This window comes from Raphanus sativus, chromosome 3, assembly GCF_000801105.2.
Source record: "Raphanus sativus cultivar WK10039 chromosome 3, ASM80110v3, whole genome shotgun sequence".
In the NCBI taxonomy this organism is placed as follows: Eukaryota; Viridiplantae; Streptophyta; class Magnoliopsida; order Brassicales; family Brassicaceae; genus Raphanus; species Raphanus sativus.
Genome location: NC_079513.1, coordinates 5,702,841 through 5,774,929, shown reverse-complemented (window position 1 = coordinate 5,774,929; position 72,089 = coordinate 5,702,841). Strand labels below are relative to the sequence as shown.

At 32.5% G+C, this 72,089-nt stretch overlaps 6 protein-coding genes, 2 long non-coding RNA genes and 2 pseudogenes across 9 annotated transcripts in view; 7 read left to right on the top strand and 3 right to left on the bottom strand.

Annotated features, from left to right (window-relative positions):
* LOC108831142 (F-box/kelch-repeat protein At4g38940) overlaps positions 1 to 89 on the top strand; it is a 3,383-nt gene extending 3,294 nt beyond the window's left edge. For both annotated transcript variants that reach the window (XM_057005617.1, XM_018604706.2), the window contains one exon: positions 1 to 89. This exon is cut by the window's left edge and continues 1,285 nt beyond it. The gene's annotated coding sequence lies outside the window, so the exon portion shown is untranslated.
* Positions 90 to 14,819: 14,730 nt separating this feature from the next.
* Positions 14,820 to 17,191, top strand: LOC108831135 (F-box/kelch-repeat protein At4g38940-like). The gene is made up of 2 exons (XM_018604701.1): positions 14,820 to 15,811; positions 17,074 to 17,191. Exons 1-2 carry the CDS (start codon positions 14,820 to 14,822, stop codon positions 17,189 to 17,191), a joined length of 1,110 nt encoding a protein of 369 aa, XP_018460203.1.
* A 596-nt stretch (positions 17,192 to 17,787) lies between these two features.
* Positions 17,788 to 18,522, top strand: LOC108831139 (asparagine synthetase [glutamine-hydrolyzing]-like). The gene is made up of 3 exons (XM_018604704.2): positions 17,788 to 17,852; positions 17,936 to 18,103; positions 18,184 to 18,522. The coding sequence occupies exons 1-3, from the start codon at positions 17,850 to 17,852 to the stop codon at positions 18,409 to 18,411; spliced, it is 399 nt and encodes a 132-aa protein (XP_018460206.1). The 5' UTR covers positions 17,788 to 17,849; the 3' UTR covers positions 18,412 to 18,522.
* A 7,009-nt stretch (positions 18,523 to 25,531) lies between these two features.
* LOC108831140 (F-box/kelch-repeat protein At4g38940-like) lies at positions 25,532 to 27,187 on the top strand (annotated as a pseudogene).
* A 2,212-nt stretch (positions 27,188 to 29,399) lies between these two features.
* LOC108831138 (uncharacterized) lies at positions 29,400 to 30,146 on the top strand. Its single transcript, XR_001946304.2, has 2 exons — positions 29,400 to 29,508; positions 29,608 to 30,146. It is a non-coding gene; the product is annotated as an uncharacterized LOC108831138 (long non-coding RNA).
* Positions 30,147 to 45,431: 15,285 nt separating this feature from the next.
* LOC108845010 (uncharacterized) lies at positions 45,432 to 47,146 on the top strand. The gene is made up of 3 exons (XM_057006228.1): positions 45,432 to 45,758; positions 45,901 to 46,874; positions 46,951 to 47,146. The coding sequence occupies exons 1-3, from the start codon at positions 45,432 to 45,434 to the stop codon at positions 47,144 to 47,146; spliced, it is 1,497 nt and encodes a 498-aa protein (XP_056862208.1).
* A 323-nt stretch (positions 47,147 to 47,469) lies between these two features.
* Positions 47,470 to 47,996, bottom strand: LOC108845012 (uncharacterized protein At1g43920, Chloroplastic-like). The gene is made up of 2 exons (XM_057005302.1): positions 47,844 to 47,996; positions 47,470 to 47,726 (listed from the first exon to the last, which is right to left on the bottom strand). The coding sequence occupies exons 1-2, from the start codon at positions 47,994 to 47,996 to the stop codon at positions 47,478 to 47,480; spliced, it is 402 nt and encodes a 133-aa protein (XP_056861282.1). The 3' UTR covers positions 47,470 to 47,477.
* A 4,805-nt stretch (positions 47,997 to 52,801) lies between these two features.
* On the top strand, positions 52,802 to 54,798 carry LOC108846559 (F-box/kelch-repeat protein At4g38940-like; annotated as a pseudogene).
* Positions 54,799 to 55,997: 1,199 nt separating this feature from the next.
* On the bottom strand, positions 55,998 to 60,357 carry LOC130509876 (isoamylase 3, chloroplastic). Its single transcript, XM_057006176.1, has 22 exons — positions 60,121 to 60,357; positions 59,791 to 60,033; positions 59,631 to 59,718; positions 59,317 to 59,553; positions 59,112 to 59,216; positions 58,910 to 59,014; positions 58,686 to 58,820; positions 58,488 to 58,574; positions 58,351 to 58,402; positions 58,186 to 58,249; positions 57,963 to 58,062; positions 57,788 to 57,888; positions 57,639 to 57,690; positions 57,477 to 57,539; positions 57,307 to 57,396; positions 57,144 to 57,216; positions 56,985 to 57,064; positions 56,800 to 56,904; positions 56,618 to 56,716; positions 56,468 to 56,529; positions 56,281 to 56,392; positions 55,998 to 56,212 (listed from the first exon to the last, which is right to left on the bottom strand). The coding sequence occupies exons 1-22, from the start codon at positions 60,228 to 60,230 to the stop codon at positions 56,102 to 56,104; spliced, it is 2,274 nt and encodes a 757-aa protein (XP_056862156.1). The 5' UTR covers positions 60,231 to 60,357; the 3' UTR covers positions 55,998 to 56,101.
* A 5,309-nt stretch (positions 60,358 to 65,666) lies between these two features.
* On the bottom strand, positions 65,667 to 67,965 carry LOC130509306 (uncharacterized). The gene is made up of 2 exons (XR_008943400.1): positions 65,948 to 67,965; positions 65,667 to 65,818 (listed from the first exon to the last, which is right to left on the bottom strand). It is a non-coding gene; the product is annotated as an uncharacterized LOC130509306 (long non-coding RNA).
* Positions 67,966 to 72,089: the final 4,124 nt, after the last annotated feature.

The window sequence follows — 72,089 nt, the reverse complement described above, 5'->3', positions numbered from 1 at the left end:
CGTTTCAAACTTGTTTAATGTTGTCGTTTCAAACTTGTGTTATGTTCTGTTAAATTTGCTATGTTTTATTCTTGAATCGTTTCCTTAGAGATGGAGTTTGCATCGTAAGGCCTCATCACTGGTTTAACTTAATATGTATAGTTGGAAATGTAGCCAGTTTTAGAATTTAAATGTAAACACGCTAATTTTGGTTCATTGGCCTGACATATAAGTTTGCTTCATTCTCAACTTACGATGCAAACTAAACGTGAGATTCGCTAATTTTTAACATTGGCTTGGCTTGACACACACACCATTGCTCGAAACATTTATGTTTATATATTGTTTCGGTTGATTGAAAATGTCGTTTATTTTAGAATTTCACATATTAATCAAATATGTTGACACAGTCACACACTTATGGATCTTTTACCAAAGCAAAACCAAAGATGTGCCTTGCTTTACATGAACTTGAGAAGGATCGAAGAGTATGGATCCACTTATTGATTACAAATTATCTAAATGCATTTGAAATACATATCATACTAAAATAAGTTTTTGATTATAATTTTTTATGAACAACTTCTAGATTTAAAATTAGTCAGTCTATTAAGTCAAAAAATAAACTTATTCTATTAAGTCAAAGAATTAACTTATTTTGGTTCTCTATAAAAATCATTATCATAATATCATATTTTACAGTGATTATAGTTTCTAATAGAAATTATTACAAGATTTAAAAGAAAGTTAAAGACAAACTAGAATACAAAAATATAGTATTACATCAGCCCACATAAGAAGTAAACTTAATTCAACGGCAAATATGAAGAAAACAAACTCCAGCCCTCCATTCGTTTGTCTTGACAAACATTTTAATCTCACTACTTAATAATCTTACTAATTTGTACCATTTTATTTTATTTTATCATTTTATACCATGTTCGAAATCGCGCTAGGCGTGAGTCGGGCGGTTGGTCCGGGTCTAGCGAGTTGTAAGAAAATCGGTGATTAATCATGGATTAATCGGGGATTAGTTTTGAGTGTTTTTTTCAGTTTTTTTATAGTTTATCTAAGATAAACCATGATTTACCAAATGATACTGTAAAGCCGTAGTGGTCTAGTGGTTTTGTTGCTTCTTTACGGTCAGGAGATCCTGAGTTCGACTTCCCAGTGCGTTTTTTATAATCTTTTTGTCATAATTCATTAATGGCACAATCGTAAATATCTCTTCATCTTCTTTGTTGTCTCTTTCTTTTCTGTAAACCTAAATTGAAGGCGTTTTCTTATCTTCTCCAACACAAATCAACATTTTTTTTAACGATTTCCTTTGATTCAACTACGTTTCTTTGTTCCTAGAACTGTATTATGATGGATTCCTGAAGAAATTATCGTTTTAAGAACTTGAAAATGCCATAATATGAGGTGTGTTTTTTCAGGCGAGTTTTTGGCCGAACAGAGCTGAATCGCGGCGGAGCTCCGACGCCGAGCGCTGCACCGGTGCGTAATCGGCCAATCCGCCCGCGTTTTAGAACCTGGACTTATATAATGATCTTTTTACTCCCCAAAACACATTTTGATTTTCATATATCAATATAAGGCACATTTCACTTGAAGGACAGTTTTTGGGTAATCAAAGACTTCGATGCCTTTATAGTAAGTGAAACCAAACCGAGTTGATATTTCCCTAAACCAAATTGTACCAAAACAACTTAAACCAACTCCCAACCCTAATCTCAGTTTCGTCGTTTCCATCTCGTCAATCCAGCCCGACACATAACTTGCTTATGTTCTTCTCTGGAGAGATGGAGGAGAAGATTGTTGGAAGAGGAGGAATGGAGCGAGAGATGACCAAAGGAGATATGGTGGGAATAGGAGGAAAGGACCGAGAGCCGACGATGGTTTCTTCTCCTTTGCGTGGTGGTCTATCTTCGTTTTTGCTCGGTGGTCTCTGATTCCTCACTCGATCTGCTCTACTCTCGCGCAATGACAGTTTCTGAGTTCATGTCCTGGATGTACGAACTTGCTCAAGTTCCGTATCTAGATCTTTGGTGCTCTGCGACGAGATCGGAAAAGTCTCCGATGTGTTCTTCTTCGTGTGGGTTGTAGCCTTGTAGGGTCGGATTTACACAGTCTTTGTTCCATCTCACCATATACAATCTTGATTGGGAGGTTCCTAACTTCTCTGGCCACCATGGTTGTCTAAAGTCTCGGTTAAGCATTAAACGAATGGTTGCTATGAAAATCTGATTCTTTTGGGAAGAATGAAACGATAAGAAAACAAATTGTTTCTGGATTTTTTTTGGCTTTGTGTTTGGTAATTAAAGTCCATTACTTTGTGTGTACATTGAACCAGGAACATATGTGTTGTTTTTGAAAAATAAAAAATTGGGTTTATTCTAATAATTTGCTGTTTTGTCTGTTTTTGTTGAAATTAATCATTTTTGTGTTTGATACTAGTTACCAAGCTTCATTTTTAGTGTTCTTGAGCCTCGTTCACACCCATCCACATGAGTATCAGTGCATGTCCATGCCTATTCATTTACTGTTAGTAATCCACAAACATTCATCAGACAAACATAAGCTTATCATACAAACATGTCTTTTTCTTTTTTGTTCACACATTTCTATTCGTGTCCACAACTCCCTGTAGATCCCCTCACAACTCCCCCACACACCGCTCCCCCGTATACCACTCCCCCGTACACATATCTCCTATAAAGAGATATTGAGAAGATGATTATTATTGACATAGGGCATTTGCCATGTACAGTTAATACAGAGATCAATCACACGATTGATATATACCGAATATGGTAAGAACAATATCCTTGACATCCTATATATATGTCCCTCGTACACAACTCCCCTGAACACGCTTCACCCATCCACAACTACCATGTCCACATCTTATCCGTCCACAACACTCCCGTCCACAACAATCCCGTCCACATCCTTTAGTGTTCCTACTCAAATTCCCAGAAACAAGTCTTAGAATCCACAAAAGCCACTGCCACACTTCAACCGCCGAGATCGACGAGTAGCTTCTCCTACTCTTCCTCCCGCTCCGCCGCCCGCAGATCTATTTACGGTGTGATTACAAAATGTTGGTGTGACAAAAAATTTATTATTTGGACTCCTGAAAATCTCACGGTGGGAGACGCTGTGGTGTGAGAAAAGTCTCACCACCATGTAGATGTCTCAAGCAAGCTTTCTCCGAAGCTATGGATGAAGTAATCCAATGGCCAATAGCACCTCCTAACATATTCAATTATTGGGGATACAAAGGCGTTCTCCACCTTTCAATTCAGAGGTTTCAAATCTCACCGATGGATCAAAAAGTGTTTCATCAGATCCAACGGTGCAAAACGAAAGTAACACCTACCATTTTTAATGTTTCTTAACCGGTCAGACAGCTACAAAACCGGTCTCCTAAACTGATGAACAACTTCGGTCTCGCCTCATTAAGGGTAGAACTGTCAAACTTCCTCTCCAATCCAAAATAATGTGCCTGTCAAGTAGAATGTGTTCTTTTTTATAAACAAAAGACATAACTAGAATTTTATTTTTCATTTCATAAATATATAATTTTGATATTGTCGTAAAAGTTTTAAATATATGATTTCCCTTTAGTATTATAGATCGTATAACTCTATAATTTTATTATCTAAGCTTCTTATTCGTGATTATTAATATATAGTGATTTGTTCTTTTGTCATATAGTGATTTGTTTTCATATTTTTATTGATTTTTGTTACTTATTAATATATTTTTGAGTTCGATACATAAACTATAATCTGAAATAATCAAATATATAACCTTATTGAATATAGTTTTTAATTCTTACAATTTGCATACAATACATTTTATAATTTATTTAGTTATAAAGTAGATGGATATTTGCTTATGATATATTATTCCATGTTGTGTTTAAACATTAATATTGTAACATCTATCACATTAGCATCTTGTGAAATTTTGTAAGTAAATAAATTGTTATTATTAGTAAATTGTTTACATAGTAGTATCTATCATATTATATTAATAAATTTTATCAATATATGATATTTTGATGTTATGATATAATTTTTTTGATTTTTATATATTACATTAAGATTTCAAAATATTATATTACTTTTATTTTTACAACATATTTTTCTGTTACATTTCAAAAATTATATTTTATCATCTACAATTTTGTATTTTATAAAATAATAATATATAGTTGTAGATATAAAAGTGTAACATATGTTAATAATTAATTTCTGTATAAAATATTACATAACTTACGAATTTTAACCTGTTTTCGATGAATGTAACTTATTTAAATAAATTATTTGAAAAACATTTTTTACCAATTAAATATATTTTTCATATTTAATTTATAGAGCATCTTTATTTTACTATAATATAGACTATAATGATAAATTTATAAAATAACATAACTTTTATTTTGTTTGATTTATGATCAAAATTTTAATTAACATAGATTATAATACTATTGTATTACTAATTTACGAAATTAATTAATGCATTATTTTATCATAAACTTTTAAAATGTTTGGTAGGATTTGGTTAGATTTTTTAACAGATTTTGTTATAACTAAAGTTAAAATTTAAATTTATTGTTAACTTTTTTTTACAGAATTTATTGTTAAATTTGATTTATTATTTAATATTTTTATTTAGGAATATTTAAATATAAATAATCAATACAACATTAAAAATTAATTAAATAGCTTACTACAAAACTTGAAAGAATCCAAAATTTAAATGACAACTTAAATAGTAGATAAATTTAGAACTCTATTTGTTAAATCTGAATTTTAATACATCTACTATTTAATTTATACATATGCAATATTTTGTATGAAGTAATACTTCAAAGTTTTCTAATATGCATCACGTATTTGAAACCAGATAATGAATGAAATTTAGAATCGAATCTCTTCCATAACCCACCACGAAGACCTCTTAGAGTTACAGTCTATCTGAAATTCAGTCTGTCTTGAGTTAAGCACAACGTGAGACATAGTCAAGCAATGCTCTGTTTTCTCTTATAAATTTGCTCTACTTTTTTGTAGTCTCTCTGTTTACACAACTATTATTTCATGTGTGATTTCGACAGATTCAAAGATGAAATAGAACCATATTATTACATGATTTTGAGTAGAGTTTGTGAATACGTACCGACTCGTATTAATGTTTGCACAGTCAAAATTCAAATTAAAGAATAAACTTTTGTTAAAAGGATATATATTGTATGACCTAAATCATAGCTGTACCTAAATAAAAGGGATGTTATATAAATTTCTATGAGTTGTGAATAGATCCAAAAGTTAAATAACAACTTTTTATGGTAGATAAAGATAGGACCCTAAATTAATAGATTAGATGTGTCTTTTTGGTAATCAACTCTATATAATCAAATCGTATTGAGAGCGTTTCTTCTCGTGACCTATTATTTTCTTTGTAATATAATTTACATCTAACCTATTATCTAAACTAAAGAATTAAACTTCAAATTAAATATCCACCAACAATATAACAAGGATTCCACTATCTTAACATTCTTCCCCTTCGCCATAATTTTCGTCACCCACCATCCTACATTTGGCAATTTTGAATCTCCACTTAAAGGTAATTTTTTGTCATTTTCATAAAATTTTCTAATTAATAGATTATATTTGAATTGGTATGTAAAAAACAAAAAAAAATGTTATGAAAAAATATTTAAATGATATTTAAAGATGATTTGGTTTATTTTACAGGATTTTGAAATATTAAAGAAAACATTTGTTATTTTTGTTGTTTAACACGTTCATTGTCGTGTAAAGGTTAAATCAAGGCTAAATTAAAAAAAAATCTATTCTATTAATTTTGCTGTTTGACCTATTAATATTGTTGTGTCCAACTAATTATTTCTAACTTCTCCGTTCTTTTTTTTTAACCTCATAACTTCCCCATTCCACATTCCTATAATCATATGAATATAACCACGTAACTTCTTTTATTTTCAAAGCAATGTACAAATATGGAGGGACCCACGTTCTCTCATCTAAATTTATTAGTTGATTTGATGGTTTATTATTTTGAATAATATTTCATTTATTTTTATTTTTAAGAATGCTTCTTATAAAACGTATGGGTTTATGTTGAGAATTATATATAGTTTTTTTTTGAAAATAGAATTATATAGTCTATTATTAATATATAAATCTATTCTATTAAATTAAGAACATGATCTATTGATATATATTTAGTCTAACTATTTAATAGAATAGATTAAAATCTGTTATTAATTATTTAAGAAAAATATTTTATAAAGAAAAACACAAATATAATTTAAAAAATACAACTACAAAAATTAAATTTTTAAAAAAATATATAAAACAAAAAATATACACATCCTTTAAAAGACGTGTCAAAATCTAATTTATTCTATTAAAACATTAGTGTGTCCTATTGATATATGTTATGTCCACTTTTAAAATTTTATAACTATTCTTTAATCAATTCTATTAATACACATTAGATTAATTTAGATAACTGCCAAATTCTGGACCCTTTAATACACGTTGGATTAATTTTTGGCTGGGCCAATAAAAGAGAGACGTTTGTTGACAAGAAGAGATTAACAACATAATAAAGTCATTTTAGTTAACTACGTCTCAAATCAATCCTAGCATAGCATCCTCCTATTGTGAACATTGCGTTACTTGGAGTTGGAAGTTTAAACCGCAAATATATGTATTTGTTTCTGCTTCTAATTTTTATTTCTATGGTGGAAAACATAATGAGTATTTTATTCGAGGTGGGTGTGGGTTAGTAGATTTTGTATGATGATATCCGCCGACCCGAAAAGTATTTGGAAAATAAAATAAAAAGAAAAGTAAACAATTTTTAAAATATGATAATTTAAAAAACAATTTTAAATTTTAAAAATATATAAATATATAAATTTTATTATAAATATATTTTTATATTTTATAATAATTAAATTGAATAATTATTTTTAAAAATTTATAACCCGCGGATAACTGCAAAATTAAATAAGACGGATTCCGGTACAAATTATTTATTTGCGGGTTGTGTGGATCATATTTTTGACCAAAACAAAATTGAAACCCGCGGTTTGGCAGTTTCGACCGGAAACCCAGTCCTAACCGAGCGTATACATGATTAATTTTTAAGTTGCTATTATTTAATAAAATATATTTTGATTAAGATTTATACACAAAAAAACACAAATATTAAAATTAAATTAAAACAAAAAAATATACCCGCCCTCTAAAGGGCGGGTCAGAATCTAGTAGATACTATTAAAACAATTAGTACGACTAAAGCAAAACATGTATTATTAAAATTATCGGTACAACTAAGATAAGGTCTACTAGGAAAACTAAAGAATATTACTAAGGCGATTTGTATTACTTAAGTTAAAATACACGAAGAGCAGAACCCAACTGATCTGTATGGCTAAGGAATCCCTTGGAATCGTTAAGTAATGTGAGCGAGAGGAGTAATTCCTTAAACACGTTGAAATGGAAAACTGAAAATCAACAAACGGATATTGTAGATTTAGATATCGAAAGTACTTGTGTTATTAGAACGGCAATGCCAATATATTTATACAACAATAGAGAGCTTTCAGGCCTTATCTCGAATATATGTAAATATACTCTAAGACTTATCAACATATATTTGTCATTATCTATATCTAATATAGTCACGCCAATATTTCCCCTCAAGTTGGAGAGTGTGGATTCACAATGCCCAACTTGGACACTAGATTCTGAAATGTAGCACGACCCAATGCTTTGGTCAGAATGTCAGCAATCTGAGACTCTGTTCGAATATGCTGAGTGACTATCGTACCATCCTTCACCGCGTCTCGTACAGAATGACAATCAGACTCGATATGCTTCGTACGCTCATGGAAAACAGGGTTTGCTGCTATGTGTATTGCTGCCTTACTGTCACAAAAGAACCGCGTAGGTTGTGTCTGCTCCGCACCAAGATCCTTGAGAAGACGACGAACCCACTTGATTTCACGCAATGCTGCAGCCATTGAACGGTATTCTGCCTCTGCAGAAGAATGGGAGACTGTCTTTTGCTTCTTTGTTTTCCATGAAATAGGAGACCCACCAAGCATAACCACAAAGGCACTAAGTGATCGTCGAGATAAGGGACACGCTCCCCAATCTGCATCACAGTAAATCGTCAATGGAATATCAGGATCAGACTTCAGTAATATTCCTTGACCAGTCGTTCCTTTAAGAAACCGAACTACACGAAGAGCTGCCTGCCAATGTTCTTCTCGAGGAGCCTTCATGAATTGAGAGAGTATGTGAATGGAGTAACAAAGGTCAGGACGCGTATTTAGAAGATACATCAGTCGTCCCAAAAGCCGTCGATACTTCTTTGGATCCGCCAGCAATGGTCCTTTAGCTTCAGCCAATTTATGATTCTGTTCAAGAGGTGTCAAAGCCGGTTTAGAACCAAGATTTCCAGTATCAGTAACAATATCAAGACTGTATTTTCTCTGTGAGAGAAAAATCCCTTCTGAACCACGGCTTACTTCAATACCAAGATAATACTTAAGCTTTCCAAGATCTTTCATGGCAAAACACTTGCCCAAATACTCTTTGAAACGCTGAAGCATATGAGTGTTGTTACCACAAATCAACAAGTCATCGACATACACAAGAACTCGTAGTTCAATGCCTTTGCGAGAAAGTGAGAACAAAGAGTAATCCTCATGTGACTGAACAAACCCAAAGCGAAGTAAAGCATCAGAAAGCTTCTTGAACCAGCACCTTGGAGCCTGTTTCAACCCATAAAGCGATTTGCGAAGCTTACAAACTTTGTTAGGATGAGTATGACGGAACCCCGGTGGTAGCTTCATGTATACTTCCTCTTCTAGATCACCGTGGAGGAAAGCGTTGTGAACATCCATCTGATAAACTTCCCACTGATTAGCAGCTACCAAACGCAACAATGATCGGACTGTAGTCATTTTAACAACTGGAGCAAATGTCTCCTTGTAATCTTCTCCTTCCACTTGACGTTTTCCATTCACAACTAGACGGGACTTATGTCGTTCGATTGTTCCGTCGGCGTTAAACTTAATCTTGAACACCCAAAGACACTCGATAGCTTCTTTTCCTGGTGGCAACTCTGTAATATCCCAAGTATGACTATCCTCAAGTGCAACAATCTCCTTCCCCACTGAATCTCTCCAAACTTTCAACTGCATTGCTTCCTTAAAATTCTTTGGCTCTGTTTCGCTAGTAATAGAAACCAAGAAAGCACGATGTCCAGTAGAAAATTGTTCGTCAGTGATGTAATCAGATAAGGGATACAGAGTGTTACCTGAACCGTCAGAGGATGATGAAGTCGGCAGAGGCGTGAAGTGTGTATTACCATCAGGCGCAACGGTGACTTTGTAGAGATGATAGTCTTGCAAAGCTACAGGTTTTGATTTTTCTCGCAAGCCTCTGCCAAGAGGTTCTGATACAACCGGCTCAGGTTGTGAAGTAGACGCCACGTCAGGTACTAAAGGTGAAACTGTGATAGGTATCGGTTCACTAGGTATTGGTGCACTAGCAACTTCCTGCTGAACTGTCTCAGAAGCAGTAACTTGTTCTGTTTCAGCCGGAGACACAGTCTCTGTTTCAGGAGCCAACTCTGTTTCTGTAACAATAGGAGACTCTGTAATCGCTGGAGAAGAAATGGTATTACTCCCCCTGTCGTCAGACGGTACCACCAGCCAGTCATCATCCGTGGGAACTGGATTTGACTGAAGCGATGGAGTTAGTTTAGGCTCAGCAAAAGGAAATATTTCTTCTCTAAAGATCACATCTCGAGAGATCACAAATTCCTCACGATCGATATCATAAACCTTCCAACCCTTCTTTCCAACTGGATACCCTAGAAACACACAGAGCCTACTCCGCTGACCAAATTTGTCCTTGTTGCGAGTCATCCTATGCGTGTAGCAAGCAGAGCCGAAAACACGCAGAGTTTTGTAGTCTGGTTTAACGCCATGAAGAACTTCATATGGAGATCGTCCTTTATGAATAGCTGTGGGTGTGCGGTTGATTAAATGCGCCGCGGTTAAGATTGCTTCTCCCCAAAATTTAACAGGAAGACTTGCTTGGAACAACAGAGATCGAGCAACATTAAGTATGTGTCTATGTTTCCTCTCGACTCTGCCGTTTTGTTGCGGTGTTGCAACACAAGAAGTTTGATGTACTATCCCATTGTTTTTAAAATACGATGAGAGAACCATGAACTCAGTTCCATTGTCACTCCTAACCATACGTACTGGCTTGTTGAACTGCTTGTCCGTGTACTTAATAAATCTTTTAAGAACAGTTTTGACTTCTGATTTCTCTAACAGAAGAAATGTCCATACGGCTCGTGAGAAATCGTCTACAATAGTCAAGAAATAACGAGCACCACACGATGAAGGGAGTCTGTATGGCCCCCATAAATCAACATGAATAAGGGAAAAACAATCCTTTGTTTTATTCATACTATCATAAAAAATCTCACGAGTTTGCTTGGCTCTAAAACAAATGTCGCAAGGACTTGAGCCAACTGGTTTAGAGGAAATAAAAGACAAATCTGAAATCACAGTAAAAGACGGATGTCCCAAACGCCGATGCCACAGAACTTGATCTGAACTCAGAGAAGATCGATGACTCTTTGCTGAGACAGTATCCGTAAAGTAATACACACCATCACGCTCCTCACCGGCTCCAATCAAAGTCCTCGAGAAACGGTCCTGTATCACACAAATCGTGTCAGAAAATAAAGCCAAACAGTTAGCTTGCTTTAGAAGCTTTGCAACGGAGATCAGAGTGCAATTCAAATCCGGTACGTATAAGACATTATATAAGAAAAGTTTTGCAGACAACTGCATAGAACCCATATGAAGTGCAAGCGTTTTGTTGCCATCTGCAAACGCCACTGAGCATGGTGGTATAATCACGATATCAGTCAAGAACGATCTGTCTCCAGTCATATGGTGAGACGCACCTGTATCGAGAATCACATCACCATTATGTTTCTTACCAGAGAGCTTATCAGCAGCCGGAGTACTCGAAGTATTTGCTTTGGCTTGAAGCATCTGACTAAGTGCTCGAATCTGATCAGGTGTGAATTCCGGGAAGGAGGAAGAGTTGGAGCTGGTTGCGTGTGCATTGTGTGCCTGACCACGACCACGACCTCCGGAGCCACGACCTCCTCTGCCTCTAGAGCCACTGTTCTGACCACGACCCGCGTTGCGCTCAGTAAACCATTCAGGGTATCCCACTATCTGCCAACAATCTCGCTTCTCGTGTCCCGTCCTGCCACAGTGATAACACAACATTCGAGACCTCAGAATTGTATTCTCCGCTTTGTTGGACGAGTCGTTTGAAGCTGTATTCTGTCGAGCTGCAAAACCGACTGCTTCTTGTTGCTCATCACGAACTCGTGTAGCCTCAAGACGTTGCTCTTCTCGTATCATCTTATTATAAATCTCACCAAGAGATGGAAGTGGATCAAGTCCAATAACATTGGTGCACAAGCTACCAAAACGAGAATCATCAAGTCCCATTACAAACTGATGAATCTTCTCCTGCTCCTTTTCTTTGGCCATCGCTGCAGCCGCTCCACATGAGCACACATGAACTGGTTGATAGGTCTGCAACTCCTCCCAAAGCGTAGACAATTTTCCAAAGTAGTCTAACACAGACTGTCCTCCTTGCCGACACGCAGCAAGCTTTGCTTTTATCTGATGAATACGTACAGTATTCCCTACGGCGAAGCGTTGCTTGAGATCTTCCCAAAGCTGATGCGCGTCTGTGATGTATGTAACAGTCGAGCGCACCTTCGGTTCTATGGAAGCTCGGATCCACCCGACAATCATAGAATTCACCGTTAACCAATTCTCCAAGTCGACGCTATCTGCGTCTGGTTTCTTCAACGTACCCTTGATGAAACCTAATTTTCTCTTGGCCTGAAGGGCGTTTAACATCTCCGAAGACCATTCATTGTAATTTTCCCCGTTCAACTGAACAGAGGAAATAACGGCACCCGGGTTATCGGAACCGTACAAGGCATAGGGTGAGATAGTCTCATCCTTCTTTACAACTTGTAAATCTGCCATAGCGTGTTTCTTTTAGCACAAGGAACACACGAAAAAGAAAATTTTGAGTCAGAGTTTTAGGGATCTCTGCTCTGATACCATGTAGATTTAGATATCGAAAGTACTTGTGTTATTAGAACGGCAATACCAACATATTTATACAACAATAGAGAGCCTTCAGGCCTTATCTCGAATATATGTAAATATACTCTAAGACTTATCAACATATATTTGTCATTATCTCTATCTAATATAGTCACGCCAATAGATATATTCATAATTTCTTCGATATTATTTTTGTACAACTTACTTAACAAAGAGGTTTGTTAGTTACTTATTTAGAAGAGATTAAGAGACTTGTTATTTTAAAATATGAATAATATTTTATGAAAATAATTCAAAAATACTCAACTAAGAGTCTTAGTATTCTTTAGTTGTCCTACTATAATTTAACGTAGTTGTACCAGTAATCATAATAATATGGATTTTGCTTTACTTGTAGTAATTGTTTTAATAGTACCTAAAACAAATTTAAATTTAGCTTCGATTAAACCATTTTACACGACAATGAACGTGTTAAACAACAATATCTTCTAACACCAATACAATGTTTTTCTTTTATGTTTCAAAGTCGTGTAAACTAAACCAAATTAATCATCCTTAAAAATCATTTTAATATTTGTTTTAAAAACTCCAATTTTATAACATAATTGTAATTTTTTACATTACCCATCAAATATATAAACTATTAATAATAAAATTTCATGAAAATGACAAAAAATTACCTTAAAGTGGAGATTCAAAATTGCCAAATTTAGGATGGTGGGTGACGAGAACTATGGCGAAGGGGGAAGAATGTTAAGATAGTGGAATCCTTGTTGAATTGTTGATGAATATATCAAATTTGAAGTTAAATTCTTTAGTTTAATATAGATAATAGGTGAGGATGTCAAAAAAAAAGATAATAGGTGAGATGTCTGAATTACAAAGAAAAGAATAGGTCATGAGAAGAAATAAATGGTATAAATAGTAAGATTATTAAGGAGTAGTGAGATTAAAATTTTTGCCATTACGGCATTTTAGTTACTTGTCCATTATTTTTGCCTTTTTATGCTATTAAGGATCCCAATTACAAAATAAAATTTAATTTATTATAATCCACAAATAAATCTACACGGTTTCACTTTTTAATCACTATAAAGAGATTCTCCCACTCTCTGATGCAACTAGTCGTGTCTTTGGGTCTTGAGAGTGTTTCACGCAAGGCCGCCCCCCGAAATTTTGGGGTTCTGTTGCGTTATCTATGTAAAAAAAAATTTGGGGGTCTGAAATTTTTTTTGGGATTATGTTTATGGAATTTTCTTAAGAAAATTTCGGAGGCCTGTTGCAAATGTTTCATGACGCATTGTTCAGGACCGGCCCTGGTCTCACGCAAACCCTAAGTTATTTGCTCTCGCCATTTGCAGATTTGTACTCTCCATCCTCCTTTTTCTATTTTGTTCGACTGGTTTCTTTATCTTATTGTTGAAATCTGAGTAGTGTAACTTTTGTCTGTATATATGCTGTAAACCCAAATCTTGACCTATTCATTACTTGTGTTGTAACGCCCCGACCGCCCACGGCTAATGGGCCACCCACGCCCGCTCTCTCGGCCCGTGGGTCTCATCCCATCCGACGGTCGGTCGTTAATTTTCAAAGGCTCGAAATTATTGTCTACTGACCCTGCAATCACCACCCGACCTTTCCTCGTGCTTTGGCCTCACTCGCACGCTATTGCGAATCACTTCCCGATAGGTCACCATCCTTCCACTACTCCAGCTCAAGCACGCTTAACTCTGGAGTTCTTTCAGGATGTGTTCCGGAAAAGGTAAGTCGACTTTGGTGACATAGGTAGCCAAATCAATTCTCTTAAGCCTTTTTCACATATCACAACTCGGGATGTTACAATTCAACCCCTTTCAAAGAACGCAACGTCCTCGTTGCGCCCCACGACAGGTCTCAAGACGCCTCTCAGGTCAGAACTGAGACGGCTAACCAGCTCTGATACCACTTGTAACGCCCCGACCGCCCACGGCTAATGGGCCACCCACGCCCGCTCTCTCGGCCCGTGGGCCCCATCCCATCCGACGGTCGGTCGTTAATTTTCCAAGGCTCGAAATCATTGTCTACTGACCCTGCAATCACCACCCGACCTTTCCTCGTGCTTTGGCCTCACTCGCACGCTATCGCGAATCACTTCCCGATAGGTCACCCATCCTTCCACTACTCCAGCTCAAGCACGCTTAACTCTGGAGTTCTTTCAGGATGTGTTCCGGAAAAGGTAAGTCGACTTTGGTGACATAGGTAGCCAAATCAATTCTCTTAAGCCTTTTTCACATATCACAACTCGGGATGTTACATGTGTGGTCTGTGGTATTGGAATCAGCTTCCTAGTAATTTAGTCTTTCTTCTTATTTTTGTGATTCTTGCTTGATATGATATGTCTGAACTAAGAATGTGTTAAATTGGAATGTCTGAACTTGCTTGAATTGTCTGAGCTTGAAATGTTCTGAACTTGTAAATGTCTGAACATGGAGATGTCTGAACTTGAAATTATGTCCGAACTTGGTATCAGTGAGTAATCTTTTGTCTTTTAGGCTAGCCAATAACATATTTTCTTTTTGTTTAGGTATTTCCTGAATCATTCAACCACAGCTGTTTCACGATGTCTGAATTAATGGAGAAATTCTCGGAGCTGTTAGTGTCGTCTCCTCTGATTCCAGACGAGCTTATGCTTGACATCGTAGCTCGCGTACCCAGAAGCCATTACCCGACTCTCTCCGTCGTTTCCAAGGGTTTCAGGAAACTCATTGCCTCGCCTAAGCTCTACGAGGAACGATCCTGGCTAGGCTGCAAAGAACACCGTGTCTATGCTGTCATCCGCAACCGCACAACTGGTGATTTCAGTTTCTACGTCCTCCACCGGAACGCCAACTGCAGTAACCGCTTGGTGGTGGTCAAGTCACTTCCTCACATGTCTCCCCGTGGAAACTATGTCCCGGTGGGTTCGAAGGTGTATGTGTTTAACGATCTCGATGCACTCAGCATTGACTGCACCTCACACACACGTCAGCCCATCTCTGACATTCCTCAGCGCATGGCTTATAAAGTGGTTAACGTTGTCGACGGTAAGAAGATTTATGTAATCGGTGATTCGATTTGTCATGTCGTTGAGGAGGATGGTGAGTTGTCAGAAAAGTGGAAGAAGGCAGTCACGGTGTTTGATACAGAAACCCAGTTGTGGGAGCCCAAGTTGGTAAATGAAGACATGTCTGTAGGTGTCCTTTGGTCTGATTCTGTGGTGATGGATGGTAAGATTTACCTGAAAAGTTACACCAAGCCCTACTCTTCTGTTTATGTACCAGAGGAAAGGAAATGGGAAGTGATGGACGAGGTGATGGATTCTAAGGAATGGGAGGGTGCGTGTGTGGTTGACAACGTCTTGTACTATCATGATTGTTCCGAGACGGCGTTGAGGGCGTATGATCCAAAGCAGAGCTGTTGGAGTGTTGTCAACGGTTTGGAAGATTTTTTGGTGGCTCAGACTGCTCAATCAAAGTGGTGCGATGCGGTGAACTATGGCGAGAAGAAGCTGTCTCTCTTCTTTCCTAAATTATATGACGGCAAGAATGTTATTTTCTGTGCAGAGATCGCTTTGGAAATATTGATGAGAAACATCCCACATCGGAAATATAAGAATTATTCTACTACTATATAAAAGGTTATGGCCAATCCACTAATTTGGTATTAGAGCCCATGGTGAAAAGCCCAGCAAATGATTTCCCATATAAATAGTTGTCTACCTATGTAGCCTATAAACATGGCCCATCTTGCTGTGGTATGTCCGAGATGTTGGGCTTGGGCTGTTTCCGTTTGGACCGTTTCCCACCCACATCTCGAGAGGGGCTATTAGATGTGTCCTACATCGTGTATTCACATGATCTTTGGGCAATATATATGTGTATGGGCAATCCTCCATTCTGGAGCTAGCTTTTGGCTCTGATACCATGATAAGCTAGATGGGCTTCACACTTAAAACCAATTGGTGATAAGTGGAGTGGCCCAACCATCTTATATATTACTAAGGATCCCTTCTAACTACCGATGTGGGACAACTATGTGTCTAATACGCCCCCTCGAGATGATGGCTCTTTGAGCGTCAATCTCGGAATGTTCAGGCAAGGATCGATGGACCAACTTTGGGCCAGATCGATGTGGATCGGGTTAGACTGCGTGGATCAGAGCGGTTGATGAGAAATCTGCAAAAAGACCTAAATACCCTTCGAGAGATGAATGGATATATCCTATGAGTTAGGAATGATGAGAGGTGTGTGTGCCAGAGATCAAGTCAGAAGATCATGGAACCTGTGATGTTGGAGGACGAGGATCATCCTCAATTCGATGGAGGAAAGGACACGAGATGAATGTGATCCTTAGATTGAGGGGGAGAATGAGAGATGCAATCTAAGTCCCACATTGGAGAATTAGACAAGAAATGTCTAATATATAAAGAGAAGTCCAACTCTAATTAGTACGAGGCCTTTTGGGATGGAAACCAAAAAGTAAATCCATGCGGGCTTGCCATTAAGGCCCAAAATAGACAATATCGTACTAATCGGATAATATAGAGTTGGACATGGGCTCATACAATCCCAACAACATGGTATCAGAGCGATAAGATCCTTTGACCTAATTTACTACAACAACTACTACACCGGTGTTGGACCCTCTGTGGATGTTATTCTCACAATTGTCCACGCTTCACACCTAGATGTCTGAGCGTGAGGGAGGGTATTGATGAGAAACATCCCACATCGGAAATATAAGAATTATTCTACTACTATATAAAGGGTTATGGCCAATCCAGTAATTACCAATTGGTTTTAAGTTGGAAGCCCATAACTAACCCGAATCTAACAGGAAAGGCGCCAAGGAGGAGAGATCTGGGGTAAGGTGGAGTGGTTTGATGTTGTCGTTGAGGATGGGAGGATTGACATAGTGAAATGTGTGTCTGTCACCATTTTTGATGCAGCATAATAGTATCTCTATTTAGATCTTTTCGTATCCTCCTATTATTAAAAGAGAAGTACATTGGACACATGGCGCTCACACAGCTCTTCTCACAAAAATTCTCGCGATTCTATTGGTCGAATTTTTCTATTTTTTTCTTTTTGATTTATTTTTCTACTCGAGCTTTAAATTGGAAAGTCATTTAATTGTTAATCGCACTAATCATTTCTTGCGCAAGAATCGTAATAAATGTTGACCATTAATCATAGCTTGCAGAACAATTTTAATAAATGTCGACTAATCATTAAATGTCTTAATGGAAAATACGTTTTATATCTAATTAGGAAACTAATTATTATCAACATACCTTATTTATACTGATTACTTGCGAAAGTCTCGCATCATATAATATGCATATTCGTTTTTAATTTTACAAATTTATTATGTTTCCTTTAATCAAACGTCATTTAATTTGCATACCTTATTATAACCAATTACTTGCGCAAGTCTCGTAAGTAATATTATTTGCGTCGTTAATACTCTTCACTATCAAAGAACTATATATAGAGTACAAAGTGGTGATGAAGCAACACAACCATTCTTTTTTTTTTTTGGTTTATATGCAGATGTTCTAGAGGCGCGTGTCCCTTTTCTAGACAAAGAGTCTCTCGACCATGAATCCAAGATGGTAACTACGAAAACTCAAATACCTTCCTTCACACGCTAACGTACACTTGCTTTAACAAATTTTTCTATATGGGATTTTATTAGATCAAACCAGAGAAAGGGAGGATCGAGAAGTGGGTTTTAAGGAGAGCCTTTGACGATGAAGAACGCCCTTATTTGCCAAAACACATTCTCTACAGACAGAAAGAGCAGTTTAGTGATGTTGTTGGGTACAGCTGGATCGATGGCCTCAAAGCCCATGCTGCTGAAAATGTATTACACAAAAGATCTAATATCTCTTTCTCTTTAGCTAAATTTCTATCTACATCTAATTATTTATGTTCTGTTTTTAGGTCAATGACAAGATGATGTCCAACGCTGCATATATCTTCCCTCACAACACCCCACTAACCAAAGAAGCTTACTATTACAGAATGATCTTTGAGAGATTCTTCCCACAGGCGATTGGAGTCCACCTCTCGGCCTACTACAGTAGCAAAGTGGCATTGCCCTTGCCGCCACATAAGGCAATTGACGACATGCCAATGATGATGGGACAAGAAGTTGTGATTCAGACATGAGTTTGAAGGATATATGGAGTTCTTTAAAGTTGTCCTAATGGGTGTAAGTGTTTTTGTATGATTTCAAAATAAAATTGGTTTCCTGTTCGTAGGGAAAAATATGGATGTATAAATTAATTTTCTTGTACTTTTAGTAAAGATTCGAATGTATCAATACTATCAAAGTTGAAGTATGACCAACTGATATTAGTTGGGTCTAACATAATTAATAACTGTAACTAAATATTCTGAATTAAATAACATCTAAACAAAACATGTAACCACCTCTGGTAACCACCTCTTATTTGTACGATCTATTTAAAAGAATTATACCTTGATATTAAACAATAATTGAGTCGTACATATTTTGTAATTGACCTTTCCTCTTTTCTAAAATTTTAGAGATTACTCTCAATGGCTAACTGTCAACTATGTACATATTTTGTAACTAACCTTTCCTCTTTTATAATATTTTAGAGATTCACTACTCTCAATGGCTAACTGTCTACTATGTTTAATCATAGAGCATATTCAGCCCAATAATTAAACATGTCGTTTGAAAATGTTAATATTGATATTATACTTTAATAAATATTATTTCGGCTACAAAAGCTAATGGGAACTTAAAAATAAGATATTATAAGAAATAAATATTTTAAATACAATCCGAACATTAAACCGAACTACTTTTCTATCATTGGTTATTGACCGTAGATCTTACATGGGTTAAGAGTTTAATTAATTATAATATATAACTATATATATATCAATATAAAAACAAAAACATGTTTTAAAATATAGTAAAGTTTTAAAATCTATTTCTTTATTTTTTTTTGTTTTACACAAATACAATTTAAACATTTTTTGTAACAAGTTGAAGTTACGACATATAATAAAATAATATAATATTAAAATTAAATTTATTCAAGTATTTAATTCAGACATTGAAAATTAAATTTAACCTTCTTAAAATAAATTTTTAATCAAACTGAATTACATATCGGTTACCTATCAGTTCAATTTGTAATTTCGGGTTTTAGCGGTTTTTGTGAGTTTTATCAAAATTTTAAGTAATTAATATTTCTTGAAAATCCAAACCGGATTAAATTCATATTATATACCGGTTTAAAATTTACTGATTTAAATAAAAAATATTTTAAATAGATAAATCTCTTACATATTGCAAACATATGTAACATTATTAATGAAATTATGCATTAAATTTATGCACTTTCAAAACGCGTATCAGAATCTAGATATATCAAGGCATATAATATAACTATTCTGGATATTAAAATAGGATCATTCTAAAAGTCTATGAATTTTTTTTCTAATTTTAAATATTTTACACAAATATTAAGTTTATAGTTAATAAGTACATGATGTTAAAATAGGGTTTACCTGAGTTTTAGGTAAACTTTTATAGAAATAAATATTTATATACACTTATTTAGTTTAACAGTTTTTAAATAGGTTATTCGATTAAAAATATTTATTGAATGTGATTTTACTTAAATTTCGGGCCTATATACTCGAACCGTTCATTTTTCGGTGTGGATTGGATTTCATATTGGTTTTTTAGATATAACACTATAAGAACGGTTCAAGTATATAGGCCAAATCTAATAGAGTTTAAAACTTTAATTTTCGGATCGAATCCGAGTCGAGTTTTCTGGGTACAAATATTCTTGACGAATTATGTTAGGTAACTATTAAAAAAAATATAATATATTGCAAACTTTAAGAATAATGTTTAAAAATAATTTCTTAAATGCATATAGCGTATAATTATGCAACTTGACATATTTAATATAGTTACCAAAATTATATTAAATGAATATTAAAAATATGAATAAAACACGCAAAGATAAAAATTAAATTTCTCAGAAAAAATAAAACAAAAAATATACCCGCCCTTTTAAAGGGCGGGTTAAAATCTAGTTGTTTCTTTAAAATCGATGTACACCAATCTTACTTAAATGATATGTATTGTAATATGAAATGAAAAAATGTGATTGCGCGTGTTTTCACAAAAATTTATTCATGAAATGTGAAATCTCCTTATCGTTTTAAAGTTTCTAGGAAATATATCTTGTATTGTCATAAATCTCCTTATCGCATAGAATTAGTTCAAAATCATTCCTCTTTGGTAGTATTTATTTATGATCACAGATGATACCTTGCGACATGTTTTTTGGTGAAACTCTTGCTTGTGAAGAGTTTGTCAAAAAAAAAAACTCTTGCTTGTGAATAGTTTTTTTGCATTTTAACGGGTTTAGGTTCCGGAACATTTTTTTTAGTTAGGGAATTTTTTGGATAGTGAGTCAAGAGATGAACAGATTTTTAGAGGAGTTGAGAGATAAGAGTTTGTGAAGCAATATATGTAGAGATTAAAAAAAACATTTTAATCCCAAGTTGACGATGAAGAGGGTTAACGTCTGTATGGAAAAATATTCTATGGGTCTTCTAAGATCCTGTAATAAAATTAGAGATCAAAAATATTTATCTTTCTTTTCTGGGAGTTAGATTTTAAAATCTGCTTTCAATCAAGTGAAACAGAGAATCAACTCCCTTAAATATCTAAACAAATTATCTACGTACTCTATATTATATTTAAGGAAATTATTAAATAAATTAGGAAAAGACAATAAATGATTAAGTTAGGCTTAGTTATTTTTGCAATGGCATTGAAGTGTAAATAAATTGTAATGTTAAGGGTTAATTTATAAGTGTACTTCAATTTTAATATATCAGATTTATAAATACACATGGTAACTACCTTTTGATAATAAAGTTAATTTGTTCCATCTTGTCCATGTAAAATATTTAGTACCACCATTTTCATGTGTCTGCTGCTTTATCCGAAAGACAGTGGTCTTATAATATATTATAAAAAAATTATAATATATACTTCTAAAATATAAGAATCCCAAGAATATTAACTTCACGATTTTAAATATAATTTATCATGTTTGTAATTTGTTAATTTTTTTATTAGTAACTGACTTTATTTTCTTTGCGGATTACTTGCGCAACTTGGTATCATAGTTATTGCTTTGTTTAAATAATTAACCTTTAGTTAATTCGGTCTAATAACTTACCTTATATTGAATACGAATTACTTGGGCAAGTTTGATATCATATTTAATGCAGACCAATTTATGACAACATAGTTTTAATATCTTTTTAAACTGTTTTATTATTTATTATTAAAAATATTTCGAAAATGTCATTTATTATGAATATTTATTGTTTTGTTTGAATAATTTACCTTTAGTTAATTCGGTTTTAATAACTTACCTTATATTGAATACGGATTACTTGGGCAAGTTGATATCATATTTACTGCAGACCAATTTATGAAAATATAATTTTAGTATCTTTCTTTAAATTGTTTCATTATTTATTAACATGTATCTTATAAGCCATATATAATAGATATATTCAATTAGTTAATTTTTTTGAAATAAATTACACTTGTTGCATAATTTGAATGCCAAGAGTATTAACTTCACGATTTTAAATGTAATTTACCATGTTTGTAATTTGTTAATTTTTTTTAGTAATAACTTACCCTTATTTTCTTTGCGGATTATTTGCGCAACTTGGTATCATATTTATTGTTCTGTTTAAATAATTTACCTTATATTGAATACAGATTATTTGGACAAATTGATATCATATTTACTGCAGATCAATTCATGACAATATAATTTAATATCTTTATTTAAAACTGTTTTATTATTTATTAACATGTATATGTAGCCCATATATAATATCTTAATGTTGTAAGATTACTATTATTAGCCAATATATCTCATCTTTAAAATTTTTCAATTAGTTATTTTTTATAATAAATTACACTTGTTGCATAATTTTGAATCTTAAAAAGTAGTTACTTTACGATTTTAAATGTAATTTACCATGTTTGTAATTTGTTTTTTTTTTGTTAATAACTTACCTTATTTTCATTGCGGATTACTTGCACAACTTGATTCATATTTATTGTTTTGTTTAAATAATTTGTTTTTAGTTAATTCGGTTATAATAACTTACCTTATATTTTTATACGGATTACTTGGGCAAGTTGATATCATATTTACTGCAGACCAATTTATGACAATATAATTTTAATATCTTTCTTTTAATTGTTTCATTATTTATTAACATGTTTCTTATAAGCCCATATATAATAGATATCTTAATGTTATAAGATCACTATTATTAGCCCATATAACTCATCTTTTAAATATTTTCAATTAGTTAATTTTTTATAATAAATTACACTGGTTGCATAATTTGAATCCCAAGAGTATTTAGTATTTACTGAGAGGGAGGGAGAGAGAGAGAGAGAGAGAGAGAGAGAGAGAGAGAGAGAGAGAGAGAGAGAGAGAGAGAGAGAGAGAGAGAGAGAGAGAGAGAGAGAGAGAGATTTAGTGTTTTGGGTATACCCAAGAGTTTACAGTTTAGTGTTTAGGATTTATCCAAGGGTTTAGGGTATATCCAAGATTTTAGAGTTTAGTGTTTGGAATTTTACCCAAGGGTTTAAGATTTGTCCAACGGTTTAAGGTATAATGTTTAGTGTTTATGATTTACTCTTTTGTGACGGTTTTAAAATTGTTAAAAAAATTCATGTTTTGGCAGCTAATAATATTTTCATTTATTTTAAAAACTTAACACAAATTATTATTATTTTATTTATTATCTTTAAAAAATGTTGTACATTATTTGGCAAACTATGATTAGTTGGTAATTCACCCAAGAAAAATTCATGATAAAATATTAAACTAGGAAACATTCCTATATAAATCAAAATTGTGGTAGTTAAAAAAATAATAATAATTAAAAAATATTTACATTTTTATATTTTTCAAAAAAAAAGGTTGACGATGAGAGGGAGAGAGAGAGGGAGAGAGAGAGATTAAATACTAAATCTCTCTATCTCTCTCTATCTCTCTCTCTCTTTCTCTCTCTTAGATAGATACAAAATATTCCGTAATATTTAACCCGCGGGTCCCGCGAACTACCTGCAAATTTGGACGGGGCAGATGCAGGTATTTTGAATCTTTCGTTGCGGGTCATGCGGATCGAAATTATGAGTCAAAAAACTAGGTGACCCGCGGGTTGGCGGGACGGACGGGGTGGGTCGATCCACAGACCCAGCTCTACCCGTATAATTTGAATCTGTACAATGTCCGCATAGGGTGCGGGCCGGCCACCTAGTTTTAATTATCCTAAATGCCATCTTGTATGGTTATAAGTTCGCTAATATAGTTTATGTAAGACAAAACCTTGAGAGTGTGTTGCGTTATGTTATCGTACTTGTGCTATGTTCTTTTAAATTTGCTATATTTTATTCTTGAATCGTCTCTATTAAAGGCTTATGATTCGCTGATGTTTGGTTCCCTCCCTTGTTCAACTATATTCATAGGAGTTTGGGATGAAATGAAAACCTTAAACAAACACCACACACACGCACCGTTGCTCGAAACATATACGTTTATATATTGTTTCTGTTGATTGAAAATGTCGTCTATTTTAGAATTTCACATATTAATCAAATTTGACGACACACTTATGGATCTTTTACCAAAGAAAACAAAGGATGTGCTTTGCTTTACATGAACTTGAGAATTTATTGATTACAATTGAAATATAGTATATCATAATAAAACAAGTTTTTGATCATAATTCTTTTATGAACAACTTCTAGATGTAAAACTAGTCAGTCTATAAGCCAAATAATTAACTTATTGTTGGTTCTATTAAAAAATAAACATTATTATAATATCATATTTTACAGAGATTATAATTCTTATATAAATTATAACAAGATTTAAAAGAAAATTAAAAAAGAATTAGAGTACAAAATATAATATTACATAATTTACAAAAAATATAGTATTACATTACCCCACATAAGAAGTAAGCTTAATTCAACGGCAGATCGTTTGTCTTAGACTCTTAGTTGAGAATTTTTTGTATTATTGTCATAAAATATTAATCATCTTTCAAAATAAGACAATCTCTTTTTAAATAACAAATCTCTTTATTAAAATTTAATACTCGTGTAGTTGTGAAGGCCAACTACCTAGTATATCCAAATCTATTGATTGCTAGTTATATTAAAAAAAGAAGTAAGTTGTACAAAAATAATCTCTAAGAAATTATAGCGAACATCTGTTGTTGATTTTCAGTTTTCCAATTTCAACGTGTTCTTTTTTTTTGTTAAAGGGTTTTCCATTTCAACGTGTTTACGGAACATCTATTGGTTCAGCATGAACACATTACTTAACGATTCCAAGGGATTCCTTAGCCATAAAGGTCAGTTGGATTCTGCTCTTCGTGTATTTTAAGCTAGTAGGAACTTAACATAGTTGTATCAGTAAGGGTTTTGCGTTAGTCATACTGATTGTTTTAGTACCTTAAAATTTTAAATTTAGCTGCGATTTAACTTTTTACACGAGAAAGAACGTGTTGAACATTAGACCAAAAAAAGAACGTGTTGAACAACGAAAATATCTTCTAACACCAATGTAATGTTTCTTTATTTTATGCTTCAAAATCATATAAATTAAACCAAATCGTCCTTAAATATTAATTTTATATTTGTTTTCAAAAACTCCAATTTCATAACAAAATTTTAATTTTTTACATTGCCAATTACACCTATCAGATATATAATCTATTAATAAGAAAAAATCATGAAAATGAAAAAAAATTACCTTTAAATGAAGATTCAAATTTGCCAAATGTAGAATGGTGGGTGACGAGAATTATGGCGAAGGGGGGTGAATGTTAATTGAATTGTTGGTTAATATTTATGTTTAATTTTTTAGTTTAATATAGATAATGGGTGAGATGTCAATTCTATTACAAAGAAAATAATAGGTCAGGAGAAGAAATAAATTGTATAAATAGTAAGATTGTTAAGGAGTACTGAGATTAAAATGTTTGCCATTAAGGCATTTTAGTTACTTCCCATTAGCCGCCAAAAAAGTTACTTGTCCATTGTTTTGCCTTTTTGGGCTATGGACCCCATGATAAAATTTATTTCATTCGTAATAGGCAACAAGTAAACGATACCGGTTTAACTTTTCAACCCTATAAAGAGATGCTCCCACTCTCTGCTTCTTCTCACATGTATCTCTTCGTCTCTTTGGGTCTTGAAAGTGTCGTACGGAAACTTTAAGTTACTTGCTCTCGCCACTTGCACGTTTGTACTCAAAATATTTTAATATCTTAATCTGAAAGTGTCGTACCGAAACTTTAAGTCTCCATCCTCCTTTTCTATTTTGTTCGATTGGTTTCTTTATTATCTTGTTGAAATCTGAGTATAACTTTATGGTGGTTATGGTTGTCCTGCATACATTTCTTGACCAATACTTGTGTCATGCGTGGTCTCGGAATCAGCTTCTTAGCTATTTACTGTTCTGTTTACATCTTCAGTCTTGACTTGGAATTAGCTTTTCCTCGAAATTTATTCTTTCTTCTTCTCTTTGTGATTCTTGCTTGATAATGATATGTCTAAACATAGAGATGTCTGAACTTGAAATATCTTAACTTGGAATGACTGAACTTGGTATTAGCGAGCACTCTTTCATCTTTTAGGCTAACTAATAACATATTTCCATTTTTTTTTGTGTTCAGGTTGATTTCCTGATACTCATTCAACCACAGCTGTTTCACGATGTCTGAAAACATGGAGCAATTCTTGGAGCTGTCAGTGTCGTCTCCTCTGATTCCGGGACTTCCAGATGACGTTACGGTTAACATCGTAGCTCGCGTACCCAGAAGCCAGTACCCGACTCTCTCCCTTGTTTCCAAGAGTTTCAGGGAACTCATTGCCTCGCCTAAGCTCTACAAGGAACGATCCTTCCTAGGCTTCAAAGAACACCGTGTCTATGCTGCCCTCCAACACCCCGACAGGGCTCGGGGTCAATTCAGTTTCTATATTCTCCACCGGAAACTAAACTGCAGTAACCGCTTGGTCCCTGTCAAGTCAATTCGTCTCATGTTTTCCCTTGGTGGAAGCTATGTCCCCGTGGGTTCCGAGGTGTATGTGTTTGACGATATCGGTGCTCTCAGCATTGACTGCACATCTCACACGGTTCAGCGCATCCCCCACATGCCTCAGGAGGTGTTACGTAAAGTGGCTAACGTCGTCGACGGGAAGATTTATGTGATTGGTGAATCCCTTTTTCATGAGGTTAAGGAGGGTGAGTTGTGGAAAGGGTGGAAGAACTCAGTATCGGTGTTTGATATAGAAACGCAGCTGTGGGAACCTATATTGGTAATGGAAAAAATGATTTTCGGCCCTTGGTCTGATTCTGTGGTGATGGATGGTAAGATTTACATGAGAGATTGCATGAATGGTATTTCTTTTGTTTACGAACCAGAGGAAAGGATATGTGAATTGATGGACGAGGTGATGGATTCTAAGGCATGGGAGGGTTCGTGTGTGGTTGACGATGTCTTGTACTATTACGATTGGTCTGTGAAGGTTTTGAGGGCGTATGATCCAAAGCTGAGCTGTTGGACTGTTGTCAACGGTTTGGAGGAGTTTTTGCCTGTGGAGACTGCTCGTTCATGGGGGTCCAAAACGGTGAACTACGGTGACAAGAAGCTGGCTCTCTTCTTTCCTGGGGACCATGACGGAAAGGAGGTCATTTTCTGTGCAGAGATCGCTTTGGAAAGGCGCCAAGGTGGAGAGATTTGGGGTAAGGTGGAGTCGTGTGATGTTGTCATTGAAGATGTGATGTTTCGCTCGTTGAAATGGGTGTCTGTTACCGTTTGATATATCATAATAATATCTCTATTTAGATCCTTTCGTATTTTAATTATCCTAAATGCCATCTCGCATGGTTATAAGTTCGCTAATATCGTTTATGTAAGACAAAACCTTGAGAGCCTGTTGTGTTATGTTATCGATTAAAACTTGTGATATGTTCTGATAAATTTGATATGTTTTTTATTCTTGAATCGTTTACTTTGACATGAAATTTTATCCACAGCCTCATCACCGGTTTAATATGTATTGTTTCTTCGGGTTGGAAATGTCGTCAGTTTGAAGAACTTTACATGTAATCAGTTTTGACGATACATATACGTTTGGTTTGTGCTCAACTTACGATGCCAAACTAAACCTAAGATTCGCTAATGTTTGATTCCCATGTTCAATAAGGATGCAAACCTTTTTAACAGAGACGAATCAAATAAAAGGAAAAATAGGAGTTTGGGAAAAAACGAAAACCTTAAAGAAACACGCACACACCATTTCTCGAAATGTATATGTTTTCTTTTTCTTTAATGTCTTTTTGTTCATTTTCTTCCCTGTAAGGGGTACATATATATGTTCAGATTGTATCTTTTCTTTTGGCAAAAAACTTGTATTAATACATCGCCTAACAAGAAGATAAATATAACAAGTCTGGAAACCAAAACACAATGAGACCCTTTGGCTAGAGAATGTGCTGCCTTATTTCGCTTCTCGTACGTATGTTGGAAAGTTATCCGCATAAACTTCAATCAGGCAGGCCGGCTCATGGTTTATATGGGTTTTTGGGCAAAAATTCATTTTTTTAGATCCTTCAATTATTAAAAAATTTATTTTAGCATGAATTTAAAAAAATTATAGTGCATAAAATGTTATAAACATTAAATAAGAAAATATTTTAAATATTTTTTTAAAAAATATATGAATATTTATTTTTGTTTTTAGAAGAATTTATTTTTTCTTTAAAAAAAATAAAAAAAAAATTTTTTTTTTTTAAAAATAGACTCCTAATATCATGGACCCTGGAGGGGTCATACTGCTCGTCTCCTAGCTGAGCCGGCACTAACTTCAATCCCGACCACCGAATGCATCTTTTGATTTGAAATGTCGTCTATTCTACAACTTTTATGTTGGATAAGCTTGGAGAGCGAGCAAAATAATTCTATTTAGTTATAGAATAGAAAATTATCTATTTGTGTTTTCACTACAAAAAAAGAGGTATTGATAGCATATTATGATAGCAGTGTTTTCAGAAGTGCTATGAAAGATCAATTTTTTATTTTGATTCATATTGATAGCAGTTAATAAATGCTATTGCGAAAAATTAGTGAGCGGGAAAAGAAAAACACTAGTACCGCCACTACTTAGGTAAAAATTAGACAAGCGCCAAAACAGAATTTTTTTTTCTTTTTCAATAACACATTATAATAGATTTGTTTTGAGAACTGTTATGAAAAATCAAATTCTTATATTTGAAACCCTAAACCCTAAACATGTTTTGAAACCCTAAACTCTAAACATAAATCTTAAAAACTTTAATCTTTTCATACTATAACCTAAAATCATAAGCTTAAACTCAAAATTATGCATTCTAGTCTTAATCTATAACTTCTAAAACACAAACCTTAAATATTTAGTCACACTCTATACCCTAAACATAAATTTACACAATACACTCTATACACAAACCTTATACTCCAAATTATAAATAAAACACTCATAATGTATTCAACATCCCTATTGTTCATACTTTAGTCCCTAATCTTAAATTTAAACTCAAATTTTTGTTATTTTCAAAATTTGATTTCAAAATCATAAAGCAAACCCTTGAGATTACACTTCAAACCCTAAAACTCTAAATCCAAACTTCAAATCTAAAATTCTCTACTTAAATCTAATTTTCTTTAAATAGCTTTACCCTCAAATTTATAAACTATAAAATATAAATTTTGAATTAAACACAACTTAAAAAATTACAAACAAAAAATCATCAAATAATGAAAGACAAGACAAAAGAAAAAAAGAAAGAAAGAAATATAAAGTTATCATTTTGCCAATTAGATCTATATAAACCACAAAATAAAACATAACTATTAAATATACTAAACATATAAACTACATTAAAATTCTAAATTAAATCTATATGAAAATTAATTTAAAAGAAAAACAAAACTCTGACCAATCAGAAACAAATACAAGGATAGCCTTATGAGCTGTTGGATTAACCTAAATCCAAGGGTGCAGATTTATTCTTTTTATTTTCATTTTTTTCTTCTCTCTCTCTGTGCCGACACCCACAGATGACAGATCTTCTTCTTCATTCTTTTCTCTCTTTTTCGTTTGTATGTATCTCTTCATGTTCTTATTTCTCTTCACTCTCGTTTCTCTCATCTCTTTCCAGATTGAAAGTTAATTTTTTTTTCTCATTTTCTATTTTTCAGATCTGGTTAACAGAGAACATATGAGATGATAATGGAGATGACGAAGACTCGCTGGTGAGGAAGACTCGTCGGTGACGAACGCCAGAGGCTCACCGGAGATGAAGCGCATCAGATAAGTCTCTCGCTCTCTCTCTCTCTCTCTCTCTCTCTGTTTTGATTTTGATTTTGATTTTGAGTATGATTTTGTTTTTGTTTTTTCTGGTAGAAAAATGTAGATGAGGCCGAATAAGATGATGTACGGTGGTGGTGCTTAGGGAATAATGGTGTGCTCGAGAAGGAGTTTAAGGAGCTCGACGGTGAATAAGAAGTGTGACAGTGGAGGACACAGAAGAAGCTTTCCGGAGATGGTGGTGACCATGACGGGATGAGGAAAGAGCGGCGGCTTAGGGTTAGGAGTTAGGATAGGTTTTTGGTTTTGGTTTAGTTATTTTGGTTTTACCTAATCTTATTTAGTCTGGTTTAGTTTTGTAAACCAGATTCTATTTGTAAACCAATTCTCAATTATAAATAAAAATTATTATATTTTATATTATAAACAATTTTAATTTATTATAATAAAATTATTATATATAATGTTAACCAATAATAGCAAACAAGAAATACTGCTATTATATTTCTTATATACAATAGCGCGTGCAAAACTGCTATCATACCTCGTATCTATCTAATCTATTAAAACCGAAGTACATTTAGTACTTAACCCTCAATTTTCCTAAATAATTACCAACCAATGCCACTGATATTTTTGTCATTTAGCACCATTATTACATAACCAACCTAATTCGATTGATTGATCTACCCAAAATAATTCTTGAATATAACCATAAATAATTCTCGGTTTAATGTACCACTATAGTCATATATTCCAATTTCTCCCTAATGTGATAGAATAATCCTCATTTAATGCAAAGTCGTGTGCATAAAATTAGTTATCGATGTTAAAAAATATTAAATCATCTCTATCAAAAAAATTGTTTTCATGTAATATACTAAATCCAAACCAACCCATAGAATATGTGTTTAAATATAGTACATCTAATTATGAAATTGTATCCAGTTTTGTGTATATAATAGCATATACAGTTTTCAGTATCTAAATTTTTTATATATCATGTCTCAACATTCGCATTTTAGAATATTAATACTCCCACTGTTTTTAAAAGATGGATGTTCTGGAAAAAAATATTTGTATCAAAAAGATGTATTTTTTATGTTTTCTATATAAAAATTGCAATTTTCAATAAAATTAATTGAATTTATTGAAAGACTATTGGTTAAAATGCATTGAAATTTGATATTTTCTAAAAACAATGCATGATTAATGTGTTTTCTTAATATGTGTGAAAACTCCAAAACATACATCTTTAAAAAACAGAGGGAGTATGTAATTTATAAATAAAAAGCAAATGAAACCGGATCCCATACATTGGTTTGTATATACTGACAATATTCTATAACCAGCTGTCTATAATTGAGCCTGATTTTTAGGCAATCACCGTATCAAAAACGATATAAATCTTTCGAATACAATAAATATTCTTAAATGAGCAATTAGGATATTTATTTCCTATATACTAGGCTCGAGATAAAAAATAATAAAATATATCAAATTTTTTGAATGAATTCAATTTTCTTGAATAACAGTATTGGAGATACCGATTTAGTTGGAACTAAATCGATTATAGTATTATAAATATTTTGAATATCCTCTTTTTCTAAACTATTTAATTATAAAAAGAATATCTATATTATTAAAACTAAAATACAAATCGAGTTTGTTTGAAAACATGAATATCAACTTTTTTAAAAAAATTATTTGAAAACATGGATATCAGTTTTAAAAAAAAATTTGTTTGGAAACATATATTTATATTATTAAAAAAGAAGTACAAATATAAAATATCTTTAAGTTTTCCAACTTATTTACAGTGACATGCCACTGAAGTAATTAAATAAACATATTTTAAAGAATCATTTTTTTTATTAAACTATTTCATAGATCAAATTTAACTTAATTTTCGTATTTAATATATTTCCTTAAACAAATTAGCTAATTTTATGGATATTCAAATTTAAAATCAATTTTAATTATATTAAACTCGGATAATGTTACCATTAATTATTTTGAACAAAAATCAAGTTTAAATTCAATATTAGACATAATTATGAATATTCCTAAAATATATGTTTAACTTACCATTAATTATTTTAAAAAATAAAATTTATATATGCTAAGATTTGAATATCTTTAAACAACTTATAGAACAATATGAAATATTTGTAAGTGAATATTAATTTTAATATAATATAATCCCACCTAAGATTATATTTCAAAATTTTCAAACATATACGTTTAATCATTTCAGTTACTATTAATTATTTTCGACAAGAAAATTTAAATATCTTCGTGAAACAATGTTTAATGCTTATAACCAGATATTTGTTTCCTAACGTATTTAAATCTCACCGTATTGTCTATATCTGATCAAAATATTTAAATTCTTATTACATTTGAAAAATAATTTCATGTTAAAAGAAATATTATTCAAACATATCAATAGATCAATGTTTCGTCAAAAATTTAGTAACGGATACGAGTCACTACTTTCAACAGCACGTAAACTATTTAATTGTTGTATTTATAAAATATTTAAAATATAATAAATATTTAAAATATAAACCAATAAACATTTAAATAATATTCATTTATATAAAAATGAAAATAACAACCCGTGCGGGCGCACGGGTCAAGCTCTAGTACCTATTATAGCTGGGGCAGACATAGCAGTTCATAATACGCCATCAAAGGCATATAATAGCAGTTTTCTCGTGCTAACAAAAGAGATTTTTTTTGTAGTGTTTACCTAATGAGTTTAAGCAGTTTCTATGATATAAAGATATGCTAAGTTGTAGCATAACTTATGAGTTGAGAGAGAGTTTTAGTTTTGAGTTATTTTCTAAAAACATTGAAAGTGATAATAAGATTTTGAGTTTGATAAGTTTTTGAGTTCTTAATCGTTGAGTTACGATTATAGTTTGATTCAATAATTGGTACCAGAGCTTCCATTGAATCAAACTAAAGTAGTATTTGCAACCAGTAACACGAAGAGCAGTGTCTCTTCATCTATTCAATGTCCATTGCTCACCGACACTAACTACACCGTGTGGACGATGTTCATGAAGGTAGCATTATAGGTTCACGAGGTGTGGGAAACAATTGATCCAGGAGAAGACAGAGGAAAGAAGAATAATATGGCGAAGGCTCTACCCTTACAATCTATACCAGAATCTATGTTGCTTCAACTTGGAAATCAATCTCGACACCAAAAAGGCAGTATGGGATGCGATAAAGACTCGACATATGGGAACTGACCGAATGAAGGAAAGCACGTCTACAAACCCTAACAGAAAAATTTAATCGTTTGAAGATAAATGGAACAGACTTAATCGTCTATTTTAGAACTTTTGTGTTGGATAAGGTTGGATTGTAAGCAACCTAATTCTATTAAGTTATAGAATACGAAATTATCTATTTGTGTTTACGTAATGAGTTTAAAAAGTTTATGTGGTATATAAGGAAATGCTAAGTTGTAGCATAACTTATGAGTTGAGAAAGAGCTTTAGTTTTGAGTTATTTTCTAAAGTACTGAGAGAGTTATAATATAAAAGTTTGAGTTTAAAAAGTTTTGAGTTCTTAATCGTTGAGTTACGATTATAGTTTCAGTACTTTACATATATAAAATCAAATATGACGAGACACTTATGGATCTCTTATCAAGGATGTGCTTTGATGTACATGGACTTGAGAATGATCTAAAAGCGGATTATCTGAATCCATTTGCTATATATCATAATAAAATAATTTTAGTGGAAATCTTACATGAACAACTTCTAGATTAAAATTAGTCTCTGTATTAAGTCAAAGAATTAACTATCTTGGTTCTATTGAAATACAAGCATTATTGCAATATCATATTTATAAGATTATATTTAAATTTATAGAAATTAATTATTAAATTTTTTAAAGAAATTATTGAAAAAATTTGAATACAAAAGAAATAAACATAATAATTTTATTAAGGGTAACAAAAATACATATATATATATATATATAAAAATATATAATTAAAATAAATTTTATGTAAATAATATTAGATTTCTATGTTATATTAGATAATTGATTATAAATTAATATGATAAAATTCCAAAAATATTTTTTTTTTAAATAAGATAATTCTTGTATTTATTGTATTGTTATCTGAAAATAATATTTTCTACTATAAAAGTTAAAACTAAGATATAAAGCAACTTATCTCTATAATATTATTTGAGAAGTCAGTTTCCTATGTGTCACGTCCACGTTAATTCTCAGAATGGTTGATTACAGTGATATCCTTAATGAATTAAAAATATTACATGTATATAATGTTATTAAATTTATTATTTAGTTTCCTTTTTAAAATTTTCCAAATAACATATATAGTAAAAAAATTATAAAGTCAAAAAAACGAAAATATATGTATATATAATATGATTTCATTAAAAAAGGAAAGTTCGCAAAATAAAAATATTCCATTTAAAATATTTTAAATAGCATAATAGTATGATTTGCTTTAAATTTTTTTGTTTGTTGAATTTAATATAACCATAATCAAAATACCAAAGCAAATCGAAATTCTCAGTTTTTTAAATTATTTAAAATAATTTTCTTTTTATAATTTAATAAATCTAAAGCATAAAATTATTCAGAATTTATAAAGTATTTTAATTATTGTAATTAGTGATATGGGTTCATAAGCTTCCAAAAATGTATTAGTGATATATATAATATATATTTTTTTTTTAAGAAATCAACATGTAATTTGATAAACATTATGTAAATACATGCGTATTTAACCGATAAATAAAATTAATTTTATTTTACTTAATTATAATAAAAACAATTATACTTCAGTTTGGATTTGAAAGAACATATCTAACTCAATGTACTCACAATATGAGTGACTCAACTCATCCAACTTATATCTAATATCATAGATTTAACTATAATACGAATATATAATTTTATAATAATAATTTAATTTATAAATGTAAAATTATAGGATGACTCAAAACATATTAACCAACTGTTAAAATTTAGTTTTTTTTGTAAATTTTATATATATGCATGAGACTATCATCGTTATATTAACTTATGTAATTTGGAACTAGATACTTTAGTTTATTTTTATGTCATTTTAAGAACAATATATCTTAAGTCATAAATAATCTTCCTCAAATATATTTACACATCTAAGATAACAACCAATACAAATGAAAATAAGAAAATTAATCATAATTTTAGTATATTTAAAATAAAAAGTATTATAGTTGAATTCAGGTAAATATATGCACTCTAATATACCCAAATGATAACTAAATCAAATATAAAATAAAAAATCGAGTAGATATAACATAATTAAAATCATGACTAATTAAAGTAACATAATATTATGAATATAAATTATACATACAAATTATAAATTAATTTAAAGTTAAAAGTAAATATTTATATCCGTGCATGTGCACAGAAAAATCACCTAGTAACTAAATATTAATCATGCAAGAACATTTGTATTATTATGTTTTCTAAATTATTTATAATATGTAAGTGCATTAAAATCTTGACACAAAAACATATACTATTATTTACGTAATATTATCGACATTTTGTCTTTTTATTTGTTTTAGAAATATTCTACCAAACATACGAAAGTTATACATACGCTCTTTATCATTTATTTACTTTAACTTTTGATAATTTACGGCATGAATATGAATATTTGATTGGTTTAGATATTTATTTTTTTTATTTAAGAATTGTGATTTGGCTTAAAGAATTCATAGACGATCAATAATATATTTTTGTTACTCTTAATGAATTTTTATAAATATTTAATATATAATTAAAATGAATTCCATGTTAATAATATTAGATTTATATATTATATTAGATAATTAATTGTAAATTAATATAATAAAATTTCAAAAATAAAAACATATCTTTTAAAATAAGATAATTGTTCTATGTGTATTGCTATCTAGTAATAATAAAAATTTCTATTATAAAAGTCAAAACTAAATTTATAATTAAAGCAAAAAAGTATATAGATACTTTCTAAATTATTTATAATATTTAAGTGCTTTTAAAATTTTAACACAATAAACATATATATTGTGATAAAAATTTATCATATATAGGAATAATTTGGTAATTAATTTAATAAGAACATATATAAAAAATATTATGCTAGTTTTTGAGTTAATAAGATATAAAATAATAAATATTTTTTAGGTCTACATTTTATAAGTTAATAAATATTCTTAAGAAAAATATATCTGTATATACAGACAAAACACTTAGTTTTAAGACATATATAGATACTTTTGTTAAATAAAGAATAATTTAAACTGACTTATGTTTGATGATAAAAAATTGAAAACCAAATTGTTACGAAAGTTTAGATGTTTTATAATGATAAAAATATAGATATAATATTATAGTTAATGAATCAGAGATAATACATATTTTATATAAATAATAATATATTATCTATTCAAAATATAATACATATTTTATGTATTAAAAATATTTAGAAAACACTTTGACTTTTCTTATTTTTATTTTCATTAGTATACAAAATATCAAAAAATGATCTAGACTATTTAACAACAATATTTGTAACAAGTTAGTATGACATCTAACAACAACAAAAACCTAGATTTGAAATTCATAAGTATTTAAATGTGAATAGTAAAATTAAACTTTAAATAAATAAAAAACAAAAAGTTAAATATTAAACTGAAATAATAGATTGTTGAAAATAAACTAATACCGACCAAATCACATCAACTAATTTTGGCTTTTTATATCATTGTTCACTTCATTTTTTCAAATAGCATAAATTTTCACTATAATCTTAAAAAACACAGATAAATCACAAATTAAATAGTGTAAATGAGATTTACAAAAAATAATCAAAAAGAAAGAGATACATAGTTGACATCCGGAAACATAAAAATATATTAGTAAAATCTGAAAACCACACTTTTTAATTTGAATAAAAATGTAGTAGTGTATTAAAAATCTAAAAAATACAAAAGTTACTTACTGGTTTAACCAGTGGTTCAACCGGTTGTTGGGTTCCGGGGTATAGTGGTCTTTTTGCAGATTGTACTGGGTTTGTAAATAATTTTTTTTTTCTAAAACCCAAACCAAATTATATTCAGGTTATCGGATTTACAGATTCAACCGTAGGTCTGGATCAAATTTCAAAACACTGTCTATAACCTCTTAAGAGCCACTCTGAGCTTTGAAATGTAGGCCCAATTTCTTTTGCTGGCTGGATGGAAAATATCAATGAGGAAGATTAGTTTATGGTGGTATCTTAGTTCTCGGTGATTCCCTTCGAACATTCAAATAAAGTTGTGCCTTCGTCTTACAAAAATTGTAAGCCTGAGACTTTACTTTGAAGAAAATAGGAGTGTTTAATCAAATAAAATTGAACCAAACTAAAATAAAAAAATAGTTGGATTTGGCACTATCGAATATATCAAATATATGTTATTTTTAAGAAACCGCAGTATATGGATATTGTCTTATATATAAACTGAGTAAACAGATCAATTAAAATATAATAGTATAATTATATGCAATTACATAATAAATAATATGTACATAGTTTATTTTATTAATATGATATTTCATACTTTATTTGTGATTCTTGCTTGAGAGGATATAATAGGAGATGTCTGAATCTGGAATGTATGAAGTTGGAATAATGGAATGTCTGAGCTTGAAATGTTTGAACTTGAAATGTCTGAACTTGAAATGATGTCTGAACTTGAAATGTTTGATCTTGGAATGTCTGAACCAATAACATATTTCCTTTTTTTGGTTCAGCTTGATTTCCTGATTCACTCAACCACAGCTGTTTCAGATGTCTGAATTAATGGAGCAATTCTTGGAGCTGTCAGTGTCGTCTCCTCTGATTCCCCTCTGATTCCGTCACTTCCAGACGACATTACCCTTGACATCGTAGCTCGTTTACCCATAAGCCATTACCCGAGTCTCTCCCTTGTTTCCAAGAGTTTCAGGAAACTCACTGCCTCGTCTAAGCTCTACAAGAGGCGATCTCAGCTAGGAATCACTGTAAAGTAAAATAGAATATGATATATTATTGCATTGTATTTAATATGAGAATACAAAATGCATATATATATATCGCTAACATTAACATAACGTTAACAATAGATAATGTTAACTTTTCCAAACACTTAATGTAAATATGCTAAGAATATATATTGAGACTAACTTGCTCTTCAAATCTTTCTTTTTAATCTTGAGGGTTTTCATGTGTTTCACGGACTTCACAATCTTGGTCCGTAAGATACACATCTTCCGGCCCAACATATCTCTAATACTCTCCCGCACGACAAACGTGGGATGCAACACGCAAATCTGCAATCACAAAGTAGACCACGTATGTCGTGGACACTATATGTGGTGGACACTATATCAAGGAAAACAAATCAGTAGATTCATTCGGGAATAGACTTCTACTTAGACAATAAGGGATGCAAATTTCAACTCTTCTTTGGTCTTGACAATAGGAATACATCCCGTGGGCGCAACTGCAGCTCCAAAAAACAATCGTCCTATCTCGGACAGTCCATGACTCGGACTAAACAACTAGACCTAACAACATGAACATAACTAAAAAACTTCCTCGTAATGGTTAAACTATAACCAATAAATTCTCCAAACTATGGAAAATTAAAACACAATCTTTGAAATATTCTGAACCATATAATAAATCTCATGAAAAACCTCATGAAAAACCTCACACCCTTAGCATTACTAAAAACCTCGTATTCTCTTGCACTCACCCGACCAAAAAAACAAGAAAATAACCAGACAAATAGAAAAACCAAAAACCACTAATTAAAATAGAAAACTAAAATCAATTGACTTTATGGAACGTGATCATGTGCGCATTGTCTTCATCATCGGTATCATCATCATCTTCAACATCGCCAAGACCAACGATGATGAGCATTATCAAATTTTAAAATTTGCAGAAGCTTTAATTTTTATCCCTAAAAATCGACTATTCTGATACCATGTAAAGTAAAATAGAATATGATATATTATTGTGTTGTATTTAATATGAGAATACAAAATGCATATATATATATATATATATATATAGATATATATATCGCTAACAATCATACTTATTAACAATTAGAAGAAACCTGGAACGATTCTCCTTCTTTGTGTCGAGCTGGACTTTTTAAAAGAAACAAGACATGATACAACAGTCCAAGGGGATAATCCATAACAACAGCAAGATGTTAAGACTTGCCTCTTTCCACTGGAAATTGTTGAGAGCAATATCATGTCCGTAGCTATTGTTATTAGGGTGAATTAGGAGATTAGACAATTTTTAAGTTTGAATTAGAAAATTGGGCAAGCCCAAGTTTTAATTAGGTTGTTGGGCAAACTAGTAGAGAGAGAATAAATTTATGACATTTTTTTAACTTTTTTGCCTATTAAACTTGGCAAGTTGGAGAAATAATTTCGTGGGATCCAAAATCTACTTTGCCTATAAAAAATAATTTTTTTTCCACTAACTTTTAACAACTAACTTTTGTGGACCCCATAAACATTTTTTATTCATTAAACTTGTGGATCATATTTAATATTTAAAGATCATATATGAGCAACTACTTTTAATATAATACAGGCTTTTTCATATATAAAGTCAACATAAAATCTATACGAATTAATATAAAATCGATGTAAACTCTAAAATTTATGAAAGTTACCCAATAAATTATGCATTTTGACTCATAAAAGAAACTTTCATATTTATGAAATCTACCCAAATAAATGATAATTCATAAAATTATGTAAATTTATGGATAATTATCATAAATCTGAGTAAATTTAATCATAGATCCTTCATTTTTTGCCAAAATGGCAGGAAAACAAATTTGTCTACATTTAATTTTAATATATTTGGGTAAATTTAATGAATTTGGAAACCTACGTGAATCTTACATGTTTTTGGTCAAAATTGATCTCACACTTTTTGTTTTTGCCAAAAATAGAAACACTCACGAAATGCTACATTTTTTTTCCCAAAAATAAAATGACAAATTGGGATCTGGCAGCAAAGTGCATTCGTTATAATTTTTATGTTTATAAAATGACAAAAATTGTTAATGAAATGACAAATTTGTTAATAAAATGACAAACCCTACACCTTTCACGATGAAGTGATCTTATAGCTTTAATTTTCAAGGATCATATCTACTTGCTAGAACCAATATAATCCCATATTAAGTACAACCTGCATATTTCCAATCATCCCAAGTTCTTGATTAGTCATAGGTAGAGCCGTGCTTATAGTCTATTGAAAAAGATATCCGCTATAGTGCTATTTCACCCCAAAAAATAGACTTATTCTTAGGTTCACCCCTAGAGTGAACATTTAGGTTCACCCAACCAATAGGAATCAAGTATTTCATAATTAATATCTTTTAAAAAAGGAAAGAAAATATTGTCAAGTTATATTATGTTTTTAAAATAAATAAAATAAAAAAAATAAAAATAATAGTCGTTACAAAAAATGATTTTTTGAAAACTATTTTTAATATCGTCAAAAAAACTAAACCCTAAACCCTAAATCCTAAACCCTAAACCCTTGGGTATACCCTAAACCCTTGGATAATTTTAAACTATAAACCCTAAACCGTAAATTGTAAACCCTACACCCTTGGATAAATCATAAACACTTGGATAATCCTAAATTCTAAATCAAAAACACTAAACACTAAAACATTAAATCTTAAAAATACTATTATGGTTTAATGTTTTTAATTTAGGGTTTAGTATATATCCAAGGGTTTAGGATTTAGAGTTTAGGGTTTAGTGTTTTGTTGACGAAATTAAAATCTTTAAAAAATTTTTTTTGCATATATTATTATTTTTATTTTTTAAATATTTTTATTATAAAAATATAATATAACTCGACAATATTTTGTTAATTTTTTTAAAAGATATCAATTGTGAAATGAGTGATTTCTATTGGTTGGTGAACCTTAAGGTTTACTCTAGGGGTGAACCCAAGAATAAGTCCAAAAAATATAGGATAATTTGGTGCCCCCATGTCAAGTATCTAGTGATTTTTATGTCTTAAGAAGTTAAGACTCAACCTGAGTTTGGCCAAATTCTCTCGCATAAACTTCTTATCTTAAATATTTAAAATCATCAACAAAACACTAAACCTAAAATCCTAAATTCTAAACCATGAATCCTAAATCCGGAACCCTTGGGTAAATCCGGAATCAGAATAAATTATACATTTTGACCCATAAAAGAAACTTTCATATTTATGAAATTTACCCAAATAAATGATAAATTATTCATAAAATTATATAAATTTATGGGTAATTTTCATAAATCTGGGTAAATTTAATAAACTTGGAAACCTACATGGATCTTTATTTTTTTTGTCAAAATGGTAGGAAGAACAAATTTGTCTACATTTATCTTAAATATTAAAAATCATCAACAAAACACTAAACCTAAAATCCTAAACTCTAAACCTTGAATCCTAAACCCGGAACCCTTGGATAAATCCAGAACCATTGGGTAAATCCAGAATCCGAAACAATCTGGAACCCTTAGGTAAATCCGGAACCCTATGCCTAACTTTAATACAATTTAATTCACTATAACTCAAGAAATAAGTATACATATACATAAGATGTACGAATATCTAAAGGTGTACGAATATATAAGGTGTACATATACATAAGTATACATAAGGTGTACGAATACCTTAGGTGTACAAATACCTAAGGTGTACGAATACCTAAGGTATACAGAAGGCGTACGAATACATAAGGTGTACGAATATCAACATAACCCATCTAATACTTAAGATGTACAAATACATAAGGTGTACATATACATAAGTATACATAAGGTGTACAAATACATAAAATGTACGAATACCAACATAGCCCATCGAGTACTTAAGGTGTACGAATACATAGGTATACATATATTTAAGGTATACAAATACATCGGTGTACGAATACACAACATCTATGAATACCTTTTGTTTATATCCCTTATGGCATTGGAGAGTTTAAATACATATTAAGTATAAAATTTAAATACATCTACGAATACAACGAGAGCACAGTGCTCTCCAAAATAATTATACGTTAATTATTTAGAACTCACATTTTACTCTATATAAAATTTAAATATTTTGCTACTAACCTATTGGTATTATAATCTAAAATTTTGTCAATCTCATTATAAATGATCTAATTAACTAAAAGGTGGTAAAAACAATCAAATAATTTATAACAACATTTCATTTGTGAAAGCTGATATACCAAAATATTTCATTAAATTCAATAAAATAAATTAATATTAGTTTAATTGTGTTTTCATATATGTGAAACACATTCATTTAGACAACATAATTTTTCATATAAAATTTAAGATTGTTTAGAAATGAAATGTTGAAATAAATAAGTGAAATACATCTTATAATAAAAAAACTAAACAACTAAATATTTTTTATAATAAAAACCTAAACAATTAAAAAAACTAAACAATTAAAGATTAAACAATAAATAATTGACATTAAAGACATCTAAAATGAAATATAATGAAAGATTTCTTTATAAAAAATACATCATATTTTTATTATGAAATATATAATACAGTTACAAAAAAAATCAATAAAATCGAAATAAAATCTAGATAATTTTTCAATAGAAAAAGACATTTTTCTATTAATTATTTAGTTTTTTTCAATAAAATCACAGCCATGAAAACTAGAATTTTAGATGGATATAAGATGTTTTAATAGAAAATAGACATTTTATATTATCTTGTATTATTCAAAGATTTTTAAAAACTAAATTATTAAAAGATAATGAAATATAATTTAAACAATTAAAAGGTAATGAAATATAATGAAAGATTTTTTTTTTAAAACCAAACAATTAAGAGAATGTAACATGTAATACAGTTACAATAAATTTCAATAAAATCGAAATCTAACCTAGATAATTTTTCCCATTAGATTACTTTTAAGAAATCAATTTTTAAATTTTAATAAACATTTTTAGTATTTATACTTTTAATAATTAATAAATGATATATAGTATTTTGTATGATATTAAGCATTCATTTTAATCATTTTTAGTGTATAAATATTGCATTTAGGTGTCATTAGGAGTTGCATATGTATAAATTTCATAAACAGGGGCTTGGAGTGCATAAAGGCGTAATGGTTTCTTATTCTTCAGTTAAAGAAAACGCTTTCTTCTTCTTTAGTTAATTTAATTGTAAAGGTGGTGGTGTAAAAAAGAATGAGAGAGAAAAAGAAGATGAGAGGAAAAGAAGGAGAGAGAGATGATTTCGTAGATGATGGTTGGTGGTGTGGAAAAGAAGGAGAGAGAAAAAAATGAGAGAGGTGGTGTGACAAATTTTATTTTAGATATATTTTAATTAAAATGGCAAAGATGCAAATAATAAATCTGACAAAGGTCCCAGAGGATATTTAGACATAAGTTTACATGGGCAAATGCAAAAAGTTGCCCAATTGGCTTATTTAAACTTGAGGTCGCCCAACTGTCTAATTACAAACTTGCGATTTATCCATTTTGCCAATTTTTTCTTGTTATTACCATATTGTGTATGTCCATATTCGTCTCCCATTAGCATCATTGGTGTTCCTTAGCCATACAGATCAGTTGGGTTCTGCTCTTTGTGTATGTTTTTTTTTGTGAAATCGGCCAAAAAAACACTGAACTTTGCAGGAATTGCCAAAACAAACTTGTACTCGAGCCTCGCCAAAAAAACACTGAACTATCATTGACTTTTTCAGTATATTAAAAAAATTACGATTGACTTTCCAGATTAACACACCGTTAACAGAGAGTTAAGACAGTGTTAACTCACCGTTAATTATTGCCGTTTAACGAAATGACGTCGTTTTCATCAAGATCTTTGTTAAGACAAAATCTCAAAACGACGTCGTTTAACTTAATGAAAATGGTTTTTGGTTGGGCTCGAACCCATGCACTCGGGGTTCTAGGTAGACGTTTTTGCCACTGAGCTGGTGGACTTTTCGAAATATTACTCTACTTATTTTTCTTTATTGATTAAAAGATCTGGATGTTCTGTTTTAGACGAAAACCCAAGACGACGTCGTTTTATTTAATTAAAAGGATGTTGGTTGTGGTATTCGAACTCAGGCACTCGTGTTTCTGGAAAGGGGTTATTTGCCACTAAGCTAGTGGACTTCTCGGAAGATTACTCTACATGTTTATTTTTATTGTTCAAAAGATGTGGATGACTGAATTAAAACAAAACGCGTAACCCTAATTTCTCAGAACCAAAATCGATTTGGGGATTTCTTGTGATGGCAAGGACGAAGTTCACGAGGAACGGAAAAAGGGTAACGATCTTTGGAGGGATGAGGAATTTTGAGTACGGGAGCGAAGAAGCGGTTCAGTCGAAGAAGAATGAGAGTGAAGAAGTGGTTCAGCCGTCGAAGAAGGGTGAAGGGAGTGTCTCTGAACCAAAGAAATCGGCGAAGGAAGGTGGAAAACGCGGTGCCTCTGTGAGTCAGTCATCGTCGGGGAGATCGAGGAAGAGTAAAAGAGTTGAAGCGAAGACGATGGTGGCATCTCTCGAGAAGGTTACGAGGCGTGGGACACCATATGGGTCGCCTGTGGCATCTCCGGAGAAGGTTACAAGGCGTGGGACACCATATGGTGGTTCTACTCCGTCTCCTAGACAAATGAAGAAGCAGAAGGTTACTGGTGGGTCAACTCGAAACTCGAAGACGAGAGATGATGATGTTGATAATGTTGATGACAGAGAAGAATGTCCACAGAAGGAGACAAAAGAGCTGAATCCTCGAAGTGAAGAAGAGGAATTTGGAGATATAGGTGATGATGGTACGCTAGCATTAGAAGATGGTAGGTTAGCATTAGAAGATGGTAGGCTTGATGTAGAAGAAGATGATGGTATTGCTGGCATCGAAGAAGAAAACTGTGGAGACTTGGGTCTTCATTTTGGTGAGGAAGCAAGAAATGATGACTGTGAGGTTGATGAAGACGAAGGGGATGATTATGCTTGGGATGAAGATAAAATCCCTGATCCGATGTCTTCAGATGATGAGAATGAAGAGGAGATGATACCTGCGGAAGCTTACAGAGCAGACACTGATCCAGAGGAGCTACTTCTGCTTGGCAAAGTATTTTCAGATGCTGAGGACTTCAAACATACTTGTCTCAGGTATACCCTCAAAACCAGATACAACATCAAATTCTACCGATCCAGTAGCTTGAAGATGGGTGCAAAATGTGCTGCTGAGATGAGAGACGATGAGTCTCCATGTCCTTGGATGGTGTACTGTTCTTATGATAGGAGGAAGCAGAAATTGATGGTAAAGACATACGTCAATGACCATAGGTGAGAGAAGACAGGGCACTCGAAGATACTTAAGAGGTCAGCAATTGCAAGTTTATTTGCTGAGCGGTTAAGGCTGAATCCGAAGATCACATCAAAGGAGATACATGCGGAGATCTTGAGGGAGTATAAGATGGAAGTCAAAGAAAACTCATGCATTAAGGCCAAGACGAAATTGATGAGAGAAAGGAGGAAGACCCATGAGGAGCATTTTGATAAAATCTGGGATTACCAAGCAGAGATCTTCAGGAGCAATCCATGATCCACCATGGACATTGAGACCATACCAGGAGCCACAGTTGGAAGCAAGCAGAGGTTCTACAGGCTCTACATGTGTTTCCAAGCACAAAAGGAATCATGGAAGAAGACTTGTAGGTCAGTTATTGGCTTAGACGGAGCTTTTCTGAAGTGGGACATCAAGGGACAGTTGTTGGCTGCGGTTGGAAGAGATGGAGACAATAGGATTGTCCCTATTGCTTGGGCTGTAGTGGAGATAGAGAATGATACAAACTGGGATTGGTTTGTGCAGCATTTGGCCTTGGATTTGGGATTGGAACTTGGGAAAGGCTTTGTTGTAATGTCTGACAAACAAAAGGTAAACGAGTTTCTGATTCTTTTTTTGTGATTCTTATATTTTTCTGATTATTTTTTTGTGATTCTTGTGATTCTTATATTTTTGTGATTCTTGTGATTCTTGTGATTCTTATAATTTTCTGATTTTTTTTTTGTTTCTGTAGGGACTAGTGAAGGCAGTTCATAACCTCCTTCCAGAAGCTGAGCATAGGCAGTGTTGTCGCCATATTTACGAGAACTGGAGGAAAGGTGGAAAAGATCTAAGGTTACAGAAGTTCTTCTGGTACATTGCAAGGTGCTACACTCCTGGTATGTTCAACTACAACATGGATGAGCTTAAGAGATATGATGCAGGCGCACATGCATCTCTGGTTAAGACAAAGCCAGAGACTTGGTCTAGAGCTTTCTTCAAGATAGGCTCCAACTGCAATGATAATCTGAACAACTTGTGTGAGTCCTTCAACAAGACCATCAGGGAGGCTAGGAAGAAGCCTCTGCTCGACATGTTAGAGGAGATAAGGCGCCAATGTATGACTAGGAACTACTTAAGGTCTAAGATGGCTACGGCCAGGAAGACTAGGTTCACGGAGAAGACACACAAAGAGTTAGCCAGGGTTGAGGAGAAGTCTAAAGAGTGTACACTGCGTTGGGCAATTGGGCCAGAGACTGAGGTGGAGGACCAAGAGCAGACGTATGTTGTGAGTTTGGAGAGGGAGACTTGTGCATGTCGAAGCTGGCAAATGAATGGTATTCCATGCATCCATGCTGCTAAGGTCATCCTTGGTGCGAAAAGGAAGCTTTCTGAGTTTGTTGCTCCTTGCTACACAACAAACCAGTGGCGTGAAACCTACAGTTATGGGATCAGTCCTTTAAATGGGATGATAGAGTGGCCTCAGACCAATAGATTAGGTGTGATTCCACCACCTAATCGAAATGGCAAGCCTGGTAGGCCTAAAAACCATTATCGAAAAAAGGGAACCAATGAGACAGTGTCTACTACCAAGCTGAGCCGTGCGAACAGGGTAATGACATGCTCTAATTGCAAAGAAGAAGGGCACTACAAGAATACATGTCGGAAGGCTTTTGTCCCGAGCTCACCTAAGAAACCAAGAGGCAGACCAAGGAAATATCAGGTAAGGTTCTTAGTTTTGTAGCTATTGGTAATGTTTCTGAGATTTTTTGAGGTTATTGACAATTCATTTGGGATGATACAGGGACTACATTTTGAAGAGTCACAAGCTCAAACCTCCCAAGCTCAATCCTCACAACCTCACTCATCACAAGCTTCCCAAGCTCACTCCTCACAAACTGAAGCATCACGATGGGAAGTTCCTCAATCTACCCAAGCATCACAGACTGGAGCGTGGGGAAGATGGTTCTCTTAGAACTACTCTTTTGTTTGTTGTGTGATGTTGTCTCTCTCGGATTTATGTTTTGTTGTATGATGGATGATGTACTTCTTTTTCTTTTGTTTAGATGTTTTCTTAAACAATGATGATGGTTGTGTGATGTTGTCTCTCTCTTTGCTGTTTTCTTAAACAATGATGATGGTTGTGTGATGTTATCTTTTTCTTTTACTTATTTTGTTCTGTTTTGTTGTGTTGATGATCAAGAAGTAAACAAGTCTTACATTAACCATAACATAAAGAGTCTTGAAACCATTAGAATTACACAAACACATAAATCAAACACAAGACATATTCAAAGACAACTCATTTCAAAGACAACCCATTCCTAGTGCTTATTTTCTCATGATGAACACAATACATGAAACTGATGCCACTAGAAAACCCACTTTGATGATCACATTCAGCTTCTTAACTTCATTGCTAGCCTTCTTGACATCTTCTTTCAGCTGTTCCTCCACATTTTTGAGGTTGTCGATCTCCATTTTGAGCTTCCTCAAATCCGATGCAAAGCAATCAACTTTAGGCAATGCATCGTGAACCTCTTCGTAGACAGCTTCATCTACCCATTTGTACAAGTGATCCTGGACACAAATCATGAACACAATCTATGTTCAGACAATTTCTCACTACCTAGACATTGAAGCTTTACATTTCAGAACACGACAAGGTTACAGAAACACAAACAATTAAACACTTACATTTCGAAACGTTGGGCATCTAAAGAAAGTTCTTCCTGGATTTTCCTTCGTTTTTGATGTGTAAATCTCAGTTCTTCGACCACATCCGCATTGCTCTGGGATACCACGAATACCCATCGTATTCACAGACGAATCCTCACAACCCGAACTCATCGTGTGACACTCGAAGAAATGGAAGAGAATCGAGCTTCTTAAGGAAGAAATGGAAGAGAATCGAGCTCTGTTCGTCAATGGAGCTTCTGATTTTATGATTTGGGAATTTAGGGTTTATGAGGAGAAAACGACGTCGTTTCTTTTTGATTCATTTAACTAGGATTAAAGCCAATATAAAGAATGATGTTTGTCAATCTATTGTAAAGTCCACTAGCTTTGTGGCAAAAACCCATTCCATTTAACTCGAGTACACAGGTTCGATACCCGATGGAAGCACATATTTTTAATAACATTTCTAAATGAAACTATGTCGTTTCATTCATTTATCTTTAATCAGACAAAGAGACAAAACGACGTCGTATGATTTAACACCCAAAATTAACGTCATCTTAATTATCTGTTAACCATGTTAACGGTGTGCTAATCTGGAAAGTCAATCGTAATGTCCTTAATAAAACGAAAAAGTCAAAGAAAGTTCAGTGTTTTTTTGGCCAGCCAATATGTCCAGGTTTGTTTTGGCAATTCCTGCAAAGTTCAGTGTTTTTCTGGCCGATTTCCTATTTTGAACATTTGATGGCATATATTTAAAAGCGACAAGGGAATATCCGGTTACATGGTATGTCCCTAGAATCTTACATAACAATAACTAACCCCAAAGAGATAATGTGATTAACCCAAGAGAAGCCCAGCAGGTCAAAGATGATATTAGTTGGCTGGAAGTCCAATAGAGGAGATGGAGGAAGCCCGTTAGTTAAAATGTCATGATGGAGACGAGGCCCAAATGGAAGGTCAAAGAGTAATATTAGATTTAGGCCCAAATCATGAGAGACCAGAATTTTCCAGTTTCGATGAGTTCCAACTGGACAGAGAGGAATTAACTGAAGCGACGAACCAGAGCAGGGAGATTCCGTTGAATCCCAGAAAAGAAAACAGAGAGTTTCTAAAACAGAGAGAGAGCCAGAGTTGTAGTCTTTCACTCGATTGGGCTGGATTTTACTGTCTCGAAGCTGAGATCCGATCTTTGATAATCCTTTCGATTCCACGGGTAATAATTCCCGGCGATTTATGAAAGTTCCGGTGAAGCCTATTATTTCTCTGTCTCCACAACTCATAGATGCAAGCTTGCCATGCAAGGAGAATAAGGTAACGACTATTGCTGTCTCCTGAATAGTTTATCAGTGACTGAATCCAAGTTTGTAGATGAGGACATAGTCCTAGTTTCACTGAGAAGTTCAACCAGACAGTTCTTTGAGAAGGAACACTCAAAGAGGAGGTGATCTCGAGTTTCATTTACCGACTGGCAGAAAAGACATAGCGAATCACTTCCGAGCCCCCCAAGAAAGCAGTCTGTCACGAGTAGGACCAATATACTCAATTAGTGGACCAAAGCTTGTCCACGGATCACTCCAGAATCTACAATTGAGGCCATTTCCAGGCAAAACTTGAACCCACTGCATTATGTGTGGCTGCAATCTGAGTAGCTGTTTAAAGACCCAAGTGTGGCTCTGTTTTTCTTTCAGATCCCAGATGCTGCTATCCTTGATTACATTTTGGTGTATCCACGCAACCCAAATTGAGTCAGCCTTAAAGAGCAGAAACCAGAGGAGCTTAAGAGCACATGTACGGTTCCAAATTCTCAGATTTTTAAGACCTAAACCTCCTTCTAGTTTAGGTGTGGTAACCACTTCCCAACTTACTTTCGCGTTAAACCTGCCCTCCAAAGTTCCTTTCCAGAGATATGCATTACACATTGAGCCGATTTTAATTATGCATTCTAGAGGGAGAATAAAAGCTGCTGATCAGAAATTTGTGATGCCATTGATAACTGTATTTAAGAGAACTTGTCTGCCTGCAAAAGAAAGATACTTTGATGTCCAAGAACTGATTTTTCTTTTAATGTTTTGCAGGAGGGGCTCACAGTCAAGAAGAGAGAGCTTCTTTGTACATAAAGGGAGACCCAGATAGCGGACAGGAAGGTGCTCTTGGGGGATTCCGGAGATTGCGCTTATGTGGTTGGATTCAGCCTCAGACAATCCGCAGGAAAAGAAGCTTGATTTCTCTGGACTTATTGCCAAGCCTGAGATAATGTGGAAATCACTTAGCACTTTAAGAATCCCCTGAATTGAGGTTTGAGAACCATCTGAGAAGATTAAGAGGTCATCAGCAAAACACAGGTGAGTCAATTTAGAATCTTTGCACTTTGGATGATAATTAAATTCCCCAATCTCTGTAGCATCGTTTAGGCTCTGAGATAGGATATTCATGGCAAGGCCAAATAGGTAAGGGGACAAAGGGAAAGCCGACCATAGAAATACCCATGTAGCCGACCATTCAAACCCACAGAGAAAGCCGTAGTAGTAAAGCATTGCTTTAACCAGTGGATATAAACTGTAGGAAGACTGAGAGATGTTAGACATTCCAATAGAAAATCCCAGTTGATAGAATCAAACGCCTTTGCTATATCAATTTTCAGTGTCATCATTTTTGCTCCTTTGTTGTTGTGATATCCGCTGACAATTTCAGAAGCAAGGAGACAGTTTTCTAATAAGAGCCTGCCTCTAATGAATGCAGTTTGATTTGGAAGGATGATCTGTGGCAAAAGAGGCTTCAGCTTTGCTACAAGAAGCTTGGACACGACCTTATATAAGGTATTATTACAACACGATATTGGCCGGTAATCTTTAATAACTGTAGCTCCAGGAAACTTAGGCAATAGAGTAAGGATTATGGAGTTAACTGAGTTGGGCATGAATCTTGTTGTAAAGATTTTGGCAGGCGAGCAATTAGAGATGCTTCTTCAGGGGTGCAGAGAATTCTAGTACGTTGAGAGATGAAGGACCTCCGGTCCAGAGAGACAGCAGCAATAGCAGGGCCAAGAATACTCTTGAAATGAAAGACAGCAAGATCACCTAACTCTGACGGTGTGGTGGCTACAATCCCAGCCAAACTTGTCAAGGTATGGATAGTGTTATAGACATCTCTTGCTTGAGCGACTTTCTGGTAAAATGGAGTATTCTGATCCCCTGATTGTAGCCAGTTGATTCTAGATTTTTGCTTAAAGAATTCCTATTCAATTCTCCTTAGCATCGAAAGCTTTTCAGAAATAAGTCTTTCTGCATGAAAATTAGCCTGAGAAAGATCATGTAAAGAGACCAATTGGGCATGATGATATTGCTGTGTGACTTCTGAGACCCGCTTCTGAATTTCCGAGAAGTTGTCTTTATTTAATGTTTTCAAGGCAACACGCAAGAGCTTCTGTTTCCGGACCAGAGACGCTAGAGAGTGAGAGGAGGTCTCAGTAACACTCCAAGCATTGACTACGGTACTCAGAAAGTCTGGATGTGTAGTGAGATAGTTATAGAATTTGAAAGGAGCTGTGCCAGCCAAAGGAACTTGCCAGACAATAGATAAGCAGCATGGGGAGTGATCAGAGATATCTCGTTCAGAAAATTAGGTGGCAAGGCTATTAGGATAGGCCGAGATCCAGTGCTCATTAATTAGTGCTCGGTCAAGCTTCTTTGCTATGGGGTTATCTTGTTGATTGTAGGACCAGGTGAGAGTCGGGCCATGGAACCGAAGATCCCTGACCTCAATCTGATCCAGGCAGGATTTAAAGTCTATCATAGCGGCCGAAAACTGAGTGACAGAAGGAAGAGAGTGCTCTACAGGGTGCAAAATTTCATTAAAATTTCCTCCAATGCACCAAGGAGAGCCACTGGGAATAAAGTTGTCCTTCAGAAGGATAATCTCCACCCACAAATCATTACGTTCTTCCGAGGTGTTAGCAGCATAGACAGCAGTGAAGTAGAAATCCATGACTTCAGGATGAGAGACTTTACAAGTCAGTGACTGACGAGAGACATGCAACATAGTGACAGAAAAAGGGAGATTTCCAAATAATCACAATACGCCCATCATGATCAGCTGAGTGATTAGAAAGGAACGATCAGCGAGGACATACTGAATTCATAACAAAAGTGAGGTTAGTTTCCTTGATATGTGTTTCTGATAAAGCTCCAAAATTTACTTTATGTACATGAAGCCAGCGTCTAAAAGCAGAGTGCTTATCAGTTTCATTTATTCCTCTGACATTCCAAAAAAAGAGGTTTCCTATCATTAAAATATTAATGTTGGTTCTTTCCTAATTGTAGGAGAACACCCACTGGCGGGGATAGAGTTCCAACATCAGCTGGAGGAGTATTGTCACAACAGATTTCACCACTACTTGAATCAATGGGTGGTAAATCTGAGATTATATCCGGAGGAGCATTCTGATGAGGGAGAGCCTGCTGAGCCTCCACATCCAGGCAAGCAAAAGTAATACAAATCGTCTTATTATTCTTTAGTTGTCCTAGTATAAGTTAACGTAGTTGTACCAGTAATCGTAATAATATGGATTTTGCTTTACTCGTAGTAATTGTTTTAAACAACAAAATATCTTCTAACACCAATGCAATGTTTTTCTTCTGTGTTTCAAAGTCGTGTAAACTAAGCCAAATTAACCATCCTTAAAAATCATTTTAATATTTGTTTTCAATAACTCCAATTTTATAACAGAATTGTAATATTTTTACATTACCCATCAAATATATATATTAATAATAAAATTTCATGAAAATGACAAAAAAATTACCTTTGAGTGGAGATTCAAAATTGCCAAATGTAGGATGGTGGGTGACGAGAACTATGGCCAAGGGGGAAGAATGTTAAGATAGTGGAATCCTTATTGAATTGTTGATGAATATATAAAATTTGAAGTTTAATTCTTTAGTTTAATATAGATAATAGGTGAGATGTCAATTGAATTACAAAGAAAAGAATAGGTCATGAGAAGAAATAAATGGTATAAATAGTAAGATTATTAAGAAGTAGCGAGATTAAAATGTTTGCCATTAAGGCATTTTAGTTACTTGTCCATTATTTTTGCCTTTTTGGGTTATTATGGACCCCCATCCCAAAATAAAATTTATTTGTATTATAATCCACGAATAAATCGACTTTTCAATCCCTATAAAGAGTTTTCCATTCTCTGCTTCTTCTCTCATGCAACTCGTCGTCTCTTTGGGTCTTGAGAGTGTCTTACGCAAACCCAAAGTTATTTGCTCTTACCACTTGCAGATTTGTACTCTCCATCCTCCTTTTCTATTTTGTTTGATTGGTTTCTTTATCTTGTTATTGAAATCTGAGTGTAGTAACTTTTGTCTGTATGCTGTAAACCCTAATCTTGAAAAAAAAAAAAAAAAAAAAAAAAAAAAAACCCTAATCTTGACCCATTACTTGTGTCGTGTGTGGTCTTGGAATCAGCTTCCTAGTAATTTAGTCTTTTTCTTCTCTTTGTGATTCTTGCTTGATATGATATGTCTGAACTAAGAATGTCTTAACTTGGAATGTCTTAACTTGAAATGAATGTCTGAACTTGGTATCAGCGAGCACTCTTTCGTCTTTAGGCTAACAATAACATATTTCCATTTTTTTTTTGTTCAGGTTGATTTCCTGATTCACTCAACCACAGCTGTTTCAAGATGTCTGAATTAATGGAGCAATTCTTGGAGCTGTCAGTGTCGTCTCCTCTGTTTCAGTCACTTCCAGAAGACGTCATCGTTGACATCGTAGCTCGTGTACCCATAAGCCATTACCCGACTCTCTCCCGCGTTTCCAAGAGTTTCAGGAAACTCATTGCCTCTCCTACGCTCTACGCTCTACGAGAGGCGATCCTTCCTGGGCTGCAAAGAACACCGTCTCTATGCCGTCCTCCGCAACCCCCAAACTCTTGATGATTTCAGTTTGTACATTCTCCACAAGAAACTCAACGGCAGAAACCGCTTGGTCATCGTCGAATCAATTCCTTCCATGTCTTTCCATGGAGACTGTGTCCCGGTGGGTTCGAAGGTGTATGTGTTTAACAATCCCGATGCGCTAAGCATTGACTGCACATCTCACACACGTCAGCCCATCTCCGACATTCCTCAGCGTTTGTATGTTCAAATGGTTCATGTGGTTGACGAGAAGAAGATTTATATAATCGGTGCTTTGAGTGTTGTTCTTGATGAGGAGAGTGCTTGGGGGTCGACAACTTTGAGGACTGCAGTCAAAGTGTTTGATACAGAAACACAATCCTGGGAGCCTGAAATCTCGTCTATTGACCTAACTCCCTTTTGGTCTGATTCTGTTGTGATGGATGGTAAGATTTACCTGAAAAGTCGCAGAAAGGACTACTCTTCTGTTTATGTACCAGAGGAAAGGAAATGGGAGTTGATGGACGAGGTGTTGGATTCTGAGGACTGGAAGGGTGCATGTGTGGTTGACAACGTCTTGTACTATCATGACCATTCCGGGAAGGCGTTGAGGGCGTATGATCCGAAGCAGGGCTGTTGGAGTGTTGTCAATGGTTTGGAGGAGTTTTTGGCTGTGGAGACTGCTCAATCAAAGTGGTGCGATGCGGTGAACTACGGTCCGAATAAGCTGGCTCTCTTCTTTCCTAAAAGACAGTACGGCGAGAAGATGATTTGCTGTGCAGAGATTGCTTTGGAAAGGCGCCAAGGAGGAGAGATTTGGGGTAAGGTGCAGTGGTGTCATATTGTCATTGGCTGTGAGCGTTTTGACATGGTGGAATATGTGGCTGTCACGGTTTGACATGGTAGATCCTTCTTATTTTAATTAATCCTAAATGCCATCTCGTGTGGTTGTAAGTTTGCTAACATCGTTTATGTTAGACAAAACCTGAGTGTGTTGTTTCTGTTAAATTTGCTATGTTTTATTCTTGAATAATTAATTTGCTATGCATCATAGCCTCTTCACAGGTTAAATTTTACGAGACATTTATGTTTGGTTCCCATGTTCAACTATGATGCAAGCATTTAATAGAGATTAATTAAAGAAAATGAAACATAAGAGTCTGAGATGGAATAAAAACCTTAAACAAACATACACTTACCATTGCTCGATATATATGTATATACTAGATGATAATCCGCGCCATGCGCGGGGTGAGTTTTTTAAAATATGTTGTATTGAAATATTACAATTAGAATGCATCTTGTTATCAAGATTTTTTTTACATTTGATTTGGAGTGGACATTCGGATACCATTTGGTTCAGTTTAGTTTGGTTCGGTTCAGTTATATTTCGATTTTTTGTGAGTTCGATCCGGTTCGGATCTGCGGGTTCGGTTTGGATTTGGACTCAGATAACTCATTTTATTTTAAAAAAAATAAAATTCGTATATACTTTAAATTTTTCAAAATATAAAAATAAAAAAATTATTTATAACATATAAATGTGTATAATGCAAGCTAAAATACTTAAACTTAACATAAATTTGGTTAGCTTCAATATTCGGATAAGAAATCAATAGATATTTGAAGTATTAGTATTTTGAATATCATTTAACTATTTTAATCATGTATTTTTAACTATTTGTAAATATTTTCAAGTATTTTGGACAACTTAATAACATTTTATATATTTTTAATATTCTTTTAGATATTAAATTCTAAAAAAAATTAATATATTTAAGTATATAAATCTGGTTTCGATATCCGAAATATTTCGTTTCCGATCATGTTCTGTTCTAAAAAATATCATCTTAATAACATCTTAAAATTTTTGGTAATTTATAGACGTTTTAAAAAATTCAAAATATAACATATATGAAAAATCTATTTTTTAAATATGTTTAAGTGATTTTTTTTTGATAATATTAATTAAAATAAAATGTAGAGGATACAAATTTTTTTATCAAATATTTTTGATTTGTAATCAATAATTATCATATATACGTTAATCATATTAGGTAATTCCGTAGCTTTTATTTAAGGAAATAAACTTACGTAGCTTTTATTTAAAGAAAGAATATAAGACTATTAATTAATATGATAATTAGTTTAATAAAAAGTATAATATATATTTATATGGACCAACATATTTTTCTAAGGATTTCTGAAAATCATCCTAGTGATGACACGTGGCTACAAAACATGTTGTAATGTTCCAGGATTAATATATAGGGGATTGTATCTTTTGATTGGAAATGTTGTCTATTTTAGAATTTTATATATTAATCAAATAAACACTTATGGATCTTTTTACCAAGGATGTGATTTGCTTTACATGGACTTGAGAAGGATCGAAGAGAATGGAGCCACATTGTATGTCTCAGCCACGCCAGCCACACCTTCCTTTACAAAGTCATCTGGTGACTCGAGGTTTGTGTCAGCCTGGTGCCAAACATGAGTCGGTCATGTAATTGGAGAACCAAAGAAGATGGAAAGAAAGAAAGACTTACCAGACGGAACCATTGCTTTCCCGCAGGTGGCAGTGGAATCAGAGCCTTGACAAAGTAGTCATGGGCGTTGAAAGCCGCATAGACGTCTTGGCCGTTTACACCATCATGGAGCCTGCCAAGAACAATCATACTTATTAACAGTTAGAAGCGATAATACAAAGAATGAATGAGAGATCTTTGTACTTACGTGAAAGCTAGGAACTTGCTCTCAGGATTGTCCCAATTATCTTCATGCCACGTAATCTCTCCCTTCACAAAAAAAAACACATTACACATAAGAGTAGAGGCACAAAGATTCAAGGACTACATTGTAAACGAGAGGATAACGATTAGTTACTTTGCTTAGGAAATTTTCATGCTTTAGTACATGGTGTGAATGTCGGAACTTGATCAACTCTGAAAAGAACCTGAAATGGTTCTGTTTCTTTGCGTCGAGCTGAATTAAAAAAAAAAACAACAAGACATGATACAACAGTCCAAGGGGATAATCCATAACAACAGCAAGATGTTAAGACTTGCCTCTTTCCACTGGAAATTGTTGAGAGCAGTATCATGTCCGTAGCTATTGTTATTACCATATCGTGTATGTCCATATTCGTCTCCCATTAGCATCATTGGTGTCCCCTGATCATTGATCAACGTCGGTCTCATATAAGATTGTTAATAATAACAACAATATCATAGTATGTTGACAATAGATTTACCTGAGAAATCATCAAAGCTAAATGAAAATTCTTCATTTGTCGAACACGTAACGACTTGATGTGCGCATCACCAGTTTCCCCTGTCAAAGAAACAGAGTATAAACTTGAATACTAAAAACAAGAAACTTCAAATGTTATGATAAAAAGTTATAACTGTACCTTCCGAACCACAGTTCCAGCTATAATTGTCGTTACATCCATCATTTCCGCCTTCTCCATTAGCTTCATTGTGCTATAAAATTACAGAAGAGATATGTAAGGGGCATAATAGACACTCATCAAGGCTTCAACATCATTACATGAGAAATCAAAAGTACTGTACCTTAGAGTTGTATGTTACAAGATCTCGCAATGTGAATCCATCATGCGCAATTATGAAATTTACACCGTGGTATGGTTTCCGCTGGTTAACCTATTGTAAAAGAAGCGAGTAACTGCGATGATGTCATGAAACCTTACAAATAAAAACCAATAACTTGAATGTATCTTTACCTGGTAAAGATCAGAAGATCCTGAAACCCGAGTTGCAAAGCTTCCTTTCATACCACAGTCACCCTACAAAATATGGAACAAAATAGTGTTTCTGCAATAAGTCTTCTTCTTACATCATTGTTGTATACCATATAAACAAAACTCCATTGTTGTATTGTATACCTTGATAAATCTTCTAACATCATCCCTGTACATCCCATTCCACTCAGCCCACCTGTATTTTGAAAAAATAATCCAGTAGGTACTATGAGAGTAACTGCAAAGTATAGTATTATGTATCACAATTTGGAAATCGAAGCTAAAACTGTTACCTATCCCAATTTGGAAACTTCCCGACAAGATATAATCCTCCACAATCCCAAGGCTCTGCAATTATTTTACATCTTGACAGAACAGAATCTTTGGCGATTGCCTGATTCATCAAGAAAAATCAAAATGAATATGCTTACGGCTACCACTGTATCTGATTATACACAATCAACTTACCCTTATGAGTGGGGGAGCACTGAGTGGAGATCCATCTGTGTCTCGGCACAATACACTAGCAAGATCAAATCGGAAACCATCCACGTGATACTCTGTGACCCTGCGTTTAGTAAAAGAGAAGAAAACACAAGACACAGTGACTAATAGTGTTTATGTTCAGGTTGTTTACAGTGTCTAATAGTGATACATAATGATAGTTGGTCCATTATGATTTTTTCAATACCAATGCTTTAGGCTATCTAGTATTAGCTCCATAACAACAGGATGGTTACAGTTCAGTGTATTTCCTGTAATCAGAAAAAAAAAGAGACGTTGAAGTATATATTAATTCATTTGAAGTACGAAATTTTCAAAAGTCAAGCCTGTATAAGCTTCAAAATAGAATTACCACAGCCGGAATAGTTAAGCAGTTGGCTGTTTGGATCAAGCATGTAATAAGTCTGCAGACAGATTTCAACACCGTTTTAGAGTTCCAAGATAATATAAAAATAAACTCAAATGAGGTTCACTACTCTTACAACTCACCTTGTTGTCTATGCCACGAAATGAAGTGGTATAAGGGTACTTATCATCAGCTTCATTGGTATGATTATAAACTACGTCCAAAATAACCTGCAGAAAAAGAATAATTAGAATACTTTTGAATAATAATAATAATAAGTTACATAAGTTCAACAAACAAACTTTTCATTTGGCAAAAAGAGACTTAGAGGCTTTGCTTACCTCTATACCAGCAGAATGTAAGGCTTTGACCATTTCCTTGAACTCTTTGGAAGCTTTAATAGGGTCTCCCTCACCACTAGCATAACGGCTCATCGGAGCAAAAAAGTTAACTGTCGAGTAACCCCATGTGTTAACCTAGCAAACGAAAAAAAAAAACTCTTTTAAGCCTGTGGAAGCATTGAAAAATGCGCACTCCTGTATACAAGTATTAGACTTGTGCTTACCATGTGATCTCTAGGATTAGGACGCCTCTGAAGCTCGAGTTCATCAAACTCAAAGACTGGCAATAACTCCACTGCATTAATACCCAGATCCAGAAGGTGTGGTATCTTTCAACAGAAAGAAGTTACAAGTGAGATATAAATAAACGTTACACATAAACATCACACAACCAGATGAAACGTATCCTCGAATATGACTGATTACCTTCTCAATGAGACCAAGGTAACTTCCTGCTACAGATGGATCAATCCCACTGGACTCATCAGCAGTAAAGGCACGAACATTCATTTCATAAATAACAAGATCCTTCTGCAATACAGTAACAAATGATAAAATAATTGAAAAAAAAAAAAAACTGTAGAACAGAGTCAGCAACAAGTAGCTGAAGAAGGGCAAATGAAATGATTACCTCAGGGATATTAGGGAACTGGTAGTCATCTCCCCAGTCAAATGGAGAGCTCTCAAAGTCATAAGTTCCATAGAACTGAGCAAACTTCTGGTTACTATCCCCAAAAAAGCTTCTCCCCTTAACAAGCTTTGCATAAGGATCCAAAAGCAGAACGCTGCTGTCAAAGCGATGACCCTGATTCCATTCTCCAGGACCATCAACACGGTAACCATAAAGAACATTCCTGAGTGGCAAATCCTATTTCATAACGTAGAAAAATCATGAGAAGACAAATAATAAGAAACGAATTTTTGTGTGAATTAAGGGAATACAACCTCAACACAAATGTGCCACGTGTCTCCAGTCTTGTTTACGCTGGGATCCAAAACCAACTCCACAACAACATTCACATCATCCTTATCACTGATTATTAAACAGAAACTTGAGAATCAAGAAGCTGTGACATTGGCAAGAAACAAAAAAAAACATATGAACCTGTGAGGAAGTGATAAGCAGAGTGTGACAGAAGTGGCGTTGTGAGAGAAGAGGGCGAAGTTGATTCCCTTGTCGACTTGGGTGACACCGAGAGGAGACGTCTCACCAGAGGAAACTTTGAAGGACAGTTTAGTTTCTGCCGCCATTTGAGATGATGATTCTTCCTCCTCTATCACCCGTTCTTGTGCGCGGCGACAAGTGACCTTAAGTGTTGAACGATGACGGGTACGAATCGTCACTTTCCTGCTCAAAATTCAAATTCAAGATCAGAATTATGATTTTCGGATCGCGATTTTCGATTCGAAGTGAGGAAAGATGTAACTGACTAACCCCATGGGAGTGAAGCCGGTGAAGACATTACTGCCAGAGGAGGAGGAGGAGTGGAGCGACGGGGGGAAACTGGAAGCAGCAAGGGAGTAACAGGAAGGTGAGGCGAGCATCGGTTCTGTTTGATTCGATTGTGTTTGCTACTTGGAAGTGAGAGATTGTGTTTATATTTTGTGATGGGACTTTGGGAGAAACAAAAGAGTTTCGAGAATTGGAGGAGAGCCGTTCATTGAGGTGACTGTCACGTGAACGGAAGGCGCGAGTCTTGTGTTGTGTATTACCCTTAATTCATTGTTTTATTTTCTTTCTGGGGTTTTGTCATTTTCCCTGAAAATATCTTTTGGTATGAGAAATAGTTATTACTGACACATCCCCTTGGTTTCAATCTTTCGGAGCATCTCCAATCGACTCTTATTTTCATTTCTATAATCTTAACAACATCGTTAAATTTTTTTGATTTATTTTCATTTAGAATATAAATATTATATAGTGCTATGGCATCGGTTTATAAGAAAAAGACGTGTTTAATAAGATGATATTTACAAATCTGTAACGAAATCTATTAATATGGAAATAAAATATTAATTAAATCTGTAAAAAAGAAATAAAATAATAATTAACAATTGAAAATATATTATCAGAAAATGCCTATATATGATTTAAAAATAAATATATTAATATTAGTTTCAAATTTAAAATAATAAATTTCGAAATTTTGTTAGATTGTTTGATAGATATTTAAAATATTTCAAATCCTAAAATCATTTCAGTTTTGTATAAAATTTAAATAATGTTCGCTTTCACATTTGTAATTTTAGAACAAAAATTAAGATTTAAAAATAAAATCTGTGATGGTGTTTCTGATAAAATTATTTGAAATTTACGGAAGTTAAGTTATATTTAACAACATCGCTAAATTTTTGTGATTTGTTTTAATTTAGATGGTAAATATTATATTAAATGTGGTATATATTCCACTTTGTAGCACTAAATGTGTCCCCCCCCCCTCTCCCCTATGTAGCACTTAGTGGGTTAGAAAACTATATTTTGATCCGCACTTTCAAAGCGCATGACTATTTTTTATTGGCGAATTTATGAAGTCGTATGTTTGTTCACTAATATGTTTAGTCTTGAGTGTTTAGTTTTCGGTTCGATTCCAATTTGATTTCCTTTTATGTTTTTGGTTTCAGTTCGATTGTGGTTTTTTTGTTTTTTTGTTTCAACAAATAGGAGCAATTTTTTATTCTTTTGTGAATTTTTTTTTGTTTGATTATTATATTTTTGGTTTAATCTGGATAAAAATGTTAGAAATCTGATAATATTTTAATACAATTCCGTTTTGGTTTGATTCTTGCTTTTGGATAATTTCGAAAATTTGGTTTAAATCACATTTTGGGATTTTCTCAAACAAAAATTAGATAAATTTAAATATTTGGATAAAAATATCCAGGAGATTTGGTTATATCCAAAAATCCCATTTTGTATTTTTAGATAAAAAAAAGAAAAAAATTATTAGGATGACAAAAAAAAATTTATTATATTTAAATTTGAATATGTGTTAATCTTTCTGATAAAATATATTTTAAATTTACGGAAGTTAAGTTATACTTAACAACATCGTTAAATTTTTGTGATTTATTTTCATTTAGAAGATAAATATTATATAGTGCTACGGCTTCGGTTTATAAGAAAAAAACGTGTTTGATAAGATAATATTTACAAATCTGTAAAGAAATATATTAATATAGAAATAAAATATTAATTAAATATGTAAAAAGAAATAAAATAATAATTAACTATTGAAAATATATTATCAGAAAATTCCTATTTATGATTTAAAAATAAATATATTAATATTAGTTTCAAATTTAAAAATAATAAATTTCGAAATTTCGTTAGATTGTTTGTTTAGATATTTAAAATATTTCAAATCCTAAAATCATTTCAGTTTTGTATAAAATTTAAATAATGTATGCTTTCACATTTGTAATTTTTAGAACAAAAATTAATATTTAAAAATAAAATCTGTGATGGTGTTTCTGATAAAATTATTTTTAAATTTATGCAAGTTAAATTATATTTAACAACATCGCTAAATTTTTTTTTATTTCTTTCATTTAGATGGTAAATATTATATAGTGGTATGACATCCGTTTATAAGAAAAAGACGTGTATAATAAGTAGATTTTTACAAACATGTACTGAAATATATTGCTATAGAAATAAAATAATTATTAATTATTAAAAAAAGAAATCAAATAAAAATTAAATATTTAAATATATAGTATTAGAAAATTCTTATTTCTGATTTAAAAATAAATAAATTAACTTTAATTTAAATTTTTAAAATAATAAAATTTGAAATTTTATTAGATTTTCGGTTTAGATATTTAAAAGATTTCATATCCTAAAATTATTTTGTTTTGTATAAATTTTATTAGTGTATGTTTTCGTAAAAAGCCATATATATAAACCAACTGCAGCATTAGATATTGGATGTTTAGATATAATCTTAACTATAAAATACTGGAAATGTACATATTATATGGTATCAAGAGTGATATAAAACATATTATATTGTTTCATAACGGCTACAATTGTAGTATATCAAAAATATTGTAAAAGCTATAGCTCATTAGAAGGAAAATATAATATTTTAAGAGCTATATACATCAATATTCGATACTAAAACCCATTAGAAGAAAAAGATAAACATCATTTAAAGCCAAAGACGTGTATTCCATTTCTTCTCCCTCTACGTGAAGACGACAACACTGTATCGTCTCAAAAGAACTTTGATTTTCCAGAAAAGATATACCATCAACATTGCCTGGCCTAAAGCCTGAGATCACATGCATTAACAATCACTAGATCCAAGGCTTTAAGAACTGTCTTTTGTTGGCCGCTGTAAGAGGTGATCAGATCTATCTGAAGCACTATAGACGTAGAAAAAGATATGTAGCAGGTGCTATGTTTTTTTAATACTACAATTTTTCATAATGGAAGAGAAGTTTTTATCAAATGGTGAACATTTTCATAACGAACGTAATATAAACTTGTCAGTTTTTAAACATCAAAAAGAATATATTAGATATCAATATATTAGTATGCGAGATTAATATAAGTATTGAGAGATAATATTGTTTTCCTTGTTGATTTGGTGGTCCTTTTTTCATCTCCTCTTTTATCCTCTATGAACTTTTGTGTTGTTGATAAAATTGACATAAAAAGTAATATCATGAAGGCGTACTCCGGATACTCGCCGCTAGTCTTGACCCACCTTGTTGGGGGCCACGACACATCGAGGTTATTCAACAACAAAAAAAAAAGAAAATATCTCAAGGAAAATCCATAAAAGAAAACATATTTTAATAGTATTGATTTTTCAAAAATAAAGGTAACAAAGTCCCACATCGGTTAATTATAAAGAAACAAGAGCTGCAGACATCTATAAATAGTCGACGATACCTAATCACATATCTTGCAATTGGGCTTGGATTCTAATGCCAATACTTAGCCAGATAGTAAAAATATAGTCGGGTTTATTTCGTTAACAGCAGAGCTAAAATCGATTAATCGGTTAATTGGTCGGTTACTTAGTCATCCGTTAGGATCTGAGTTTTCGTTAGCGGGAAGCCATTAGAGAAGGATAGAAAGAGTACATGTTTATTGTCTTTCTGACTTTCTCTAATGTATTCCCACTAACAGAAACACAGATCTTTAATTAATTTAATTGATTTTACACAATGTATGTTGAACCACTGAGTGTGCACAAGCCTAGGACAGGAGGTGTGTTGTCATTGTTTAGGAAAATAAGGTTTAAGAAACAAATCATACCAGACTTTATGATGGGAAACAATGAATAGAATTATGTTTTGGTTTGATTCTTGCTTTTGGATAATTTCGAATAATTTGGTTAAAATCACATTCTTGGATTTTTTCGAACAAAAATTAGATAAATTTAAATATTTGGATAAAAATATCCAGGAGATTTGGTTCTATCCAATAAACACATTTTGTATTTTTAGATAAAAATTAATTATATTTAAATTTGAATATGTGATAGTCTTTCTGATAAAATATATTTAAAATTTACGGAAGTTAAGTTATACTTAACAACATTGTTAAATTTTTGCGATTTATTTTTATTTAGAATATAAGTATTATATAGTGGTATGGCATCGGTTTATAAGAAAAAGACGTGTTTAATAAGATGATATTTACAAATCTGTAAGGAAATCTTTTAATATAGAAATAAAATATTAATTAAATCTGTAAAATAAAGAAATAAAATAATAATTAACTATTGAAAATATATTATCAGAAAATGCCTATTTGTGATTTAAAAATAAATATATTCATATTAGTTTCAAATTTAAAAATAATAAATTTCAAAATTTTGTTGGATTGTTTGTTTAGATATTTAAAAGATTTCAAATCCTAAAATCATTTCAGTTTTGTATAAAATTTAAATAATGCATGCTTTCACATTTGTAATTTTTTAGAACAAAAACTAATATTTAAAAATAAAATCTGTGATGGTGTTTCTGATAAAATTATTTGAAATTTACGGAAGTTAAGTTATATTTAACAACATCGCTAAATTTTTGTGATTTGTTTTTATTTAGATGGTAAATATTATATAGTGGTATGGCATCAGTTTGTAAGAAAAAAACGTGTATAATAAGTAGATATTTACAAATCGTAAGGAAGTCTATTGCTATAGAAATAAAATAATAATTAATTATTTAAAAAGAAATAAAATAATGATTAAATATTTAAATATATTATTAGTAAATTCTTATTCTGATTTATAAATAAATAAATTATTGTTAGTTTCAATTTTTAAAAGAATAAAATTTTGAAATTTTGTTAGATTTTCTGTTTAGATATTTAAAAGATTCCATATCCTAAAATTATTTTGTTTTGTATAAATTTTAATAATGTATGTTTTCATAGAAAATCATATATATAAACCAACTGCAGCATTAGATATTGGATGCTCACTACAAGAAAACAGATATTTAACGAGGACCAATTTCCTCGTTAATTCCTCGTAAAAGGAAGTTTACGAGGAATTAACGAGGAAATGAGTTTCGTCGTTTATCGTCCGTCGTAACACACATTTCGTCGCCATTTCCTCGTAAAGTAGCGAGTCAACCATTTCCTCGTAAAGACAAAGTAAACATTTCGTCGTAAGTTCCTCGCCGCATTTCCTCGTAAAATCCTCGCGGCCATTCCTCGTAAAAACCACGCGATGCATTCGTCGTTACTTACACGTAATTTCCTTGAAATGAAATCCTCGTAAATTTGATGTAACTTCCTTGGAATATTTTCCTCGTAAACTCCACGTAGATTCCGTGAAAAGCTTTCCTCGTAAATACCTCGTAAAATATTCCTCGTAAATTCCTCGGTTAGCTTTCGACGCAAATAACTCGTATATTGCGAATTTTCGTATTAATAAATAATATTGATAAATTTAATAACTATTAATTTAATTTAATAAAAATATTTAAATATTTGTGGTTTATAAATAAATTTTAAATAAAATTCAAATGCAACAAAATATTTTATATATAAATAAGTTTTGGATTTTATAATACATAAACCGAAAAAAAAAACTAAGGCTCGTTCATCGCCTCGTAGAATTCCTCGCTCCTCCTCGTAACATCCTCCTCGTCATGTGTGCCCGATGACTCGCCTGGAATGGGATTTTGTTGTTTCATTGTTAAAAAATATATCTAACGAACATAAATTCCGTAAACCTATCTAAATTCCCTAAACTAACCACCTAATATACTAAACTAATTATGGAGAGCGAGGAAATTACCATTTCGAAAGAGAGAGGAATGGGAGAGGAGTTGGAGAGGAAATGGGGAGGAATTGGAGAGGAAGTTGGGACGAATGGAGAGTGTGAGGTTTGGGTTGTATATATAATTTACGAAGGCGTCGCAATTTCCTCGTAGTTTTACGAGGAATTAAAGAGGCCCGTCTTTTATTTCCTCGTAAAATCCTCGTAAACTTACGAGGAAATTGCGAGGCCCGTCCCAAATCCAACGACGAATAAGCGAGGCCCGTGTTTCTGGTCCTCGTAAATGCCTCGTAAATTACGAGTTTTTAACGAGGTAAATTTCTAAACCTCTAAAATCAGAAACCCCAAACCCTAAACCCCATCTTTCTTATATTCTACTTCATATATTACAAACATATCTTCCTTTTAACCTCAATATCTTCTTAACATTTCAAAACTCAAAATTTAAAACCACAATTCTTTAACTTCTAATATCAATCTCTTCTTTCTAATATAAACTTATACAAAATCAAATTATTTATTTAAATTTTCTATTTTGCAACAAAAATATAATCTTGAAGATTTGAAAATATAATCTTCTTAACATTTCAAAACTCAAAATTTAAAACCACAATTCTTTAACTTCTAATATAACTTACGAAGGCGTCGCAATTTCCTCGTAGCTTTACGAGGAATTAAAGAGGCCCGTCTTTTATTTCCTCGTAAAATCCTCGTAAACTTACGAGGAAATTGCAAGGCCCGTCCCAAATCCAACGACGAATAAGCGAGGCCCGTCTTTCTGGTCCTCGTAAATGCCTCGTAAATTACGAGTTTTTAACAAGGTAAATTTCTAAACCTCTAAAATCAGAAACCCCAAACCCTAAACCCTATCTTTCTTATATTCTACTTCATATATTACAAACAAATCTTCCTTTTAACCTCAATATCTTCTTAACATTTCAAAACTCAAAATTTAAAACCACAATTCTTTAACTTCTAATATCAATCTCTTCTTTCTAATATAAACTTATACAAAATCAAATTATTTATTTAAATTTTCTATTTTACAACAAAAATATAATCTTTTGAAGATTTGAAAATATAATCTTCTTAACATTTCAAAACTCAAAATTTAAAACCACAATTCTTTAACTTCTAATATCAATCTCTTCTTTCTAATATAAACTTATACAAAATCAAATTATTTATTTTGCAACAAAAATATAATCTTTTGAAGATTTGAAAATATAATCTTTTGAAAATTATAAAATTATTAATGGGTTTGGAGTTTAGGATTTAGACAAAATAGAAGAAATATGGGGTTTGGGGGTTTAGGGTTTAGGGGTTTAGACAAAATATCCCGTTAAAACCTCGTAAACCCACGAGGAAATTACGAGGAAATAAAAGACGGGCCTCGGTAATTCCACGTAAGCTTACGAGGCCTTTACGACGATTTTGTCTTACGTGGAATTAACGAGGCCCGCATTTTTATTTTTTCTTTTTTTCGTCGTTATTTCCTCGTTAACTACGAGGAATTAACGAGGTATGCTTTCTAAACGCCTATAATCTAAAACCCCAAACCACAAACACCATCTTTCTTATCTTCTACTCTTCATTCCAAACCTCAAACCTCAATATTTGTTATTTTTCATTCCAAACCTCAAACCTCAATATTTTTTTTTCCATTCTAAACACCAAATTCTTATAATCTCAATCATTCTAAAAAAAACGTGCTTTAGTATTCCTCGTTAAAGTCACGTAAAACATTTCCTCGTAAAGAAGACGCGAATTTACGTTGTTTTTACGAGGAAACGCTATTTCCTCATTTCCTCGTAAAGATGAAGCAAGCTTTACGTAGTTTTAACGAGGAAAGAGAATTTCCTCGTTAAAACCACGTAACATTACGTTGTTTTAACGAGGAAATGTTTTCTTCGTTACTTTACGAGGAAATAACGACGTTTTATTCTTTCTTTGTAATTTCCTCGTAAAGTCGACGTAATTTTACGAGGATTTTATTTCCTCGTTAATTTTCCTCGCCAAAGTGCTGTTTTCTTGTAGTGGCTTAGATATAATCGTAACTATAAAATACTGGAAATGTACTTATTATATGGTATCAAGAGTGATATAAAACATATTATATTGTTTCATAACGGCTACAATTGTAGTATATCAAAATTATTATAAAAGCTAAAGCTCATTAGAAGGAAAATGTAATATTTTAAGAGCTATAAACATCAATATTCGATACTAAAACCCATTAGAAGAAAAAGATAAACATCATTTAAAGCCAAAGACGTGTATTCCATTTCTTCTCCCTCTACGTGAAGATAACAACACTGTATCGTCTCAAAAGAACTTTGATTTTCCAGAAAATATATACCATCAACGTTGCCTGGCCTAAAGCCTGAGATCACATGCATTAACAATCACTAGATCCAAGGCTTTAAGAACTGTCTTTTGTTGGCCGCTGTAAGAGGTGATCAGATCTATCTGAAGAACTATAGACTTAGAAAAAGATATGTAGCAGGTGCTATGTTTTTTTAATACTACAATTTTTAATAATGGAAGAGAAGTTTTTATCAAATGGTGAACATTTTCATAACGAACGTAATATAAACTTGTCAGTTTTTAAACATCAAAAAGAATATATTAGATATCAGTATATTAGTATGCGAGATTAATATAAGTATTGAGAGATAATATTGTTTTCCTTGTTGATTTGGTGGTCCTTTTTTCATCTCCTCTTTTATCCTCTATGAATTTTTGTTTTGTTGATAAAATTAACATACAAAGTAATATCTTGAAGGCGTACTCTAGATACTCGCCGCTAGTCTTGACCCACCTTGTTGGGGGCCACGACACATCGAGGTTATTCAACAACCAAAAAAAAAGATAATATCCCAAAGGAAAATCCATAAAAGAAAACATATTTTAATAGTATTGATTTTTCAAAAATAAAGGTAACAAAATCCCACATCGGTTAATTATAAAGAAACAAGAGCTGCAGACATCTATAAATAGTTGAAGATACCTAATCACATATCTTGCAATTGGGCTTGGATTCTAATGCTAATACTTAGCCAGATAGTAAAAATATAGTCGGGTTTATTTGGTTAACAGCAGAGCTAAAATCGATTAGTCGGTTAATTGGCCGGTTACTTAGTCATCCATTAGGATCTGAGTTTCCGTTAGCGGGAAGCCATTAGAGAAGGATAGAAAGAGTACATGTTTATTGTCTTTCTGACTTTCTCTAATGGATTCCCACTAACAGAAACACAGATCTTTAATTAATTTAATTGATTTTACACACTGTATGTTGAACCACTGAGTGTGCACAAGCCTAGGAAAGGAGGTGTGTTGTCATTGTTTAGGAAAATAAGGTTTAAGAAACAAATCATATCAGACTTTATGATGGGAAACAATGAAAAGTTTTTGTTTTTTTTAACCAAGTAATGGTAGCCTAGTGGTCATCTCTTGGTGCTTGGTGTGTAGCCACATCAGTCATGGGTTCGATTCCCCATATGAATTATATTGCCATTACTTGGCCAGTATGGGCTTAGCTCCGGCCCAAGTGGTTAACATGGTGAGCTGTAAGACATGACCGGTCCAACCCCTAGCATTTATTAGAAAGCATTCCAAAATCGGACCAAACAATGTGGTACCGAGTCCACTCTGTAGCACTAAATGTGCTCTCCGCCCCCCCCTCTGTAGCACTGAGTGGGTTAGAAAACAATATTTTGATTCGCGCTTTCAAAGCGCATGACTATTTTTTATTGGCGAATTTATGAAGCCGTATGTTTGTTCACTAATATGTTTAGTCTAGAGTGTTTAGTTTTCGGTTCGATTCCAATTTGATTTTCTTTTATGTTTTTGGATTCAGTTCGATTGTGGTTTTTTGTTCTTTTTTTGGTTCAACATATAAGAATGAATTTTTATTTTTATTTGTTTGATTATTTTGTTTTTGGTTTTTTTCTGGATAAAAATGTTAGAAATCTGATAATATATTGAATACAACTCGGTTTTGGTTTGATTCTTGCTTTTGGATAATTTCGAATAATTTGGTTAAAATCACATTTTTGGATTTTTTCGAACAAAAATTAGATAAATTTAAATATTTGGATAAAAATATCCAAGAGATTTGGTTCTATCCAATAAACACATTTTGTATTTTTAGATAAAAAAATTATTATATTTAAATTTGAATATGTGATAGTCTTTCTGATAAAATATATTTAAAATTTACGGAAGTTAAGTTATATTTAACAACATCGTTAAATTTTTGTGATTTATTTTTATTTAGAAAATAATTATTATAAATTGGTATGGCATCGGTTTATAAGAAAAAGACATGTTTAATAAGATGATATTTACAAATCTGTAAGGAAATCTATTAATATAGAAATAAAATATTAATTATTTAAATATATTATTAGAAAATTCTTATTTCTGATTTATAAATAAATAAATTAATGTTAGTTTCAATTTTTTAAAAGAATAAAATTTTGAAATTTTGTTAGATTTTCTGTTTAGATATTTAAAATATTTCATATCCTAAAATTATTTTGTTTTGTATAAATTTTAATAATGTATGTTTTCATAAAAAGCCATATATATAAACCAACTGCAGCATTAGATATTGGATGTTTAGATATAATCTTAACTATAAAATACTGGAAATGTACATATTATATGGTATCAAGAGTGATATAAAACATATTATATTATTTCATAACGGCTACAATTGTAGTATATCAAAAATACTGTAAAAGCTATAAGGAATTCTATTAATATAGAAATAAAATATATGTGAAAAATACGTGTTTAATAAGATGATATTTACAAATCTGTAAGGAAATCTATTTATATAGAAATTAAATATTAATACAATATGTTAACAAAACTAATTAAATATTGAAAATGTATTATCAGAAATGCCCATTTATGATTTAAAAATAAATATATTAATATTAGTTTCAAATTTTAAAAGAAGAAATTTCGAAATTTTGTTAGATTGTTTGTTTAGATATTTAAAAATTTCAAATACTAAAATCATTTCGGTTTTGTATAAAATTTAAATAATGTATGCTTTCACATTTGTATTATTTAGAACAAAAATTAATATTTAAAAATAAAATCTGTGATAGTGTTTCTGATAAATTTATTTTAAGTTTACGGAAGTTAAATTATATTTAACAACATCTCTAAATTTTTGTGATTTGTTTTCATGTAGATGGTAAATATTATATAGTGGTATTGTATCAGTTTATAAGAAAAAAAAAGTGTATAATAAGTAGATATTTACAAATCTGCAAAGAAGTCTATTGCTATAGAAATAAAATAATAATTAATTATTAAAAAAGAAATATAATAATGATTAAATATTTAAAATATATTATTAGAAAATTCTTATTTCTGGTTTAAAAATAAATAAATTAATGTTAGTTTCAAAATAAAATTTTGAAATTTTGTTAGATATTCTGTTTAGATATTTAAAAGATTGCATATCCTAAAATTATTTTGTTTTGTATAAATTTTAATAATCTATGTTTTCATAAAAAGCCATATATATAAACCAAATGCAGGGATATTGCAACTAACCTCCTAGCAAGATATACCTCTGCTCCTACTCACATGGATTGGAACAGAACAAAGCATTATTTTGTTATTTACAAGGTAAAGTTGATTTAGGGTTAATGTATTTAGGGTTATTTACAAGGTATCGTTGATTTACAAGGTACAGTTGATTTAGGGTTAATGTATTTTAGAAAATCCGAGTTTGGTATGGTTGGTTTTGCAGATGCATGATACTTATCAGATCCTCATAAGGCTCGATCGCAAACCGGCTACATTTTTACAATTGGTGGAACCGCGATCTCTTTGCGTTCCCAAAAATAAACTCTGGTAGCAACTTCTTCGAATCATGCTGAAATTATTGCGCTTCACGAAGCATGTCGGGAATGTGTGTGGCTTCGATCAATGAGTCACCACATACAAGAATCAAGCGGAATAGTTGACAAGAAAGCGCCGACGAAAGTTTTTGAAGATAATTCGGCTTGTGTCGCTCAACTAAAAGAAGGTTATATCAAGAGCGACAGAACAAAGCACATCCCTCCAAGATTTTTCTCGTACATTCGAGAACTCGAGAAAAATAAAGAAGTGGATATCGAATATGTACGGTCAT

Coding starts and splice junctions, on each gene's coding strand:
- LOC108845010 (XM_057006228.1), top strand. CDS start 45,432: ATGGACATTGAGACCATACCAGGAGCCACAGTTGGAAGCAAGCAGAGG. Junction 45,759..45,900: donor TAATGTCTGACAAACAAAAG/GTAAACGAGTTT, acceptor TTGTTTCTGTAG/GGACTAGTGAAGGCAGTTCA. Junction 46,875..46,950: donor CCAAGGAAATATCAGGTAAG/GTTCTTAGTTTT, acceptor GGGATGATACAG/GGACTACATTTTGAAGAGTC.
- LOC108845012 (XM_057005302.1), bottom strand. CDS start 47,996: ATGAGTTCGGGTTGTGAGGATTCGTCTGTGAATACGATGGGTATTCGT. Junction 47,727..47,843: donor GATGCCCAACGTTTCGAAAT/GTAAGTGTTTAA, acceptor ATTTGTGTCCAG/GATCACTTGTACAAATGGGT.
- LOC130509876 (XM_057006176.1), bottom strand. CDS start 60,230: ATGCTCGCCTCACCTTCCTGTTACTCCCTTGCTGCTTCCAGTTTCCCC. Junction 59,719..59,790: donor TGCTTATCACTTCCTCACAG/GTTCATATGTTT, acceptor TTTAATAATCAG/TGATAAGGATGATGTGAATG. Junction 57,217..57,306: donor TTGTAACATACAACTCTAAG/GTACAGTACTTT, acceptor GTAATTTTATAG/CACAATGAAGCTAATGGAGA.
- LOC108831135 (XM_018604701.1), top strand. CDS start 14,820: ATGTCTGAATTAATGGAGAAATTCTCGGAGCTGTTAGTGTCGTCTCCT. Junction 15,812..17,073: donor TTCTGTGCAGAGATCGCTTT/GGAAATATTGAT, acceptor CCGAATCTAACA/GGAAAGGCGCCAAGGAGGAG.
- LOC108831139 (XM_018604704.2), top strand. Junction 18,104..18,183: donor AAGCCCATGCTGCTGAAAAT/GTATTACACAAA, acceptor TTCTGTTTTTAG/GTCAATGACAAGATGATGTC.